The sequence below is a fragment of the Pseudochaenichthys georgianus genome, chromosome 6 (genome assembly GCF_902827115.2).
Source record: "Pseudochaenichthys georgianus chromosome 6, fPseGeo1.2, whole genome shotgun sequence".
Taxonomy (NCBI): Eukaryota; Metazoa; Chordata; class Actinopteri; order Perciformes; family Channichthyidae; genus Pseudochaenichthys; species Pseudochaenichthys georgianus.
Genome location: NC_047508.1, coordinates 40,685,281 through 40,749,510, shown reverse-complemented (window position 1 = coordinate 40,749,510; position 64,230 = coordinate 40,685,281). Strand labels below are relative to the sequence as shown.

The 64,230-nt window shown below is 41.4% G+C and overlaps 2 protein-coding genes across 2 annotated transcripts in view; one reads left to right on the top strand and one right to left on the bottom strand.

The window, feature by feature from the left end:
* Window positions 1-5,241: 5,241 nt before the first annotated feature.
* On the bottom strand, window positions 5,242-42,276 carry lrriq1 (leucine-rich repeats and IQ motif containing 1). The gene is made up of 23 exons (XM_071203336.1): window positions 41,939-42,276; window positions 40,616-40,712; window positions 39,662-39,744; window positions 39,455-39,569; window positions 37,986-38,137; window positions 37,480-37,554; window positions 34,676-36,361; window positions 33,533-33,685; window positions 33,066-33,216; window positions 31,793-31,986; window positions 30,635-30,762; window positions 28,566-28,639; window positions 27,481-27,574; window positions 23,364-23,543; window positions 18,260-18,520; window positions 17,421-17,601; window positions 15,173-15,298; window positions 14,454-14,543; window positions 13,469-13,587; window positions 12,834-12,905; window positions 12,646-12,734; window positions 9,219-9,320; window positions 5,242-5,413 (listed from the first exon to the last, which is right to left on the bottom strand). Exons 1-23 carry the CDS (start codon window positions 42,059-42,061, stop codon window positions 5,388-5,390), a joined length of 4,371 nt encoding a protein of 1,456 aa, XP_071059437.1. The 5' UTR covers window positions 42,062-42,276; the 3' UTR covers window positions 5,242-5,387.
* Window positions 42,277-63,340: 21,064 nt separating this feature from the next.
* Window positions 63,341-64,230, top strand: part of slc6a15 (solute carrier family 6 member 15) — a 35,181-nt gene continuing 34,291 nt past the window's right edge. Inside the window, exon 1 of the mRNA XM_034085446.2 lies at window positions 63,341-63,457. The gene's annotated coding sequence lies outside the window, so the exon portion shown is untranslated. The remainder of the gene's footprint in view (window positions 63,458-64,230) is intronic.

The following is a 64,230-nucleotide window of genomic DNA, read 5'->3' as shown; positions in this document are numbered from 1 at the left end:
AACATTCTCGACGAGAGTGCTGTGCCTGATCAGGGAAGGTTGTGGTGAAGGTGGCATGCTTCTCGGCGTAATCGATACTGCAAGGGAAGGGGTTGTTTTAACAGATTCTCACAGAACTACAAGCTTAACAAATAAACAGCTCCAAAGGGCCTGATCTGGAGCAACAGTTGACATGTTACACTGTAATTACAGCCGGCCAGTTCCCAGCACTGGGAGATCAGTGGTCAGAGCTCCAAGTGTTTACGTTTGGGCTTAAGGTGGTGTATTTGTTTGGAGGACTCGGGGGCATTGCCATTTAAAGTCGCTGATAGATGCAACAGGAGGGGATCTACTTTTCTAACAATTGTGGTTCTTTGTTAAATTGAATCTAAGCAGTGTTCGCTAAAGAGAGAAATGTGAAGGGCTGCCGATTTACGAGGTTAGGCTGAAATCCCATAATAAGGTCGTAATTCAAAGCAAACATTTACGTTGTGCTGACAGTAATGCCGCCGCAGATGGGTGTAAACTGATAATGGCTTTTGACAGCCTGATGCTGGAACTAATGATGCATTTATTTAAGCCATTAACTTGCTTTTGCTGAGCTGTACAAAACAGGGGGAGAATAGCTTTACACTTTTCATGGGTTAATTGAGGAGCCCCCACTAAAAATGTCAAGTGATGGATGATTCCCCCGGGGCCGCGACGGACAGGAAATGGCTACTCGCACTTCCCCAAAGCTGAACACACACAGAGAGACAAGGCAAGGCATTTGGAAAAAAGAAAGTGTGCTTAATGAAGCACTCCCAAAAAAAGGGGGATGTTTTCATAAATGATAGTTTTTCATTTGCACAACTGCTACTTGCACAATTGTAATGTGCACAGTATAATCAGTGCCAATATGTGTCTATTGTATATTTCTATATATTTCTGTAGCTTAGTGAGATTGTATATTGTTCAATATTTTCTTTATATTGGGTATTACTTAGATACTTTAGTGATATATGTCCTTTCTATTGTGACTTTGAATGTACTTGTCGCTGATGTTCATTTTTATTTTTATTATATTGGTATCCTATTGTATCTATTCAATATTTTTAACTTGTGTAATGCTTCACAACACAGTTGCCGTGACGAAATAATTTCCCATTTTGGGATAAATAAAGTATATACCTACCTACCTACCTACCTACCTACCTACCTACCTACCCACCCATCTATCTACCTACCTATCTACCTACCTACCTACCTACCTACCCACCCAACTACCTACCCATCCATCTACCTACCTACCTACCTACCTACCTACCTACCTACCTACCTACCCTCCATCCATCTACCTACCTACCTACCTACCTACCTACCTACCTACCTACCTACCTACCTACCTACCTACCTACCTACCCATCTACCTACCTATTCATCTACCTACCTACCTACCTACCTACCTACCCATCCATCTATCCCTACCTACCTACCCATCTACCTATCCATCCATCCATCTACCTATCCATCCATCCATCCATCTACCTATCCATCATTCCATCCATCTACCTACCTCCTACCTACCTACCTACCTACCTACCTACCTACCCACCCATCCATCCATCTACCTATCCTCTACCTACCTATATATCTACCTACCTATCCATCCATCTACCTATCTATCTATCCATCTACCTATCTATCTATCTATCCATCTACCTCTATCTATCTATCCATCTACCTCCATCTATCTCTCCATCTACCTACCTACCTATATCTCTACCACTAATCATAGGATCCTGTATTGATAAGTAAATAATAATGAAAGGCAAAATGGCTTTGAATTTGAAATCCCTAGATGTGAATTCATGAATGGTGGAATGTTAAAATCACAAGTTGATGAGCACCATGAAAAGAGTTTACTTCAGTAGCATAGAGCGTCTCTCCTCTCCCTCTCCCCCCTGAAGCCCCCTGCTGACCCCTCTCCCCCTCCAGTTCTCCTCCAGGACATCAGGAAGGGGCCTGTAGGAGTCATGCCTGTTAAGAGGGGCTCTTAAGCACATTAAGAGATCTCGTCTCTTCTGAGGGGGAAGAGCTCTGACTTAATATCAGGGGTTTGGGAGGAGGGGGGGGGGGGGGGGGGAGGAGGGGGGGGAGGAGGCTTTGGCCGGGAGAAAACCCCAGCTGAAGGAGAGACCTCCTCCTCCCTCCTCCTCCTCCTCCTCCTCCTCCTCCCTCCCCCCCCCCCCCCCCCCACTGCAGAAACAAACAGCCCAGGGTCAGGCGGTGCATCAGGACCACAGCAGAGCCCAATAACAAGTGAGTGAGTTGTGAGTGAGGATCGGGGGCAGTGTCTGGAAAGTGAGCGGAGATGTGGGAATCAAACTATACAATAAACAGAAGTGTAGCTGTCAACAGTGAGGTTGTAAATTTATTCAAACCACTGTAGTCGTACATGAAACAAAAATGAAAACACCTGTAATGTTGGTCATACTTCTGCTTTGCACAGTAGACGCTGTGAGTATGCACAACTACAACAAGTACGGTAGATCGGCAAGGAAGTTGAACCATAAAGACAGATCTTTGTAAAGTGTTAAGGTATTTAAGGTGCTTCTCAAACTTGTTTCAGTAAGGTACCCCCTTTGAAACATGTTCTCAGCCGAGTACCCCCTGACCGACCCCGAACATTTTTTGATAGAAAAAGCCTAAATACATAATTACAATATAGTGACGTTCCATAAGTGTGTGATTTCTGCATGAATTACAACAAACTACGGATTTTTTCATCTTAAAAAAAGAACATATATGACAGTTCCAAGGAGTTTTTTCAATTGAAGTAATATGTATGTTTAACAAGCCAATGAACAAAAATGATATATTATGAAAAACTATAAAATACAATACACACATTTGACATGTTTACATGAGGACCCCCTTAGTGGTTCTAGAAATATTTTATATACAATTGTGTTTTCTATTTCACTTATTGTACGAAGATTCATTTTGTAATCATGCATGGTATTTTATTGACCTTTTTTATCTCACGTACCCCCTGCAGTACCCCAACGTACCCTAGGGGTCCGCGTACCCCCATTTAAGAATCATTTGAGAAAACCGGCTCGAGATACACTTTTTGTTATATTCCATGGAATGCTCTTAACATCCCGATAGTAATGAATATCTGAAGTGCTTTGACAAAAAATCCATAAAGAAACATCATCTGTCGAAGCCGTGGCGCTGTAAAAAGCACGACCAATCATCTGAGCCGGCCCGGCTAAAGTAACTGGATGGCCTACCTGCCTGTCAGCCTTCCATCTGGGCACTAACTGATCTCGTGCCCTCATTGGTCATGTGCGCGTTCGTGTGTGTTGGAGGAGGGGCTCTGTGAGGAAGTGGCAGATAGCGCACTCCAGCTGGTTCCTCAAATTACCTACCCCACCTTTAAGGTAATAAAACAAAGTTTTGTAGCGTGTCCTCCACGTCTGAAGGCAAACAGGATGCCAATGTGGAAGGTGAGGCGGAAAGCCTGCCATCTTAAGATCTTAAGTCAGTTGTTAGTTGGTTGTCCGTCTTACTGAGTGACTTTGCCCAAATATACATTAGCTCTGCTGGTTTCTTCCTTAAGTGTGCCAGAGCATCTCAAACATACTCCATGAGGAGAGCGCTCCACTGCCTGAGATAAATGGGAGATAATGGGGGTGAAATTGAATGCATATGAATGGTGGTAAATAGTCTGACATGAAGTTATTTTGGAGGATGGATGATAAACAAGACGATTGTGTTTCAGCTGGACTTTGTAGAGGACTTGCAGTGTGAAATCGAGTTAAGTGCTCAGGAGGTAGGGGTTCCAGTCTGAAATAAAAATATATACCCATGTGTCCCTCTGACATGAGGACGGATGTTTGGTGGACTGGAAGAAGGAGGCTGGAAGGGGGTGTGTGCCTGGGGGGCTTGAGTGAAAGGAGTCGGTGAACAAGTAAGAGGAGAACCAAGGAGAAACGCTTTCACAACATCTGCTGCACACAGACACATGATGATACAAACCACACAAAAAGGGGAAGTGTGTTTCTACATGTTTTGCCTCTAAAGAGAAAATGTTTTGTGGCTCTGCTCCATTCTCTCCCTCTCTATCTCCCTCTCTGGGTATGTAAGCTGATACCCATTTCAAGTGGGTTACTCATGTCCAGCACATCCACACAAAGAGCCCGGATAAAATAAACACGCCGCGTCGGATATCTTGGAAAGAATCTGTCATGGGTTTGGGGCTAATCACCTCCAGAAGGGGCTTGACTCAAAGCCTGAAACGTTAGCCCCTGTCGGGGAGCGAGGCTGGGCCGGGCCGGGCTGAGAGTCCCCGGGCGCTGGGGACGGATCCGGAGGAGGGGGTGCTCCCACAGGTCAGGACCAGGGGGGCAGGAGGGGAGGAAGGCCCGTTTACAGACCTGAGCACCAGCTACAGCGCCACCGGTGCTGCTACCTCACAATCACCTTGGGAAAAGGCAGCTGAATAGAATGTGATCCTTTATTGTCATCGTACGGGTACAATGAGATGAGTAGAGCCACTCCTTTTCTCAGGTGCCATCAGAAATACAAAGAGACGTACAACATTCAGGAGGAGACGACATGCAAACAACAAGCATTCATACTTCAATATGCAGATAAAGTGAAAGTGAGGGATATATGTCAAGTCCTTAACCCATCATACAGAATCTGTTGATTTAGAAAACCCCTAAAACCGAGCAGGTTCGAGTAACGGATCGTGTTGAGTCGACTCCTTAGCCCATTTTACAGATTCAAGATTCAAAGGTTTTATTGTCATATGCACAAAGCTACAGCGTAGAAATGCCAATGAAATTCTTCTGACCGGAGCTCCTCCAACAACGCAACGTAATAAAATACAAAAATCTGTTGAATTAAGAAAACCTCTAAACGGGGCTCGTTATGGCGCATTTCCACAGCAGGGCCTCGCGCGGCTTAGCACGGTATAGTTAGGCCTTGGTAGGCCAGGCTCACTTTATGTTGCGTTTCCATTACAGTTTAGTAGCTGGGGCAGTAACTATAGTAACGCAGTGTAGGCGGAGCCGTGATGTCATCTTCAATGCGAAACACAAAACCAACATCAGCACTCAAGCTCACAGCTCCATGGCGTATCCACCATTGAGGTCACTGAGGTCCGGACCTCGGTAATATTTTCCGAGCTGTGTCTATAACAAAACTTGTGAAATAATTGCACGAAACGGGGTTCTTTGTAGTACTTCATTTACTGACGATGGGGGAGCTGCATAACTACGTAGCCTCTGTTAAAGCAAACTGAAGAAGACGACATGTATCAACAAACCTCCGCAGCCCGGACTTGTATCGGAGCAGCGAAGGAGTGATGAGGTATCTAGAGATCTGAGGCCAGCGGCTGCTTGTGCTTCTGCTCATCAGGACATCATATGAGCAGCAGGTCCTGTGTGAACGCTCTACGTTAGTCAGTGGACGTCCGACAACATGCACACTAACTTATATTGCAGCTATAGGATAAACTTTGGTTTAAATTGCGTGAACAAACTAGCTGGAGAGCTAATTACATTCACCCAATGTCAGAAGGATTAACTTTTAACAAACGTTGTAAATGCTTTTCTTTCATTTCAATTTGAGTAAACATTGAAAGTAACATTAATTGTTTTCTTTTTACATGACACACTGACTCATATATAATGAAAAGACATACGTAGTCCGAATGCTCAGCTTTGGTAAGGAAGAGACTAGAGCGAGATGAGAGAGAGAGAGAGAGAGGAGAGAGAGAGAAGAGGAGAGAGAGAAAAGAGAGAGAGAGAAAAGAGGAGAGAGAGAGAGAGAAGAGAGAAGAGAGAGACAGAGAAAGAGAGAGAGAGGAGAGAGAGAGAGAAGAGAGAGAGAGAGAGAGAGAGATGGAAGTCAGGGAGGAACTGCAGGCACAGTCACACAAAATAATGTAGGCTTCATAACCCCATCTGTTTATCTATAACAATAGGCATGATTTTAAAACAACATACATCTATTGCAGTTATGAAGTCATAATAACATAATATAATAATATAAAACACTGTTTGCTTACATCTTTGTTCTCTTTTGAGAATCAAACCAAACAGATTTAAATAAATAACAATAAAGCAAACAAACAAGTGAAATGAACGAAATGGCTGAATTGCTTTTGATTCACTGGCAGGAGACAAGTGAGGAGGAGACAAGTGAGGAGGAGACAAGTGAGGGAGACAAGGAGGAGGAGACAAGTGAGAGACAACGTGAGGGAGAATGAGGAGGACGACAAGTGAACGAGGAGGAAAGAAGTAGAGGACAGAGAGAGTAATGAACAGGAAGGAGACGGAGACTAAAGAAGATGGAAGAGAGGCTGCAGGTTAAAGGAGAGAGACATGGAAAGTGAATGTTGACAATGTGTTGTGATCATGTTAGCCTCTTCTGCACGTCCAGATCGTAACAATCAACTGATTCTCATGTATTACACTTTCAAAAATAATTGATGCTGACATCGTCAGCCCACTGACATGGTTTGAAATCAATATATTATCCAATTTGTGACCCCCCCCCACAGGACTGAAAAAGCACCTAACTAGATCATGAAAATCCCAAAAATTGACATGTTTGGACCTCGTATTTAGGAAATCCTGGATACGGCCCTGCTCATATCTGTTCAGAAACTAGACACAAGTGAAACAAGTACAAACCACAGACGGCCTGTGTCATGGAGAATACAGTCGCTGCTTTATCATGTCTGTAGGCCGTTGTTGTGAGTGTGGACGGACGGAGCATATACAACGTTAGCTTAGCCGATCTCCATTCAGAAAACACGCATTTTAAAGGGTTTTTCGCCCGCCGTCTGTCTGCAGACTTGTCAAAGCATTACTTCATGGTTTTTACTAACCGCTATCAGTATGTTGTTACTTCGGCATCATTTTGAAACCTGTATTACAATTAAATCACGGTCAAATATGTTAATTTTGTTGTAGTTGCCAGCGATTCTCTCTCTAGTTTAGCATACTCAGCCCGGTTGTTGGCCCGGAAAGAACCTCGATTTTGGAGAGCCAGAAAACTGTGAAAAAGTACTCGCTAGCCGGAACTACGCCCAGTGGAAACGCAACCAAAAACGGCACGCTTAAAACCGCGCTGTAGTGGAAATGCGCCATTAGAGTAACAGATTTAGCAGGATTTGTTAAATTGGGAATGTGAGTGACGTTTTAACCAAAGACACTCTTCCTTTATCAGCTGATGGAGCTGCTTCTCAAAAACACCAGTCCTGTTTGATGAATGATCAAGACAAGGGCAGAGAGGAGCGATAAGGACATTGGAAAGAAACACAACTGGAAATATTGTTGTAAGGTAATATGTCATTTGGATGGAGCCGGTCCTCGACTGTCAGTTGGCTGAACGTCTATCCAAAGCACAAACACGTTGGTGTCAGTGGTCACGGTGACACACCACACCTGCATAAGTGTCTGATGAAAGTGCCTTGTAAAGTTGGCAAAAATAATTAAAGATTCTTACATTTTTTTGAGTAAGTTGTTGCTTGATCTTTTCCTGGACAACAATAAATCAGTTTTTGCAGAATGAGGCGACTCCTTCACAACTACTCTACAAATTACCAAAGCGACCCACCCAAAAAAGATGAAGCAAAACGAATAACATCCCAGTTTTAAAAAGGCACAATTCGCTCGTTTTCTTATAACTTTAACATGAAATGACAAGGAAACATATTCCTGCACGGCTTATTAAGGCTATTCCAGGCTAATGTGAGCATTGGACTTGGACCAGTCCCTTCACTGCCTGTTGGCAAACGCTCTGACTGCTGGATGACCGCAAGCTCTGTGGATGTGAGGCCTTGACCCTGGTGTGGGGGGGGTGCGGAGGAAAGATGGAGACAGGCATGATAAAAGCAAATCCCCCTCCCCCCCTCAAGCTCTTCCCTCCCTTTTAAGTCTGGCTGTGGATGTCACAAAGCCAAATCATGTCTGCACCTCAGGGCAGGGGGCGGGGAAGATGGAGGGAGATGTGTTCGTCTACTGGGACTATCAATCTACTTTACAGCTGTCAATCACTTAACTCTTTGACATTGTTTGTATTATCCATAGCAATCAGAATGACATTTTAAAGAAGAATGTCATCCTTGATACTGAAAGTTATGTGAAACCAGATACATGTTTTAATATCAAGCTTGTACTTACCAGTGAGTTAATTTGATGGAGAAATTCTGCTTTCATACAACCTGGGTCTTTTTTGTGTAAGTGCTGCTTTTGCAACCATTTCTAATAAAAAATGGTTGATGACTTATTCCTGATATATTCTGTTTAGAAACATGACAGACTTGTTTTTTTAAGAAATTCTTCAGATACAACTCGGTTTAAAAAACAAACCATTGCTTTATAAAATAAGGGAAAGCATCTGCAGAAAGTAGTTTGTGCTTTGCTGGAACATTCTGGTTTTAATAACCACAAAAACTGCTTATACAGTACAGGCATAATATTTCCAAAATTACTATGGTGATGTATTTTTCACCCGTACTTCAAACTTTATTTCAGTGATGTCACTATGTTGGCAGATCTCACCACATAAACCATTCCATGTTATTCTCACTGACAATGGCCAAGACTATGAAAATAATGAAGTTGTAAAAAATCTATATTTTCCTTAGTTAAGCAGCACGCACGCACATTTCGTAGTGGCCAAACGGTGGTACTACAACGTATGCGTCAGTCACGCGATGTCATTGGTTCAACACATATTTTTTCCCATTAAATTAAATTGGAACTTCAATTACATCTGTAAATCAGCAGATACTTTTTTGTATACATATATCAACTTACCAGGATGAACACGTAAATAGGCCCTTTTTTTTTTTAAATGATTGTCCTAGAATTGTTAAATACCCTAAGGGTCAAATCCATAGTTATTTTCCCTCGGAAATTAATTTGACTGAATCTAACCCGCAATGATGCTGCAGATTGGAGGCGGGGTTTAAGGAAAACACAGGTCGCATGCTCTATAGGCCCAGATTCCCGGATCGTCTGGGTATTTTTGTATTTGTGAGTCAGATCATTTTGGTTTCATGCCGCCTCCATGCCAAAGAAGAAACTTTGAAACCGTAGTCAACATGGGTGACGTCACACTCTCTTTCTATAAACAGTCAATGGTCTGAATGGAATGAACTGTCTCAAGTCTAAACATTAAACATTCAATCTATGTAAAGGTCTATTTAAACGAGTAGCGTGTTTCCCTACCTTTTATTTCATTCCTGTCGTGTTGTGTTGGCCTGTTTCGTGCCTCCACTGGTCCCAGCTGGTAACTGCACTGGTTGACCGAGGAATGGCGGTCAAAGGGATCTAGCAGAGACAAAAAGAGAGAAAGGGTCAAAGAAGGACACGGCAGGCTTCAAACAAGAAACAGAAAACCAAAATATGACATTCGGAACATTTGAGAACAGCGCTCTGGTTCCACTGAGGCAGATGCCATTAGCAGTTAGTTCAGACATAGACCTGTGTGCGGGTGGAGCAAGATGACAAGAGCCCTGCTATTGGAGTCATGCCGTTGTAATTCTGATCAAAGGGCAGCCTCCCTCTACATGACGTTGGCATGATAATCGTGGCAGGACTACTGTTCCTCGGTGCAGAGCGGAGGTGAGGTCACCTTCCACTGCTCAACCACCACAATGAGAGGGAATGAAAGTCATCACAGGAAGACTTGTCAAGAGCTTTCTTGGCAATCGTTATTTCCTTCGCAGGCTCTCAAATAAGGCTCAACAAGAGGCGACAGCTCCTGGCTTCTGCTGTCTGTTATGGCTCGTTAACATACGCGGGGTGGAAAGGTTGGCTGCTGAAGCGCGGCTGAAGGAACAAAGACGAGAATGAAAAGAGGCAATAATGGGTGTGGATTTGTTCCCGTTTTGGAAAATGGGTTTATGTCCAAAAGCAGCTCCTTCCATATTGTAAGGGATATCTGGAGTTAAAGATTAGGAACGAGGAGACAGGAAGACACATCGCCTCAGGTGAAGAAGGATTACTGATTAAAGAAAGCTTTGTATTTGAGCGATTTATTAGCTCAAAGAAAACACAAGAGCTTTCGGGATTTGCCGGCATTATCTTTATATTTGTTGTAATTTCATGTAACTTTATGCTAATTGGATAAGAAGCTAAAACATTCCATATACAAGAACACAAATGCAAACTTGTTACATGGAGGTGTTGATGTTATTAAGTCGACCCTCATAGATGTAGATAGGGTGGACAAAATAATAGAATCACTTGTCAGTATAACGCAATGCCACCTCTAAAGTTATTGTAGTTGTGTTTGAGATGTGAAGTTTAAAGGTTCAAATTCACTTCAGAAACACTTGTTGTTATATTCCATGGAATGCTCTTAACATCCCGATAGCAAAGAATACCGTAATTTTCGGACTATAAGCCGCGCCTTTTTCCCCATTTTTCGACCCTGCGGTTTATATAACGGTGCGGCTAATCTATGGATTGTTACAGCTAACGGCCACTAGGGGACCTCCTAAATCTATGGATTTTACAGGTTGCAGTCCACCACCTTTAACTCTATGGGCTCTATGGCGGTCCGCGCCCCCCACCTTTAAGCGGCGGGCTCCAGCAGGAAAAGCTGGAGGCCGGAAAAGAGTGAGACGGGTAGCGCGCAAAAGTAAAAGTGGAACCGAGAGACAGAACGAGAGCAAGACAGACAGACATTACGAGAGCGAGACAGTTTGTGCAAAGGACGTTTTCATGCACAAACCCTTCGTTCAGTGGGAGGCGTGGAGGACTAGCGGCGATAAATCATTCACCAAAACTGGTCGCATGCGAAAAGCAACTTTTGCTCAAGTTTGCGAGTGGATCCTGACGGCGTGGAGGAGTGTCAAAACATCCACGATCACCAACGGGTTCCGAAAGGCTGGACTGCTTACATACGGTGATTAAACATTAAAACACCTGCGGCTTATATATGTACACATCATTCAATTTAGCTCAGTGACCACCAACTGGCGGCCCGCGGGCCACATCCGGCCCACCAGACATTCTCATCCGGCCCGCACGACGGGGTGACTGTGGCGTTGGTGGAGTGGTTACTGCGTTCGCCCCCTGCCCATGTCTTTGTTTACAACGTCTCGTGAGTAAGGTGCAGTACCGGAGTCCAACAGAGAGGCAGCAGCTGCGGGACAGTAGACTGCGTACTGTGAAACCTTCCCTCCCCTGAAGAAGAAGTGATCCTTAGTTGTGAAGAGTCTGGTTAATGCGCTCCGCACCACAGCAGTAGCCCCGCTGCGACAGAGTCCAACAGAGAGGCTGGAGCTGCGGGACAGTAGCCAAGAAGCAGGGTTGGGTTGTAACGGAATACATAACGGCGTTACGTAATCAGAATACAAAAATCAAGTAGGCCAACTGTATTCAGCTCGCGTTACATTTGAAAAACGAGTAATCTGATTACAGTTACTTTCGTAAACCTGAAGTGAATACATTTTGGAATACTTATTGGAATTATTGGTGGAAAAGTTTCCTCACAAAATGTAATATTCATTACCGGCAGAACTGTGTGCACACTGCACAGCGCTGCAGCATGTCTGTGAGCGAGAGAGAGATGCAGCGTGTCTGTGAGGCCCCGCCCCCGCACGCAGATGAGAGAGAGAGATCTCTTTTAAAATATATTGAAAGTTAGAAACGGAGATGGTTGGATAAAATGTACAAGATAACGTTTATGTAGCATTTCTTTATTGTCGAAATGATGACATTTCATAACGGGATCAAATCAAAGTGAATGGCCTGCTGCTGCTGAAGGCATGGGGCAAGTGACTGGAAAAAGTTTTAAAAGTTATTACATAGTTTCAGAATAATAATAATTATAAATAATAATGATAATTAATTATATTTAGGGCGCCTTTCAAAGCACCCAAGGACGCCTTACAATGCATAACATATTCCAAGGAAAGGTTTTAAGACGGTACAAAGAATGCAGTCAGGGTGATGTTTTTGATGTGGGTGCAGATGAGAGAGCTGTCCAGAATGACACCAAGATGTTGTGTTTGAGTTCTTGATAAGCCATTAGAACAGTAAAATACGTGTCTCCTGTTCACCAAAACATACCCATCTGTTATGGAAAAAGAAAGTATTCCAAAAGTATTCCAAAAGTAATCTGAATACTATTTATAAAATTCTGGGCTATATAAAAATCGCTGGCCCGCGATAGTGTCTATTGGTTACATTTCGGCCCTTGGACAAATGTAGTTGGTGATCCCTGATTTAGCTGCTGCGGCTTATATTCAGGTGCGCCTTATAGTCCGAAAATTACGGTACATTAAATGCTTTGACAATAAATACATTTAAAAAATGTCATGCGTGGAAGCCGTGGCGCTGTGAAAAGCACGACCAATCATCTGAGCCGGCCCGGCTAAAGTAACTGGATGGCCTACCTGCCTGTCAGCCTTCCATCGGGGCACAAACTTATCCCGTGCCCTCGTTGGTCATGTGCGCGTGCGTGTGTGTTGGAGGAGGGGCTCTGTGAGGAAGTCTGGTTTTTTTCGGCTGCTTACTTTCAAATTCTAGCGCTCTCTAGCTGGTTTCTCCGTTCTTACCAACCCCACCTTTAAGCCGGGTGTACCTTCAGTAATTATCTGGAAACTGAGTGTGTATTTAAAACGGTATCCTTTTAGACACTCACCTCTACGTTTACTCTGCTGTTGTTTAGTTGACTTCATCTTCCGAGCTCTCTTGAGCATCTGGAGAGCTGTGTGGCTGTGAGTGAACCCCCTGAAAAACAAAAAGAAAGGTCAGACTATCACACACGTAATTACATTCAGTGAAATAACAAAACTCACATCAACAGAAGATATATAGACGATGATTTACCATTCTTCTATAATCTTTTCCGATCTTTCAGAGAGTCGGCTGAGCGCCGACGCTGAAGCAGGAGACTTGCTTCTGAAATCACACAGAGATTAAAGCGCTTAAAATAAGTTGTTAAATGTTTTTTTACCGCACTTTATTAAAGACTTTAAGGTAGGTGGCGCTTTAGTTCTGGAGCAAATCCTATATCATGACATGGACAATAAGCAATGTGAAATCTAATGTCATTCCTATCCATTGCCTTTGTTTTAAATATATGAATATTACAAAGTCTGTGTCGCATGAATCTCAGTTTATTGGTACATCCTCCTTAAAGGTCAGCTGTCATGCTATTTTTAGGCAATAGCATAGGTCTCACATATATAACAATATGTGTTTTGCTCAAAATACCAAACAGATCACCCGTTCTAGCCATGCCTCATATCCCTCTGTTTCACTTCCTGTTTCTAAAGTGCTGATTTGGGGATAAAGCTTTAAAAAATAAAAGGAATTGATTAAATGAAAGAGGAGGGGTCTGAGCTCATGCGGGACCCGGCAGCTACTGTCTAAATTAAATGCTGCCGTGATGAAACGCCATATCATTTGTAAGATGTTTGGAACCAAATGGCAGGCAGTAAGAAGGCTGTGGGTGAGTGTACCTCTCAGGGGAACCTCTCTGTTCAGCAGCCTGTTCTGGAGGCACCCAGGCCTGCTTCGGCCTCCACACAGGCGGGGGTGAGAGCATATACTCAGAGGGTGCAGGAAAGTGAACAGGAGGCTGAAACAGATACATAGAACAGTGTCAGCAATAATCCAAAGTTCTTAACACTTTTACAGTTAGAGCGATTTTAAATAACTTGTTTATTGGGTCCTAAATTGGCTTCAAAGAGTTGTTCATTTACTGAAGTGGTTCTTTACATATGGGCGACTGTCGCTCTATCTGGAGAGACGTGACTTGGGCCATTCTGGGAGGACTGATGACTTGAGAGGTGCCCGTTTTGCCTCCTGGGCACTGCCGAGGTGCACTTGAGCACCAGATCGCTGATCTCTGGTCGATGTGAAATAGCTACCCAAGCATGGGTATAAAGCCAAGACTAACTTTCGTTGTGTATGCGGTACTACAGTGTGTATACTGTACGTACATGTGTGGGACGATTAAGGAGGATTTCATTCAAACCTTCCATTTCCACTTTACATTTGAAAATTGAATTAGAAAATTAAAAAACATGTGTGTTTTTAGAAGTTTGTGAGGCTTGAACTCTAAATGTAAAAATATGTGCCTCTCTAGACGATATAGTCCTGAGTATGTGTAAAATGAAATATGATGTGTACAAGAATGTCCACTAACATTTAAATCAAGTGCATGTTTTCTTTGCAGGTATTTGTCAGAGCATTTTCGGGGACGGGGGGACGATACACCGGTGTGAAAAATGACATCTGCTGGTCTGATCCGAGCAACCGTCAGCCCTCCAGGAAATAACCTTGTTTTTCAGGAGAGTAAATTGAAAGAGGAGAGCGAGGGGAATCCTGAAAGGGGCGATGGTCGAGACGAGAAAGAAACGAGCTCTTCCATTGGCATCACACAGGGTGGGCTGGTGGACCACTTTCACTAAGGCACCAGGCTTTCAGAGTCTAACATGTCACCTTCAGAGACCGTGGCTGGTCTGACACAAGGTGACGTCTGGGAGGGGAGTCCTCAGGAAGGGACAATGTCCACTGTTTCTCCAGCGCTGCCTACGAAAGAAAACACGTGTATTTACCGGTAATTGCATATTTCTGGAAAGGACAAGAGCAGAACAACAAAGAGGGTTGTGTAGAGTGTTATATAGGCTTTAGTGCATGTAAAGGGTCTGCAAAGGCTGAAATCCCTGAGTTCCTACAGAGGGAGTTTCTGTCCCACACACTCTCTAAATAGTCATGTTTCTGGACCTGTATTTGTTGGTGTCTTTGGATTGGATTGGATTGGATATACTTTATTAATCCTCGTGGGGAAATTGTTTCTCTGCATTTGACCCATCCGAGTGTTAGGAGCAGTGTGCTGCCATTTTGAACGGCGCCCGGGGAGCAGTGTAGGGAACGGTGCCTTGCTCAGGGACACCTCGGTAGCACTTGGTCTTGCCGGGACTTGAACTGGTGACCTTCCAGTTGCCAAGCCAAGACCCTATCGACTTCGCCACCACCGCCCCTTTTCCCACAGGTGTTCCTGCATGCGTGTGCATATGTCTGTGTTTATGCATGTTTTTATTTATGCGGGAACTGTATGGATACAATGTTGGATAGTTATTAAACATCCAGGTCTGTGCAAGTGTGTGTGTCGGAGAGGTCGTGGGGGAAGCAACAACTGAACCGTGAGGAGCACATACCTCATCGAAGTCAAATTCTTCCACGTCCACCTCGTCAAAGGTGTCGTCCTCTGCCGCGTCGGGGCGCCTGACAGCAGCCAGAGCAGAGGCGAGCCTCCTCCTCAGAGAGAAGCCCCTCCAAAGCGCCTGAAGAAAAAATAAAGAAAAAAACTCCATGAATCACGAGGTAAATATGAGAGAGATAAAGCATGTTCACCGCTCTCTTAATTGCGCAGTGTTCTGCTGTCTGAACTCTGCGTGACTCCGGACGGAGACAAATGGAGCTCCAGTGAGCCTCTAAATCCTCCAATTCCCAGAGGGCCGCGGGGGCACACTTCACTTCAAGTAGAGCCGAGCAGGAATCCTAGAAGTCTTACTACCGCACTTCTTTGGAATCTGATTAATCACCCAGAATCCCCCATCCCGCCACAACACACTTTTCTACAGTTCCTCCACTCCCACCTCCTCCCTCCGAGAGCCCTTGAGGACCCATCAAACACTTTGGGTGATGCGGAGGGATTTGGGAGAAGTGTTGAGTAGCATGTTTTTTAGAACAGCAGCATGTGCCTCTGCACAGAGGATTAGCAGAATAAGCCTCCGTAACACGTGTGAGGAATGAAGATAAATGTTGAAGGGTGACAATGAAAATATTCACTGGAACATTCTAGTTGTAGCAGGAAGGCGCTTAATCACACATTGACAGGTTAACGAGCTGAATGAAATAGTGAAGTTTGTTTTTTCTTTACAATAATTACAATTGCTCACTCAAGCTTACTGGACGCTCGTGTTCCTGCTCGTGGGTGGACCAAACAACCAATCAGAAGACTGCACATTATGGGAAATTGGGATTGGTCCTTTTTCCTATTTTCAGACATTTCATAAACGCAACGATAAACCAACAAACCAAAAATTGAATTGACCAATTGCCTCAAATTGACCAGATGTTTTTGATCATTTCGGTTCTCTGACATTTGAGTTGTTCTCATGCAGTCTTCTTTAGTTTCCAATGCATCTGTGGACACAGTGCTCTAATGGATGGGTCGACTGAAGTGGACTTAGACATGATGATTAGAAAAGATCTAAGAGGTGGAGTCAATTAAGGAGATAGATGGATGGATGGATGGATGGATGGATAGATGGATGGATGGATGGATGGATAGATGGATAGATGGATAGATAGGTGGATGGATAGATGGATAGATGGATAGATAGATAGATAGATAGATAGATAGATAGATAGATAGATAGATAGATAGATAGATAGATAGATAGATAGATAGATGGATATTTGTACTTTATGAGCTCAGAAAAAATAGTCTGTCAGAAGGTGGTGCAACTGCAGTGTTGGTGGAGAAAAAAAATTCTACACTTTGGCCCAATCCCAAACCACACCCTACGCACTACCCCTACGCACTACCCCTCCGTTCGCGCGGAGGGTCCCCCACATTAAGTGCTGTTCCAAACCAACAAGTGTGGAGGGGGAGTGGGCTATCCTGACCGGAGTCACGCTGTGTGTGTCCGTCAGGAAACACGCTGTTAAGTAGTTCCAGCAAACATCCTCTGATACACTGCGATGTTAACGACCTCATGATGACCTCATGTTTTTAACTTAGGATCAAATTGTGTTTAGTCTAGAAAAAGGTAAATGTGTGCATTTTGTTATAAAGTTGTGTATATTTACAGACTGTTGCAAAAACTAAGAAGCTTATAAACATCAGGTTTAAAACTAAGAGCTTTGAAACACAATGAAAGATGTTTGGAGTTTTATTTGAGTTATTCATTTGAATTTTTTGTCCAAGAGATGCTGATTTGAAACCGTTGTTACAGTTAGGGCATTTCCTGTTGGTGCCGGAGAGGGGAGGCCGTCCCAAAGCCTGCCGCTGTGTTTACTCCCTCCATCTGACAGGAGGAGCCTCGTTGAGCGGCGAGTGTCACTCCACGGAGTTCACTCCCTCACGGAGGGGGAGGGTGTAGGGCGTGGATTGGGATTGGGCCTAAACCTCAGACATTAATCTGGGTATTTTGCCTCTTGTTGCATTGGTGACACAAGTTACATACTCCGGCTGGATCGTTCTACGTGAACGGAACATTTGTGTATTTCCAGTTCTTGTTTCCGTGTCCTTCCAAAATAAGATCAGAGGGAAAAGGTTTTGGAGAATGTTGGAAAAATAGGCAAATGACAACAAATATGTAAAATGTAACTGATTATGGAAGCTGTTGCCCTGTAATTATCGCATGACTCCACTTGTTGGACTTAAACTCGTCTTACCTGGATGACACTTGCTGCATAATGCTGAGCGACAACGCTCCCATTTAAAAAGGCAGGTCCTGACGCTGGCTCTCCTCCTCGTCCTCCTCTTCCTCCCCCCTCCTCTGCTGTGGAGGGGCGGCTGACGTTCCCACGTCTCTGTCTGTAAGCACACGGCTGCTGGATCCCGACTGCTGCTGTGCTACTTAAGAAAGAACACACACACACACACACACACACACACACAGAATGAGCGAGGTGTCACAGCACCTTCGTTTGAGTTGATTTCCGAGCGGACATCTGGAGAGCAGGACTCTGGAGGGTGCCGGCCTGTCCACTGTCGGCCTGTCCACGGCCACCCTTCCCATCAGAGATCTATCGCCCTCCCGGAGATGTTAACGATGAAGCTGCGTGTTCAAAATATGTTCGACATCTCCTGCGGTAAATCACAGAGAGGAGGCTCCGGCGGTGGAGCATGCTCTGAAGGAGACACTAATCAAATGCTCTCCTGCTATATGAAGGATTACATAAAAAATAGTGTTTGCTTTCAGTTAGCAAAGTACACTTGTGTGGCTTTTGGTTTGGAAAGCTGATTTCACCGGTCAATAGTAAGTAAGTAAGTGAAATGTATTTATAAAGCGCTTTTCCCAGACATAGTCACAAAGTGCTTGACAACGCATTCAAACACCATTGAATCGTAATAGATGAAATAGTAATAACAATAGCATGTGGTAAATGACCTTTGGAGGTTCAGATCCTCATGGTTGGAGGAAGTTGTCGAGGGGTGAACACGTGTCGGCCCGGTGTGTGGACGTGTTGCAACAGTGTTAAATGTGTGATGTTGGATTTCTGCGGCGTACTTATCCTCAGAAGTCCAGTTGCTGCATCTGGTATCGTCTCGGTTTGGAAGACCTGGAGAGACGCGTCCCGTGGATTCCATTTCTCTGTGGTCTTCAGTATAGCTACTGTCCATGTCGAGTGTTTCCTCAGGTGTTGTTGCGCCTGCAGTCACAGTGGTGTCTCCGTACTCATGGGCGTACCTCTGGTCCTCAGCCAGCTGCAGAGCCTCAGCGAAGTGTCGGCAGGAGGACTTCACGGCATCCAGGGAAGACGAGGCTTTACTGTGGACAAACACACACACACACAACACTGCTTTAGGTGTGGTTTCGTAAAGCCGGTTGTATTGGGGAACATGAAAGTTAATTAATTAATCTCAAAAAAGAGAAAAAGCTTTATCCCAGATGTATCTTCTGGCTGATTTCCATGTGTAGTTTCTCTATTTCTAGAATGTCTTTCAAATGGGATGACTGATTACATGTTAATGTACTAAACTTAAGTAATTTGCCAATGCTAGTGTAGATATACTACACATCATGCTGTCTTCCAGTTTGAATGTTTTTTTCAATGTAAACATGTTAGCTTTCATTTAGTTATGACTTGTTGTTGTACTGCGATTAGTTGGACACTGGAAATATTATTAGTAGATCATATCGGAGCTGTGGATCAGTAGAACTGGAAAACAGTCAAAAAAGTGCAAATTGGGGATTCTTTAAAGTTCTTTTTTTTATTTAATCAACCTACCAAATACAAATGTTGTGTTTCTGACACAACAAACATGTATATAATCATATTAAACCCTACCAGCAGTATCTTTGCTTAATAACTGCTCGATGGCATTGTGTATTTTAATGACTCAAACAACCACATGACATTCAGAGGAACTGGAGCACCGTCTAAAACTGAAACAGTATTAGAGAATCTTAATGAAGGGAATATCAGACATTAAGTGTTTTATTCTCGCCCGGTTCGTCTGAGGTGAATGAAGTGAGTGTGAGTGAGCTGCCTGACTGCTCTGTGTATTCCATATAATGTCTCTTTCATTGAGGGATAAACGGACGACAAAGCCACCTCAATAGGAACTTAATTATTCTATTAGCAATGCTTTGCCCCAGTGTTCATCCCTGGGGGGGCAGAGACGCTTCAGAGCCCAGCAGTCTGAGGGCCAGTAGCCTCAGGTAGTGCAGCCTCTGCTCCACAAAGACCCGGCTCTTCGCTCTCAGTGGGACCAGAGAGGGGGGGCAGTCGCGGGGTCCAGAAGGATTGTGACCCCACTGACCCCCTCCCCCCCCCTGCCCCCCATTACCTGCTGGTTCACTGCAGGGTCACCATCAACATGTAAACCACTGTTATAAGAGAGTAGGAATGATCAATAAAACGCTTTTAACCTATATATTTTTTCAATAACTTTGGCTGTGTAAATCAAATCAAATAAAAAAAAACTAAATGTTTTATATTACAGCCCCAAATCACAAGAAATGCCTCAAAGGGCTGTACAAAGCAAACAAAATGCATATGTTATACATTTTCGTAAGGTTGTGAGTGATTTTTTTGTTTTGGGAATTTAACCACGGTCGACAAGTGTGCATTCAAAACGAAAAGTATGTTTAAGGAAAAAAATTCCCCGTGGAATAGCTACATTTAAAAAATTGCTTTTGGGGAAGAAAAAGTCATGGCTGCCATACCTGCTGCAAGAAAGTCAAGAGAAGCAGCGGTCAACACAAAACCTGTGCTAGATATAATGAAGTGGGTGTGTGGGTGATGTATTGCAGATTGATGTGCTTCTGCAGCAGTGGCTGTACAGATGCAGCTTATGATCAACCTTAGGAAAGACACCAGCTCGCCAAAATGACTAAAACGTGGTTGCGTGTGAAGCGATACTCTTTAGAGAGTACAAGAGAAAATATGCAAGACTGTAGCTTACTCACGTGTTCCGAGTCAGACTGCTGAAGCCCACATGTGAGTTTCAGTTCATCTTTACAGAGGACAGAAACTGGGAATGTGAATTTGATCCCCATCTCTGACATTGTAATCCTGGTAGTAATAGATCTTAAATTCCACCGATGACTCTTACATGTGCATATGGGCATTTGAGTATTGCTTTAAAGTGGACCTATCATGTTATTTTTAGGCAATAGAATAAGTCTCAGATATATAAAATGTATAAAAAATATGTCTATGAAGTGTTTTAGTCAAAATACCAAACAGATCACCCATTCTAGCCATGCCTCATATCCCTCTATTTCACTTCCTGTTTCAAAAGTGCTGATTTGGGGATAAAGCTTTAAAAAAAGAAAAATGTATTTAAAAAAAAAGGAGGGGCTGAGCTCATGCGGGACCCGGCAGCTACTGTCTAAACTAAATGCTGCGGTGATGAAACTCCATATCATGGATTATCAAGGATCTGAAACAGTCTGGAGCTCAAAGGCTTTCTCTCTTGCCGGTTATACCACAAGGTGAGTTCCTTTTTACTTCCTGCTTCTTCACACACATGCTCTCCAGTACAGGTTAGCTCTGAGTGTTAGCCATGCTAATGTAAACGCCGACCATATTACGTCCAAAACAGTCGGGCATTGTTTCTGATAGCAACGTTTCTGATTGGCCCGTGGGTCCACATTTCAGATATTACGTCATATCGGGCGCAAATCTGGATCAGCTCCGTTGTTCCCCGTTTTTAGAGATTTGGGTACGGAGGAAACGAGAGAGGGTTTTATTTGCTGACGCTGCGTGAGTTCCCCGACGCACCGGGGACACATATTTATGTATAAAAGACATCAAAAAGTGCATTTTGCACGATAGGTCCCCTTTAAAGTAGACTTCAAAAAATGTTCCTATCCTCAAAGCAGACCAGTATACCAATACAAAACCAATGTGAATGTCTTTTTTGGGGATACTGGGATTGTGTTGGAGGCGGGCCCCCATTCCTTCTATAAAATATGTTCAGAAGCTCATGAAGCTAAAGAAAGTATGACTTCCTGGTATAAAAGTACCTGGATCTGTCTTACTTTAGGTCCATAGAATATATGCACTAACATTTCATATAACCCCACCTCCCAGCCACTGATGTACAGACGTCTTTTCCTAATGTAAATGTAAGGGGGAAAGGTATTTTGGGCACAACCGCATCAGGTGACGGAGCCTGAAGTTAAGATTATATAATTTAGCCTCTATGGTAAAAACGTCTTCAAAGCTCCCCGCTGTTTTTCTGTATCCACTTCTCTTTGTACATCACAGGTTACGGTGGGTGTATGTGACGCAACGGACATTCGTGCCAGAGATAAATTAGATCCAGGTAAAGTATGTTGTTAAATAACTGCAGTGTTGTGTCTCCTAACCGGGGCCATATGCCATTTCTATGTTGAAGAGAAAAGTGAAAGATTCATTATATTCTGCTGCACTAATCCGTGTCTCTCCGAGGGTCTTTCACACGGTTTGTTGGTGAAGACAGAACATAGCAAGTGGAAAAAAGCAGACACTAAAATAATTTATATAACTTAACTTTCGATAGTTTGTTTATGGATTCCCCATCATACATCTCGAGAACACAGAACTAACGTGTGCTTCTTGAACTTTGTATTAATAGAAAGAGATTTTTGGTGTAAAATGTAGGCTTTTTGTGAGGAACAAAGGATTCAGCCTGCACTCTGCACCCTGCAGAGAGAAGTTGTGAAACCGGACCCCTGATAAACCCCATGGCGCCCCACCTTACAGTCACAGCGCGGCGGCGTGTGGCACTCTGCTCACCTCCTCTGAACCTCAGTCAGACACAAGGTCAGGCCGGGGGTTAAATGGCCGTGTTGGTCCTTGCAAAGTCCGCAGAAAGGATCATTGTCCAGAGGCCAGGGGGGTAGAGGGCAAACAGTGAGGGGTGAGGCAGAGGGACCCCCCGAGCCATAGGAGTCCTCGCTGTGACCCGGGCTGGTAGCCGCCGCCACCTTTCATCTTTTGCGCCGAGTAATTTGGAGGGGTCACGAAGATAAGCAGAGAGCTGACCACCGTTTTAAGTGTTGGTGGTCCGTCTCGCAGAGCAGCGTCAACGTGTGCAGAGGCCAGCGACATACAAGGACTTGTGAAAATAGATGGACGTTGTCTTAAGCCCCACTACGCCCTGCGTATCAGACATAACAAGAGGATAGCTGACATTCCTGACGGCTGCGTGTCTGTCTGTCCCGCGGGCCGATCGGCACAACGTGAAACGCGTAATGTGAAACCTTGTCAATAGATTCGTAGTTATTTCAATTCGCTTATCCTGTTCAGTTTAGTCCGGTTTGCAAAGTGATCTGTTTTTGAGGGTTATCATAAGGGTTGTCATTTTTTGAAAAAATAACAAATTGCAATTATTTTGACTGAGGGAATTATCTTTTATTTTATTATAAGTCTTGTTGTAGGCCGGGACATCTCAACAACTCCACAACAGTTCATTCAGATTTTTTTAAATATTTTTCAACAGATATTGCGCTGACTGCGATTTTGATAATAGTCCATAATGCAATTTGGATAACATTTTGAATAACTGTGCAGCCCTTGTTGTAATCCATGTAGGGCTTTTCCTCGTGCCTTGCATGTTTCTTCAGGGTCTTTTTCTTCAAAAGTCCTATTGATCAAACAAACAGTGCTGATTGAATCAAGAGGAAAAAACCTTTAGAGAATTGGTATTTTCTTGCTAATGGTGTGGAATTGTGTATCACTTCACACATAGTAGTTAAATTATAAGTAAAAAGAATAGAGAATTGTCTCTGTAATATTAGGAGATGTAGCATTCATAAATCTTTTTTTAAGCCATATTTGAATGAACAAACCTGAGCTTTTCCCTCATTCTGTCCCATTATCTGCTTCAGAAATCATTCCTTTTGACATGTTAGTTTCGCCAAGACAGATGATGCGTGTTATCCAATGAAGCGGAAAATCACTGATGTCAGCATTCGAGAGAAATATCATGATGAAAATGATGTGACTTATCCGAGTTAACTATAGTTATCACAGTTGGTTTTTCCCCCTCATTGTTCCGTGACAGCTCTAGGGAGAATTGACAGTGGATTTCAGAATAAGACACGTATCTGACCACTGGTAGGACCTGCACTCATTCACTCTGCACACCCAGCCCCCAGTCAGTCACCAGCCTCCTACCTGAGCTCCCTGCTGAGCTGCTGCTGTGAATACCGAGTCTGCTGAAGCTGAGCCTGGCAGAACACCAGGAAGCTGCCTGAGGCCGAGCCGAGCTGAGGAACAGCAGGGGGCGCTAAAGAGGAGTCTGTCTGCTGGCCATCGATGGACCTCAGGCCCGGCAACGCTTTCTGCACAGCGGATCTGAAGAGGGGCGAAAACAGGATTACATTCAGAGGTCTTTAGAGCCATAAGAAGTAGCGAGAACATTTGTTTTGTGTATTTCTATTTCTGTACTTAGTCAAGAAACAAAACCAATAGAGGTCATATCACCAATATCTTAATCTATTATATTATTTACATCAAAAATAAAACATTGATATGAGCTTTCAAATTGGCGTCACAAAAAGATACCACTGCATTTTGTCATTAGGACAAAAAGGATAGCAATGGCTACATATGATATATATCCAACGCTATCCTTTACTAAGACACTTTCAGCTTTTTTTCTTTTAAATAAATAACTGTACTATTGTTGCTTTTGTTCTAAATAATAGTCCAGCCATTTCTAATGTACTCTTTGCCACTGCAATAAACACAAACCGCTTGGTGAGTCCTTCAGTTAAACAACTAAATATTCACAGGCTCTTGATTGCGAGGGAAGGGGTTAAAGGTTTCTCTACCACTGAAGGGTTGGAGGAGTCATTCTGACAGACTGGTTGCTGGTCCCTCTGAGGCCACTGCTCGTACATGTTTTCCTGACTGCACCGTACATTTTGTCCTCTTAAGCAATCCATACACTTAATACACGTTTAGACAGACATCTTATATTGTTTTTCTATCCACTTTGGATAAGAGCTGTACCCATGGCATATTTGAGGTGCCGGCTGAGTGTGGGGGAGAGGTAACGCTGCTGCCTGGGGCTAGAGATGTTCGAGCAGAGGAATCCCAGCTATCTGCCAGAGAAACCCACTCGGAGCATCCACTGCTGGAGCCAAATGTGGCCTGCGTTCAGTGGGAAAATGTGGAGCTGGAAACTCTACAGGACACTGGGGAACAGCAACCCATAAAAACAAAAGCCTTCAGGCTACAACGTCGATTTTTAAAACATTTTGGACAACTTGGTTTTTACTAAATTCATTCCCAGAGCACCATATGCTCTTTATACGCGTCTACTATGTCGCCACAGGGGGATAACACATGTCACCAGCTCATAATGTATGGCTTTATTATATTTGGAGATTCCTTATTGCAGTCTGAATCTGAAGTTGGATATCTCAATGTGTTTTATATTAATCCACGGCTGTTAGTGCTGCACAATTAATCTAAATGTTAGCAAAATCGCAGTATACACTAATGCGCCTTATTGCAATATTTGTTATATTGTGCTGCAATCCCTCCCGAAGAAAAAAATATATATTGTACAGATCACACCTTGAGAATTGTTATACATATTTGAGTTATAATGTAAATAATGTTAAAATAATTATAACTCTGGTTCAAATTGCATATAATTATGCAACTGCGATATCAGTCCAAACAATTGCAATTAGTCATGTTTTCCTCATCAGGCTGCCTTAAGGCCAGGATAGATTTAGAAGTGTTGATCCTGATTATTTAAATCACTGGAATAATAGTTTCCTGCAGTCGATGTATCATAACTACCAACTGAATAAAAAGAAGGTATAAAATAAGTGAAATAAATGGAATTGTTTGAGTAATCTCGAAGCCTCAGGTGGTTTATTCTTATTCAAAATGTAACCTCCACTGACAAGAATTGTTTGTGTGCCTTCATCCAAAACAGCTAATTCCTTGCATGCGGTTACCTAAAGATTCTGATTCTCAAAAATGGAACAATGTATTTTCTTAGGACTTTTGCACTTTCTTCCTTTAGAGTTTTCCCATCCCCACTGCCACCCTTGGACAAAGACATGAGCGCAGAATCAGGGGCTGAATGTCAGGGGGATACGGTTTTGATGGGCCCACTTGGTCTCCCCGACACAGATCGGGATTAGATTCCAAGCCTTCGGGCATGTTCTCTGGGAAACCCAAATAGGAGCTTTTGATGGCTACATGAGCTCATTGAGGTGTGGAAAGTAATTCAATTGGGGAATGGACGCCACTTAGACACACTTTGGGAGAATGTGGAAATAATTGGATGCCATCAATTGTTGATGTTTACAATAGGTGATTCCTATTAAATGATTTGGGATACTTTTACTGGTTTCAGTTGAAAAACTCTGCAGTTCTTTGACATGTTTTAAGGTCAAAGTATTTTTCTGTATATTTGTAAGGACATTAAACCAAATAAAGGAGATTTCCTACTTTAACCCTTAGATGCCCGAGTGACTGGACCCTACACTCTAGGACCCGTATTAGAATAATGTTTTTATGCCATTTTTCTCATTTTGGTTAAGAAAAATCACTTGCATAATATTTAGTATTATATTTTGGTTCACACTAGAAATATTTTATATTTCATTTTTCACTATTTATAATTTTAGAAAAAAAGAATTTGAAAAAAAAAAAAAATGCAAGCGGGTCATTTTTGACCCACTTATGGAAGGTAGTAATACAAAAACTACAATTTCTTAAAATGTAAATTTAAATGTGAATGGCACGATATCCAAAACATGTTTTTTGAGGAATAGCTGGAATATGAATTGATAAAAAAATGTATTTACAAAGATACATCAAGAAAACCACCTCACCGGGTCAACAAATACCCATGTATGCATCTAAGGGTTAAGAATGTTGCTAAGAATCCATTTCTCTCCTAACATCCACAGTATATCTTCATTAATTATACTTGGACTTCATCCTGAATCTATCATAAATTGATATATAGTTCATCCTCCTTTCTGAGGGAAACACTGTTCTTGGCTCACATTCCTTCGTCCCCCTTCTCCATCCCGTATGAGCACACGTCCCGTATTTCATTTAGTGAAGACTTCCTCTGAACCACATGCTCTTAGAGCGGCCATGATTAATCAAGCCAGAGTGTTTTCTTCTTCCACGTCTCCCGGATCGGGGGCTGCCTACAGGGACTTTAATTCCTAGCGCTTGCCTTTAGGTGCATTCGTTTAACCGGTGTTATCACAGGCTCGGGATGAAAGGGCCAGGGCATGAGAGTGGAAATACAGAAGGTTAATTCCTCTGTTGGCATTGGAGGTTAAGTAAAGTTCAATGAAATATTAATGTGATGTCTAAGTCAAGGGGTTAAGCGGGAAAAAGTCCACAGAAGTTTTTTTTTGGACAGAGAATGACCCAGGAATCAAGATATTATAATGAAAAGGAAACAAAAAAGAAATGTTATGTCAGTAGTAAGAAAGGCAGGAATGTTTTACGTTCGCATTGACATTCAATTCTTCTCGGTTATGATGTTTTAAAAATGTCTACATTTCACGGGGCTGAGTTGGAGGGGCATGCAAAGTCTAATTTTTCATATTTTGGTGTAACTAAATGTGTGTGAGTATCTCTGAGGAGCCAAAGAACTGTGCGAACATGTAACATGGGACATCGTTGCTCATGACAGGCCAATAGAAGCATGAATAATATAAGAGTCATTGCATATTTTTCAAATCAACTCACTGCAACTCGGGTGAAATATTTAGGCACGATAAGTGAATGAGCAAATTGACACTGAAGAGATAATGGATTTTTCTGTTGTATCAATATTTGGGGAATTACGAGCACTTAGAGCGGCGTACGTAAGCGCAGATGTCGGTGGCACGTCGCAGTAATCTAATAGCGGACGCGGATCACAGTGCTAATCCCGGGAAGTGGACAGGAAGGCCTGTGTTCTGCAGGAATGTTTAGACTACCTGAGCCAGGAGACTGCCTTTTTGATGGAGAAATGCTAGCTTTCTACTTTGAACATCCATCACGGCTTTTCAGAGCAAAGGGAAGCAGAAATTGCAACTTTTGTACGGAGATGTTTCTGGTTCAAAACAGTATCTTGATGTGAAGCTGTTTGACAGGTACTACAGAGAAGGCGGTGCTGAAGTTAGAGAACAGAGAATGAAGGGTAAAGGGCAAATCAGCTTGGATGTGTCTTACTAGCAGATTCCTCCATTCATAAAAAATACATGTATATCATAGAAAACGGTAGCACATATATTTTTTCTACCGCTTATCTTACCTCCAGCCTCTCTCCTGCTGAAGAGGATTCCCTGTGAGCTGCACCTCTCGCAGGAAGTGACATCCCTCCAGACTCTCACACACGTTCTGGGGCTCTGATAGAGAAAAGGAAAAAACATTTTTGCTTTGTCCATTTTTTGGTCTAATCTTCCCTTAAAGGAATTTTCAATTTTCAGGTTCATATATAAGTATTTTTGTTCCAATGTGTTTATGTTGAAAAAGGCATTTAGCAAATCGTTTCAGCTTCTGACTGAAATAAATCTCGTACAATGTCACAATCAGAATCACAAACAGCTGTGTTGCCAGGTAGGTTCACACATACGAGGAATTTGACTTGATGTCATGCTGCAGACATAACATAAAAAACAAGAAATCTTTAAGGACACCGTTATAAAATATAGTTAAATAGCAATCAGTAATTTACATGGAAATAGAATGCTATGGATGAATTATAGGATATGAAATATGAAACAAGAAACATGTGCAGTAAGCAGTATGAACATTGTGTGCGTTAATGTAATGCATATACGAGACTACGTTGTGGCTGAGGTAAGTGTCAGTGTTGGAGCGATAGCCAATAGAAGTGCGAGTGTTACATAGTGAGGTCACTTTGTCCAGGAAATAAGCAAATGGAGGCGTTTCAGGCAAGGGGGGGGGGGGGCATTTACAAACACACATATAACACACTACAGGAAAGTGAAACCCCCAAAAGCATAATAGGGCCCCGTTATCCAGTGTCTCATCTTGTTATGTATCTGAATAAATAGATGATGCCTCTTGTTTCCATTAAGTCATACACTCTACTCTGACAGCCAGCAATAAGACACTATGGATGTAGCAGTGTCAAATAGATCGAATCATAAGTGTTTGAGCTTAAAGGCTTGGTGCATGTACATTTATAGCAATCGTCTTTTATAAGTAAGATCAATCTGAGTCTGAGTGGGAGAAACGGATTTGAAAGTGGATGTAAAGAAGCTGAAGCAACAGCTTGTGAATCTCCCCACTTGACACGCACAGTAGAGGAAGGAATGCCTATCTATTATGGAAAGATATTATATAATCTGTTTCATTAAAATAATCTGTTACCTGACAGGCAGTTGAATCGAAGATCCAGATTTGCAAGGGACACGCAACCAGACATGGAGGGCAGCTGGGTAACTCTAGGACACACAGAGACAACATATAACAACTTTTGAAAGATATAAAACAGTATTAAGCTAATATTGTACCACTGTTAGACATTATGCCGTTACGTTATTTTTAAATTGCATGAGTCATCTTCAAAATAAAGGCGTTCACTTTTTGATATCAAATAATAAGAAATAAATGCAAAGATATGTAATACTGAACGCTCATAATGAATTTTTGCACATCAATTAAGACATGTAAAGGACAATGATGTGTGTATGTGTGCCTAATGTTGACTATAATGTAAGCAATGTGCCTGTGTATTTGTGTTTGTTTTTGAGAGTTAGATATGTGCATTAATTTAGAAATGTTTTCCCCACAGCTCTTATTTAGATGTTTAGATTAGATCTGTTTAGATAGTATAATACTATGTAACAATGGTTATTTGATTTAATATAATAATATAAGTTATCTTTGTATACATCTTTATTTTCAGTATTATCATTTAAAGGGGACCTATTATGCTATATCGGGAAAATATATTGTAGGGCCATACCATAGGGCCATACCTACACAAAACATGTCTGTGAAGTGTTTTGCTTAAAATACATCCATTGTAGCCATGCCTCATACTGCTCATACCCCTCTATTGCAGCCCTGTTTGAGAAACGCGGATTTTGGGTCCTAAAAAAGGGGGGGAGGGGGAGCTAATGCCTGATCAGAATTCTACCGGAGATAAAGTTCAATTCTGCTGTGATAAAACGCCATCCTGTTCTAAACCACATCAAGGATTATTTCTGAAGCAGTATGGAGCTCAAATGCTTTTTCTCTAGCGGGTTTACCACAAGGTGAGTTCCTTTTTTTATTTCCTGCTATTTAAACACATGCTCTCCAGTACAGGTTAGCTCTGAGTGTTAGCGAGGCTTGCTAATGTAAACAAAGACGAGATTACATCCAAAACACGTCGGGCATTGTTTCTGATAGCAACTTTCTGTGGGTCCGCCGACGATATTACGTCATATCGGCAGCAAATCTGTATCCGCTCGTTGTTCCCCCGTTTTTAAAAGATTTGGGTACGGAGGAAATGAGAGAGGGTTTTATTTTCTGACGCTGCGTGAGTTCCCTGACACACCGGGGACACATCTTTATGTATAAAAGACATCAAAAAGTGCATTTTGCATGATAGGTCCCCTTTAAGTTTTAATGCAGACCGAGGGATTGTTGAAGGCGGATGTGATATTTTATAAGCGTGGTGGGGTATGAAGATGCAATTAAATTAAATTGACTAATAGGTAACAATTGTGGAAGAAATAGTTTTGATGGAAAAACTGACATATACATTGAGATTACAAGAAACACAACTCAACAGAAAGTGGGAAAAATGTACTATGAAAACCGGATAACTTCCGGTTTCCGGCAGTAAATATCATCACTTTCGGTTAGCATTAGCATGTGGCTAATATTACGTTTTTTAAGAAAAAGTGAATTTAAGGAGAAATGACACGTAGTGTTATACACTGTCTTTAACCCTCAGTTATTGACACTGCAATACTTTTATTAGGGAATGTTTAAATAACCACAGACATTAGAATATTGTAAATTGACAACAGGATTTGCATTGGACACGCCCCCGTTGACGCCGGCCAATGGGAGAAGACCACAGATGACATCAGCGAGCCAAGAATCGATCTCTCTTCCGCCCAGCACGTCCCCACGCGAATGGGTAGCAGCTGATCTGAGGGGGGGAGCCACGCCACTCGCATATTTTCATTTGTATATCATCGCATTATTTGTTTAATTAAATGCTGTTAACTTTTCTAAGCTTCCTTGGACACTTTTCAGCTAATCCTGCTCTCAGGTTTAAATCATCTATAAGACATATCCCTAGCCTTTTATTTGTATTACCTTGCTGGCCTTCTTTAACATGATTGTTATGTTGTTGTAACCAGTATGTTAATGCCATGTATAATGTGACAATAAAACAAAATAGCTGGAACAAAGAGACAGAATAAGTAGGGGGAGGGTACCTGTTCTGGGCCACAGAGAGCTGCTGCAGGAGGGGCATCCAGGCGGCGCTGAGGCTCTGCAGGGAGGAGATGCTGTTGTCCTGGAGGTGCAGCTCGCTCAGGAGGACCTGGTTGCTCAGGCTGGGGGGCTGATGGAGGAACAGGGTGGAGCTGTCAGTAACACGGGGGGTTAGACTAACTTTCTGCTGCCGCTGCTGGTCCAGTGACGGATAAACGACCCCGTCCATCAACGTCAGCTGTTTCAGTCCTGCTGTGTTTACAGTCATCAGTTAGCCCTGCTGCAATCATGGGGAGCCTTAGGATACACTTAAGTTATTATTATACTGATTACTTTTGTTTGAATGTTCCATTAATTTAATTTTCTTGACTTATTAAGCGATTACCAGTGAGTTACTCTCTTTGATGTTTCTGAGACTTTGAGGTTACACTGAGCAACATCACTTTCAGTTCTCCTATTTTAAGTTTGTTCCATCACCTTTTAGTTCAAGGCGGTCATTGTGTAGGACTGAATGAACATCAAACCCCCAATAATGTTCATGGTTGGATGGAACTGGTCAATTTGTGATATTTGACCGATTTTAAATGTCCCTTAGGATTTCCGATTTTGTTTTTGTTATTTTTTCCTACGGGGGTACACTTGAAAATGTTCCATATGGGGTCTTTTATTCGTGAGTCGTGGGGGAAACGTATGGCAATGAGTTTTGTCAAACAGAAGCCATGCACTCTTATGAATTCTATCGTTTCAAAATGATAATGTAAGCCCCCAAATTGGATTTCTATCACGAGTTGTTGATTTAAATAAATCTGCTCATCTGTTCAGTATTTGCAACATTAGGTTTTCACTCCGATTCCTTTAAAAAAAATCTAATCTTGGTTAAAGGTGAATCTAATGGTATATTTTAGTTTTTGCATCTTGATAAGATTATTACCTATCTATTTGTTTATATTTAGTTTTATGTATACAAGATGAAAACTATTTTTAAATATGCTTTTCTTGCTGATTTTCCATGAGAATATCATACATACAAAATACTTACATCCCTAAAAAATGAAACATGAATGCTGAGGGTTTCATTCAATGCTGAGTTACAAACGTCTCATCCACTTTAAACATCACGTTTCCACGGTGACATCAGAACTTTCCTTAATGTTTGTTACCTCAGTGAGGCTGTTGGCGCTCAGGTCCAGCGTGCAGAGCAGAGCGCTGTTCTCCAGACCCTCCACCGTCACCAGGTGGTTGTGAGAGCAGTTCAGGTGCAGCAGCGTGTAGACGTCCCTCAGTCCTCTGGTGCTGATCAGCTGGTTGTGATCCAATGATAACCGCTGCAGTCTCTTCATCGACTCCAGACCAGCTGGGGAAGACATTTATCGGCTTCAGATTGAGAAACAGCTATGGTCACCAATCATGCTATTTTTAGGCAATAGCATAGGTCTCGGATATATATTAAAAATATATAAAAAACATGTCTATGAAGTGTTTTGCTCAAAACAGATCACCCATTCTAGCCATGCCTCATATCCCTCTATTTCACTTCCTGTTTCTAAAGTGCTGATTTGGGTATAAAGCTTTTTTTTTTTTAATTGATTAAAAAAGAAAGGAGGGGTCTGAGCTCATGCGGGACCCGGCAGCTACCGTCTAAACTAAATGCTGCCGTGATGAAACTCCATATCATGGATCATCAAGGATCTGAAACAGTCTGGAGCTCAAAGGCTTTCTCTCTTGCCGGTTATACCACAAGGTCAGTTCCTTTCTACTTCCTGCTTCTTCACACACATGCTCTCCAGTACAGGTTAGCTCTGAGTGTTAGCGATGCTAATGTAAACACCGACCATATTACGTCCAAAACAGTCGGGCATTGTTTCTGATAGCAACGTTTCTGATTGGACCGTGGGTCCACATTTCAGATGTTACGTCATATCGGACGCAAATCTGGATCAGCTCCGTTGTTCCCCGTTTTTAGAGATTTGGGTACGGAGGAAAAGAGAGAGGGTTTTATTTTCTGACACTGCGTGAGTTCCCCGACACACCGGGGACACATATTTATGTATAAAAGACATCAAAAAGTGCATTTTGCATGATAGGTCCCCTTTAAAAATGCCTTCAAAGACCCTCCTATAGGATTCGGTTTTAACAATAGCCCTCTGTTACAGTAGCTGAATATACAATGTAATGTGTTTAACCTCTTGTCTGGGCAATATATATGTATGGATTAAGCCCCAGGGCTCAAGTTGACTTCAGTAAATAAATCATTTTCAATGCACATTGCAGAAGAGTTCATGAGTCCAGGCTTAAAGGAGAAGAGAGGTGCTGCCCTCTGGTGGAGTATTGCGGGCTTGAATTAGACCTCAGATGTGACACAATTTATATTATTTGATATACAACTTCATGTCAAAGTAAATGATCGATTGGGGATAAAACAACAGTTCTCACCAATGCGGGTGATGGAGTTGTTCGAGAGGTCGAGGACGTCCACATTCTCCGCCCCGGTCAAACCATGGATGGACGTCAGCTTGTTGTGGCCGAGTCGAAGAACTCGTAAACTCGTCATATTTTCACAGTCGACAAATGAGATGTCATTTCCCTGTGAAATGTTATGACGCAACAAAACGTGGATTTATTGCTTTTTATTTTCAGAAAGATAATTATATTTAAATCAAGATCTGCACATAAGAGTGAACATAATGTCATATATGGAGGAGTGATATATATATATATATATTTGTATACACATTCAAACATATTTCTTTGACTTAAACCGATATATCCCTGCACTTTAACTCTATCTGCATATTGAAGTATGAATGCTTGGTGTTTGTATGTTGTCTCCTCCTGAATGTTGTACTGTACGTCTCATTGTACCTGTATAATGACAATAAAGGATTCTATTCTATATCCACCTGCACATCGATGTAGCAGAGCTGTGTGAGCTGGTTGAGGCCCTCCAGAGATTTGAGGCCGCAGCGTCTGAGGGTGAGGGACTGGAGTCGAGTGCACTGACTGAGAGAGGACACGCTGCAGCCGGGTAAATCCTCCAGAGTCACTGTGGTCACCTGAAGAGAGGAGGGGGTGCTTCAGGGCTCAGAGGTTCACTGTTGGATACTATTTGGATCATTCCTTAGAGTTATTTTCAAGTCCAAATGGCAGAAATAGCTTTTTTCAGCCTCTCACAGACTGTATGGTGATTTTCTGCAAGTATCTTTGGGTTTATGAATATTCAAAACAGGACATTTAAAGATATACACTTCAATTTATAAATGATGAACAATTATTTTATATGTTATAGAATAAAAGATTGAACAATTAAGGGGGGGGGAAGTAGGAGATTATTTGATGACTCAAAGTCTAAACCTACCATTTGTAAACTATAATATAGCTTTGGTACATGATCTTATCTAGTTCAATAACCTAAAATGATGAGTTGTGTCAAGTATTATTTGTTTTATGAGAATACAGTTCTGAGAAAGACATTATTTTGTTTTTTTAAATCAACATGAGAGTATTGGCACTGCAGGTTAATTAGGGTTAGAGATATTGAAGGTGGGGTAGGTAGTTTTGGAGAAACCGGCTCGAGTGCGCTAGAATTTGAAAATACACAACCGGAAGAAATCTGCCACTTCCTCACAGAGCCCCGCCTCCAACACACACGAACGCGCACATGACCAATGAGGGCACGAGATAAGTGTGTGCCCCGATGGAAGGCTGACAGGCAGGTAGGCCATCCAGTTACTTTAGCCGGGCCGGCTCAGATGATTGGTCGAGCTTTTTACAGCGCCACGGCTTCCAAGGATGACTTTTTTTTTTTATGGATTTTTTGTCAAAGCACTTCAGATATTCATTGCTATCAGGATGTTAAGAGCATTCCATGGAATATAACAAAAAGTGTATCTCGAGCCGGTTTCTCAAACTTACCTACCCCACCTTTAAGGTTAGGGTTAGAGATGTTAGGGTAGATAGGGTTTAGATATTAGCTCTCAAACGACTCCATCCTTCATCATGTCGTGACATAAACATGCTGGAAGCGTCTGTACTGCAGATCCTACCTCCAGCAGGGACTTCCAGCCTGTGGCCCTCAGCAGCGAGTCGGGGCAGATTGGAGGCAGACTGCTGACCCCCCTCGGCCCTCTTCCTCTGCGCACAGACCCTCTCTGCTTCCTCCGGTTCTGCAGGGAGAGTTTGGACCAGGGGATGCAGTCCTTCATCCAGTCCAGCCTCCTCCCCTCTGTGAGCTCTGGGAGGCGCTCAGAGGGAAACACAGACGCAGTGGAAGGCCTGGCTTTACCCATGGAGGTCTGATCGATGCTCCCTTCTTCATGTCGCTGTGGTACGGCGTCAGCACTGATGGGAGACTCGCTGCGTAAAGGACCAGAGGAGGTCCAGGAAGTGGATGTTTCCCTTTCTTCCATATTCTTTTTCTCACGTTGACTCATGTTGCTTTTGGCGTGCAGCTCATTTGCGTTCACCACTTGCTCCTCCTTTCTCCCATGGTGCACCACTCTCTGTTCACTCTGCTGCTTGTCTTTGAGTCTTATTTCCTGGTTAGCCGTTATCTGGTTTTCTCCCACCGCTTCCTCCTTTAGCTCCTTCTCTGCTTCTACACTTTTTCTCTCATCTCCTTTTCTCTCCATCTTTCCTTTGTCCACATCATACCCTTTACGGCCCACTTCATCTTCCTCCTGTCTCCTCTCTTCTTCCTGTCTCCTCTCTTCCTCCTGTCTCCTCTCTTCCTCCTGTCTCCTCTCTTCTTCCTGTCTCCTCTCTTCCTCCTGTCTCCTCTCCTCCTGTCTCCTCTCTTCCTCCTGTCTCCTCTCTTCTTCCTGTCTCCTCTCTTCTTCCTGTCTCCTCTCTTCCTCCTGTCTCCTCTCTTCCTCCTGCCTCCTCTCTTCCTCCTGTCTCCTCTCTTCCTGTCTCCTCTCTTCCTGTCTCCTCTCCTCCTCCTGTCTCCTCTCTTCCTCCTGTCTCCTCTCTTCTTCCTGTCTCCTCTCTTCCTCCTGTCTCCTCTCTTCTTCCTGTCTCCTCTCTTCCTCCTGTCTCCTCTCTTCCTGTCTCCTCTCTTCCTGTCTCCTCTCTTCCTCCTGTCTCCTCTCTTCCTCCTGTCTCCTCTCTTCCTGTCTCCTCTCTTCCTCCTGTCTCCTCTCTTCCTCCTGTCTCCTCTCTTCCTGTCTCCTCTCTTCCTCCTGTCTCCTCTCTTCCTCCTGTCTCCTCTCTTCCTCCTGTCTCCTCTCTTCCTCCTGTCTCCTCTCTTCCTGTCTCCTCTCTTCCTCCTGTCTCCTCTCCCTTTGCCGTCCTTCCTCTTTCCTCATCTCATCCTCTTCAAATGTTATTATGTCTCCCTTCATATTTATTTCCCCCCCTCCCTTTATGCTTACAACTTCCTTCAACGTCCCCTTCTTCCTTGCCTCCTCATCCCTAGCCTTTTCTTCCTTGTTCTTCCTTTCCTCAGGTTTTATTTCTTCACCTTCAAGTTCTATGTTATCCCTCTTCTTCTTCATCAGAACATCCTCTACTTTTCTTTTTGTAATCCTTTCCTCCTCTGTGGTAACCCTCACCTCTTCCTCTCTTCTCATACGTTCCTGTTCCCTCTCTTCTCGCCACTCTTCATCTTTCTTCCTTCTAATCTCATCCTCCTTTCTTGTCCTCTTGTCTTCCTCGTCCTTTATCCTCTTCTGCCCCTCTTCCCTCATCCTCCTCTCGTCCTCCACTCGTCTCTGTAAGTTTCGGATCGCTTCCTAAAGAGAGTCAACAGAGTTACAACAAAGCCAGTTGACCCATTTCAAATGAAACATTGAGTTGCACTTGCATTCAATGAATAAATACATACATTTCATAAAACACCACATAGTCCGCATGTTGTAGTGATGGCAAATGAAGCTTTGAATGAAGCGTCGAACCACTTGGACAATTGTTTCGAAAATAGGTTCATTTCTCGAAGCTTAAGTTACAGCGACCTCTCCTGGCGAAGTGCTAGGCTGCCATGGGTTTAACGTGTCTTTGCCTTGAAAGATATTCGACACACACACACACACACACACACACACACAGACTGAATATCATGTTCTATTTGCAATTAAAGATTGATAATTGTGTGTATTGGGTTATTGAGTTCTGGAAAATGTGGCATTGGTTGGGTGTGCTTGTGTAATCATGGCAGGGGGTGATTATGTGGGATGGGGAACACTCAAAGTTCTTGAGGTAGCCTACGTTATTCTTTTGATTTTGTATTTTTCTAAAGGCATTTGTTCTGGCCGGAGAGGGCCTTTTATCAGTTATAGTATTAAAGTTGAAAAGCGGGCAATGTTTAAAAGTGCATCCATTCCAGGATTTGAACCAGTTGCTCGGAGGACGTCGCCGCACGCGGGCCACCGGCTCTATCCGCTGAGCCATCTATTCTTTAAACTGTTGACATCTTTTTTTTAATACTCATAATTGTCTTTTCGTCCACAACTTCTCCACATTTCGAAGTATCTCCCGACCTATCTTTCTTCCTGCTTGCTCTATAATGATCCAATACAAATGCAATACCAACAACAACTCAACAGCAACTACGCAAACTACGACAACAACCCACACATTGCGCATTGTTTAGAGCGGTCATAAAGTGTTGAAGCGCTCAAATTCAAAACTGTTTCAACCTGTCACCTGTCAGAATCGAGACGCGTGATTGGACCGTGAACCAGTGAGTTGATTCATTCAGGAAGTGAAGCAGTTGCTGCTTCGGACGTCACATGTCACGTGATTTGAAGCAAGCTTCGAAGCACTGCTTCTATAGAATAGGAAGTCCAGGGTTTGAAGCACGTATCGAAGCTTCAGTGTCAAACTGCCATCACTAGCATATTGACCGACTTACCCGCTGAAGCATCCTCTCCTGGTGCAGTTTTTCCTGAGCTCTCTTCTCCATCAACTCAAGTTCCTTCTGCTGGAGCTGGATACACAGAGTAATAATCAGGAAATAAAGATGATGAAATAAATAACGACAATTTAGATTAGAATATCATTGATATTGTTCTTTCCACAGCAAGATTCATCTTTCTTTAAATATATCTTCTTGTCTTTGCTTATTATTATTCATTCCTCTCCCACCATAGCAGAATACTTGAATGTAAAGGCAGCGAGGCCGTTTCTGTCTCAGCAGCCGTTTCCTTACATTGTCTGATTCCCTAATTAATACATTTACTATTAGATATATCTAAAGAACTTGGTTTATTGTATTATTTGTATTAATAATATATATATATAGGAGACAAATCACTACACAGTGGGGGATTACACATTTGCTAACCTGAAACCAAACCTACATCTGTTGTAAAAAGAATTACAATAAAAGTTGAGTATAGTAAGTCCACGGTGACGAACCTTCTCTGCCTCCATTATCTTCTTCAGCTCCATCTGGAAGTCTCTTTCTATTCGTCTCTTCTGCTCCTCCTTCTTCCTCTCCTCACAGCGTTCTATCTCTCGCTCTGCCTCGTATTCCAATGCCAAACGATTCTCCTTCTCTGTGTAATCTCCTGTGACAAGTCAACACAATAAAATGCTTTATTAACCCTTACGTTGTGTTCGGGTCTCCCGTGACCCGTTTAAATTAAAGTTATATCATAACTACGCTCTATTTTCTTTTAACGGAACGAGGCTTCATGATATCCTCCACAGCAGCTATATCAACACTACAAACTGATTTTTAGAATTTTAGCCAAGTCTGAAGGTCTCTAAAAAAAAAAGTGTATAATTTGGTGTGGGGGTCTGGGGAGACCCAGCAGAATTGTTGTGAGTGACTCGGAGTCAAATTTGGCCCAATCAAGATTCATCTATGACTCCAGACACCCCTCCCCCGCCCCCTTCATCCACTGGAACAATAAGTGATCGCAACATGCACCTGGTCTCCCCTCCCTCTGCCCCTCCCCCCACGGGAACTCCACCTTTCTCAAAGAATATGTACACCAACACTTGAACCTGAACACACACATGCACGATATGTGGGGTAATGTGTTTTGGGGCCATAACATTAAATTACAACAGGATTGTACGGTTATGAATGCATTATAAGTTAGTTATGATGTAGTTATTGGATGATAGTCATTTATTTTTTGTGTTTTGGACTGAGATAAATCATGGGTCAAAATGTACCCGCGAACACCATGAAGGGTAACAGCTTTCGAACACAACAAGGATTAATAGTTCCACTCGCAAGGAGGAAAGCAGGGCAGCGAAAAGAAAGAAATATGTATGCAGGAATATTCTGTCCGAATGTTGTAATAACGAGACCAACGTTGTTAACACTATACCACTTTGTCTGAAAAACGTCATTGTCACTAACTCCCTACAGACATTAATGAGAGCAAAAATATGACAACAGCGACCTCTTGTGACAAACTGTTGTATTGCCACAGACGTTTTAATACAACATTAACCCTTCAGCAAGACCTCCACATTGCATAAAGAGGGGACATGGATGTTATCTAGCATTCATCTCTTTTACATCTTTAATTAAATACAACATTTAACATAACACAAGGTGTCTTTACTTTGAATGTATCTGCTGTCACTCAGATATCATGCATAATTAATTGAGTGCTTAAATGTTATACTTTATGCATCACACTTTTTATTCACAATTAAGTTCACAAGTGTTATTCAAAAGTCTTGCCAATATCTGTATGCCTTTGCTTGTAATAATACGTACAGGAAAACAAAAGATGACTCTGATCACCCCCCACTTTGGATTTGTTAAGTTTGCAAAAGAATACCTTTGAATGTGAGACTTGTGACACCCTGTAGCGTTCATTCTGCACTGTGTTATTACATTTTCACTTTCGCATGTACCGCACCTTCATTGTCGGGACACACAGACACCTCGTATGGGAAAAGAGCTTCTGTCTCTGCAGGAAGGAGGCGGGTGTCAGTGGAAGAGTCGTTCTGCTGGTTGTCTGAGTCACAAATGACCTGTATCAAATACGTTAGAACTTGAGAGGGGCTTGCCACAACTTGTGCACTTTGGATGTGTCATGATGAAAGATTTGAAGAGAGACAGCTACCTGCTCCTTTAGTCTCATTGTATCCTGTTGGCCTGGAATAGGAGAGTGCATCATGTGCTCAGTGTGATGTGATGCAGTCATGTCTGTGATGCAATAAGAAAACACAGATTGTCCATTATCGTCAGAAGAAATCTCATCCATGGTATTATTTTGGAGGCGTTGTTATTGTACATATTAAGAAAACCACAACCGTTAACTGAGTCATGAAAGTGAGCATGTTAGGCAAGTTATTTAGCAGCTATGCCTGTAGAAGCATAACACTGACTGATATGCATACTAATTCAGTGTTGGGGGAAGAATTCAGATCCTTTGCAGAATTAAAAGTAATAAAATCACACTGTAAACATTTTTTTGTAAAAGCCCTGAATTGAAAAAAGTACATAAAGCAAAAGTAAGTATAATCAGAAAAATATTCTTAAAGTATTAAATAAATTTTAAAAAAACACTCCAAATTAATATTATTGAAGATACATTTAATCATCTCAATGATATATCTCAATTGGCAAATGTAATGATCTTCTCGTCATTCAGCTGTTACTATATAAACTATAACTGCTTATTTATTAGAAATAATCTTGTGTATCTTGTTTTTTTAAATGGTTAAAATCTTCCCTAATAAGTAAAGTCACTAAAGCTGTATGTGTACATGTGGCATGGAAGTGACATGAAAAGAAAAATATTTAAGTAAAGTACCTTAAATTAGAACTTTAGTAAAATACTAGAGTAGATGTACTTGGTTACTTCCCACCACTGCTATCATTACATTACATTACATGTTACTTGTTAGACGCTTTTATCCAAAGCGACTTACATACTCAATACTGAGGGCAATCCCCACAGAAGCAATTTGGGGTGAAGTGTCTCAGGGACACAACGACATGCTGACGGCAGTGGGACTCAAACTCGAAGTCCAGCACACTATCCAATGAGCCACAACCACCCTATCAAACATACCTTCAAGTTCCTGAAGGATGAGCTTCTCACAAACTGCTGCTCTGCTTTTGGAGGTTTCGAAGTAGCTGAGCAGACATTGGGGGAAGTCATCCGAGTCCTGTTGTCATAAAGTTAAGGAATGTTAGTTTGGTGTTATCATAAAAGGTAACTTGTTAAAGTAAGGTTAACCGGTTTGCTATCCTGGCTCCAACATGGTGGAATGAGCTCCCATTGACATCAGGACAGCAGAAAGCTTACACACCTTCCAGCGCAGACTGAAAACTCATCTCTTTCGACTCCACTTCGAGCGATACAATTATTAACAAAGCACTTATATACTAATAAAGGACTGGCTTATCTAAAGCCAGTTGAGTAGCACTTGAAATGCTTGGCTCTATGAAACCTGATGTACTTATATGATTCTGTTTTCTTCAAGTTTGTATCTTCTTGGTCGAATGTACTTATTGTAAGTCGCTTTGGATAAAAGTGTCAGCTAAATGTAACGTAATGTAACTGGTTGTTTAGCACAGGTGGGAGAAGTACTCAGATCTTGTACTTGAGTAAAAGTAGAAGTACCAGAGTGTAGAAAATACTCTGGTACAAGTAAAAGTCCTGCATTCTAAATGATTCTCAAGTAAAAGTAGAAAAGTATCAGCATCAAAATATAGTTCAAGTACCTAAAGTAAAAGTAGTCATTGTGCAGATTGGGAATTTACTCCAGGTGTAACTAAAGTCTGATTTAAGAGTTGATTAGTAAAAGTACACAATTTACCTCTGAATTGAAGTGGGGTAGAAAGTATGAAGAAGCCAAATCAAGAAAAGTACCTTACGTACCTTAAGCTTTAACTAGGCCTTTAACTATTGTATTACACTACATTATAACTCATTGAATAAAGACTATTAAATAAAGACAAATGTTATCTGTCAAAACCAAGTAAATAGACATTAAGTCACTCCATTGAGATCTTTTTTACAGGCATAAGGACTTTAAACAACTGGATACAAAGTATGAACCTCTGAATTGTAGTAGAGTAGAAGTACAAAGTATAGCAAATGTTTAAAATACTCAAGTAAAGAATTAGTATCTCAAAATTGTACTTAATTATTTGAGTAAATCTACTTACTTTACATCCCTGATATTTAGTATTGTATCTACCTAAACATCGAAACGTAGGTCATAATACAAATATGTAAACCCACCATTCAACTTAAAAACGTTGACACAGTACTAATAAGCTAGTTAGCTGCTACTAGCAATTAGCTACATTTAGCCTAATTAGCCATTTCACCTGTCTAATTAAAAGGTTTTAGGCTGAATGAATCATCAGGACAAAGCAGACTTACCGTGTCTACTTGAGATGAAACCCCCTCCTGTTCCTCTTTAGTTTCATCAGTATTATTGATAACATTACGTTGTATCGTTAGCTCAAACATTACTGTGTGTGACACAATAATGCTCATTAGCATCCATTTAAAATGTCGATGCGATTCTTGGGATTCAACTCTTACATTTGTTTACCAACATTAGACGTCAGAAAGTTACCTCTCGGTTCTATTTTAATCGATAATGAATACAACTGCTCTTAATTTAAAGAACATGTAGATTAGTTTAACATGTCCTAGCAGGCAAAACATGTCGAAATATCCATTCGCGTCCAGAGGTTGACTTTAGTCTCCATGGAAACCACACTGTTGACAACATGTAAGGAGACTCGCTAAGGACATACCATACCAAACGCGAAAGATAAGTGTAAGATTTTTCACAATAAATGGCCTTGCAATTTCCGTTTATAATTTCTTCCAATTACAACTTTACATATGTCATTCTTTATTATTCTTTTTAGTCATGATTTGTTCTGGCATTTGTATATATTTTAATCATAATTAAAAGGGACTTCTTCTTGTTATTTTCACTTGAACTTTTATTTTACTTTTGAAAGCCATACTTTTGAGAGCAAAAATAAAGTAAAAATAAATACATAAAAGATTAAAACATGAATTATTCCGTTATTTGAATTATTGTATTTGTGGTCCAGGTGGTAGTGGTCCAGTTCAAGAAGCATGGATGTTTATGTTGTTTTTGAGTTTCCCTAATGGTTATGCGGAAGGTATTTTACAAACAATGACCTTACACAGTTGTTGTTCCTTATTATAAACTTCAGAAGCATTACATGCAGCTCCCACCATGGATATCGTCTCATGAGACTTTTGCAATTTTGATATGTAACATTTACATTATATTCTACATTCAGTATTGTTGCATTGTTGTAGGGTTGTTTGAAGGCAAATGTAAACATGTAAGCACTGACGATATTAGGTCAACATCCTTTATTGATCTATGTACAGGGGGGTCAAACTCAAATACACAGTGGGCCAAAATAAAAAAATCGGTGCTAGTCGAGGGTTCAACTGGTTCAATGTTTATTGCAAAACGTATTGAAATGAACTTATTGCACATATTAAACCTGGAACTAACAAAGCTTAAAGTATTGCTTTAAGAAGATATTCTGAACAATCTGTGCTGTTGTATTTGCTGTAAAGTGTCTCTACTGTAGGCTGTTTTTATTATATGTACAGCACTTTGGCTCCACCAAAAATCGTTTATAAATGTGCTATATAAATAAAACCTGATTTGATTTGATTTGATTGCCTATAAAAACAACATTAAACATTAAATAATCAGTTGCATTCATTTCTTATGGATCTATCTGCAGCTTTTCCAGAGTCATTCCTTATGATCTGCTCTTGGATAAACTTCACGGCATTGGCCTTTCTAATAATACAGTGTTATGGTTTAACTCGTACCTTCACAGTAGAAAGCAATGTGTGGTTGTTAATGGAAAACAGTCTGACCTGTTGATCCAACAAAAGGGTGTACCCCAAGGATCAACTCTGGGCCCACTTCTGTTCTCTATTTACATAAATGATTTATCTTCTTGTCTCATTAATTGTTGTACTCACCTTTATGCTGATGACACTGTCATATACAGTATACATCCAAATCAGATTTTTCACAAATTCAGATCTCTCTCCAATCGGAATTTAATATCTTACAGGACTGGCTATCACACAATAAACTACTGCTTAACAAAACAAAATCTTATACCATGGTCTTTGGTACCAGGCAGAAGCTCAAATCCAAACCTAATGTAGTAATAACATGTAAGGATGGCACTTCTCTGCATAAAGTTGATAGCTTTAAATATCTTGGTGTATGGCTAGACTCTGAACTTTCATTTAAACTACATATAAAGCATGTAATACAAAAACTCAATTACGGAATCAGTGTTTTACACCGCTCTCGCAATTGTTTTACGCTCAGTGTCCGAAAGAGAATTGCTTCTCAACTTATTCTTCCTATTATGGACTATTGTGATGTTGTCTACCAAAATGCACATAAATCAGATCTTGCTCCACTCAACATAGCCTACAACAGACTATGCAGATTTTTTCTTGGTTGTCCTTTTCGTACACATCACTGCACAATGTATAACCAACTTAAATGGCCTTCTTTAAATGTAAGAAGACACACGCATTGGCTTCAGCTGATATTTAAATGCATTTATCTTAACTATCCCCCTTATTTAAAGCAGTATTTTGTACCCTACTCAACAATTCATCAAGTTAGACATTCTATTCAGATTTATTTCTCTGTCCCCTCTGCAAAAAAATTGATTGGCAGAAGAGCGTTCATGTTCAAAGCCCCAACTGACTGGAACACTTTACCTGCTGCTATCAGATCTCTTGCATCATTGGGTTTATTTAAACATGCATTGTTATCTCACTTTCAACTGGTCTGCACTTGTTATAACTGATATTGATGAAACTGATTTGCTCGACTGTCTCAAATTGTAATGATTGTGTGCATTGCTTGAATTTCACTGAACAGACTGTATGTGGTTTGTCTTGTGTGTCATGTTTTGCATTTTGTCTTTTTGTTTATGTGTGTCTGGAAGTTGTTGCTATTGTCGGGACTCCCTTGAAAACGAGATGGTGCATCTCAAGGGGTTTATCCCAATGAATAAAATGTCTATATATATTATATTTGTGGTCCAGATGGTAGTGGTCCAGTTCAAGAAGCATGGATGTTTGAGTTTGCCTTATGGTTATGCGGAAGGTATTTTACAAACAATAACCTTACACAGTTGTTGTTCCTTATTATAAACTTCAGAAGGATTACATGCAGCTCCCACCATGGATATCGTCTCATGAGACCTTTGCTATTTTGATATGTAACATTTACATTATATTCTACATTCAGTATTGTTGCATTGTTGTAGGGTTGTTTGAAGGCAAATGTAAACATGTAAGCACTGACGATATTAGGTCAACATCCTTTATTGATCTATGTACAGGGGGGTCAAACTCAAATACACAGTGGGCCAAAATTAAAAAATCGGTGCTCGTCGAGGGTTCAACTGGTTCAATGTTTATTGCAAAACGTATTGAAATGAACTTATTGCACATATTAAACCTGGAACTAACAAAGCTTAAAGTATTGCTTTAAGAAGATATTCTGAACAATCTGTGCTGTTGTATTTGCTGTAAAGTGTCTCTACTGTAGGCTGTTTTTATTATATGTACAGCACTTTGGCTATATAAATAAAATAAAACTTGATTTGATTTGATTTGATTGCCTATAAAAACAACATTAAACATTAAATAATCAGTTGCATTCATTTCTTATGGCTCTATCTGCAGCTTCTCCGGAGTTATTTCTTATGATTACATTTTCCCACAGGCCAACAACGGCTTCAACAAAACTATTTCCCTCAAAGAACAAACCAAACATGCCCTGTTGTCGAGAGAGAGAAAGTGCAGAAGGAAGCATCCATTGAACTCAGGTTGCTGCTCTGTGATGCTAGTTCAGATACTTGGCATCTCATCTCGGGTGCAAGGTCATCAATGTTTGGGCTCAGGCTCTGAGCTGAGGAGACCCTCAGGATGGAGTGAAGGTGTGCGTGCAATATACCGGCGGGCCAGATCTAATAGTAATTAGAAATGATCCTGCGGGCCGAAATTAAATCCACAAAGGGCCTGATTTGGCCCCCGGGCCTTGAGTTTGACACATGTGCTGTACAGTATCAAACTCAGGAAGAATCAGATCTTTACAAACGAAAAGATTGAGATTCATTACGTTTTTAAACTTTCCACTTTTGCTGATGTTACACTTTGCGACAACAAGCAATCTGAGAACAACAGAGTGTAAATGAAATATAGTGTCATGGACTTGTGTAGGCATTGCAGGCAGCCAGCGACAAGGGGTCAGTGATCCTGAGACCTTGTAGGTGAATCACAGGACCAGAAGAACAAAAAACGAACAATGCACACTTTTTCTGTGGCCTTTCTAATCACAAAGACCGGTTCCTCTCTCCCGTGGTGAGGGCAGCACTCGTGCTGTACTCCTTCTCTTTGAGGAGATTCCAGTGGCCCACACAGGTTTTCCCATACACATTCCCCAAGGGCTTTCTAAAAGGAACCCAGTCTCCTTCCTCAACGTTTCAAAGAAGAACAGCATGTCCTCCATCCCAAACAGTTTGCTCCAGAGACACACTAAGGCCTGTTTCGCCTTTCTCGCAATGTTCCAGGAGGAAAACAAAACAACAGAATGGCGCCACATCAGACTCATTTTCTCCTTCAAAGGCCAACACTGAATTCCACCATGACATGAAAGACATCAACATCTACAATTATTTAGCCAACAGGGTCAACATCATCAGAACCTTCTCAGGTCCGGCACATCAGAATCAGAATCAGGTTTATCACCAGGTAGGTTGGCACGTACGAGGAAATCCTCCATAGAAGAAACTCAACACCACCGTGCACGAGGACTACCATTAGACCCTCCAAAGGGAAATATGTGAACCATGATTATAGAGCAACATGTGAACTGCAATGTGTGTGATTTCTTTAGTTATTATTAGTTTAAATCTTGAACATATTCAAAGCACAACACATTTGTTTTAGGTTGTGATACTACAACAGTCTCTTAAAGACACATTCCTCCTTCAACTAAATCATTTTAATAGCACATTATACGACTAAAGGTGCATTGCTTTGCTGTGTTGTTGTGTCGTGGTGCTTACATAAAAGTAAAACAAAAATAAAAAAACACAGATCGAGAACTATTTTAAGAACAATATAATAACATTACAAAAACATAAGAACAAATATAATCAAATAGAAAATAAAATAAAACAGTCATTTAATTTACATGCGTGCATTCGTAAAAGTAATTATGGTTTAGTTCTGAGGCTGATGGACAGAAACAGGACACTTTGTGCTGGCCCCGGTGTTGGACTGCCTGTCCCTTATGTTTCATTAGGTCCCCGAAGATTCATTGACCGAGTTCAATTGCTCAAAAAGGCTCCATCAGCAGGCCATGTCCACTCCGATTAGGGCCAGGCCTTTTGTCAGTGGGCAAGGTGTCCGACGCTTTTGTCCAAGTGCACAGAACCCAGACAGCAGCCAGACAGAGCCAAGCTGCAGATTTATTCAGCAGATTATGCCGGTCAATGGCGGCTCCGGCCCAAACGCAGCAGTGGTTTGGATAGCAGCCGTGTGTTTACACTGACAAGGGTTTTCTGTTACTGGTCTGTAGCCATTATCTTGGCAGCCATTCGGGTTATCAAGCCTATCATTTCCAACTGGGGGCTTTGATGAAGGGATTGGAAGGAAAAATCATCACTGACCCAATTTCTTTTTTACTTTTGCCTACTTTTCAATTTGAAATTAACGAGTTGCAAGTTACAGATCAACAATACTGATATGAATGGTGTTGAGTCAAACCATTTCAATCATCTCACCATATTTCCCAAAGATATTGAAGTCACTGTTATTTTGTATATTGATTGTTGTGGACATGTATAAAAGTGTCTGTTGATTGTGTATATATACTATAGGATATACATATTTTATACATATTTGTATTTTTAAATTCGGGAATGTGGGAAACGGTATTTCGATCTCTCTGTCTGTACACACAAACTGCAAGATTGACAATAAAGTTGACGTTGACTTTGATACAGGGGCGGACTGGGACTAAAAATCAGCCCGGGACTCTCGACCGGCCCAGTCCGCGACTGCTTTGATATTTAGTCATCATGGTATGAATAAATTACAGGAACCTGAAGATGGTGTCACATACAGAAGTAAAATATTTTCCCTGCTTGACCTTAAAGTGACATTTCTAGCCTCCAGTGCTGGAATATGGATGATTCTTCTCAATGCACTGGGCCAGATCATAGGCCTCTTAGAGTGAGGCGACTTGTATGTAGAGCTGATGGTTGTTAAAACATGTTAGGGGAAAGTGAGGGCGGGGAATATATTAAGCAAGCTAATCCTGCACGAATGCCATTGTAAGCCTAATCGCTCATACGCTGCATTCTTGAAATTGTACAACCAATATCTGACGTAAGTTCTATGCTCCTTTCCCAAGCTATAACTGCACAACATTGTTTTAGATTGGAAAAGTTCAAACAAGTTCATCCTCAGCAATGAGATTCTCTCTCCCTCAGTGCAACCACAACAGCAGTGAATCAATTAATTGGACACAGATTTGCATTTCAGAGTTATCATTACGCTGCCATCGTGACCTACGTTCATCTCTGCTTCAAATGACCGTGGGATAACTGCTACCCCAATTCTCTCTTACACGCTTGGGGAAGTAGTCCTCTTCAGGTTCAATGACTTACAGTAACAGGGCGAGTAGATTTCATTAATCAGTTAGACACTTTTTCCCAGTTATTTTTTTTCTAAACTGTGTGGCATTCCAATGTTTCCAGAATCTGTTTAAGTAGGTTAACACGTACGAGGAATTTGCTTTGGTATAAGTGGTGCATACAGAGACACAGAAAGAAGAATATGTAAGCGAAACTAACGTTAAAAAATAGTATAATATAAGGTCTTATCCCCACATTTGCAACCGTCTTCTTTGCCAATATCTAACAGTCATATGCTGTGAAAAGCATTTCCCTGCAGGGCTGTCAATGGTAACATTAACAACCAGGGGCGAAATGAAGTCTGAGCTCTTTTGTTTACTTCTCTAAAGGACAGAAGACAGTATATGTTTGTGGAATATATATGAAGCTAAGCTCAGTATTTTGTGCAAGGCCAACATTTTTTGTAAATACATCCACTGTGTAGAGGCAGAATGGCTCTCTGTCACCAGAGTCACACTGTGGAGGACAGTCACTGATCGCTTTCTTAAAATATTTAATGCAACTATGATAAAACATATAGAACAGAGAGAAATTACATTAAATTACTCCTTTCTTTCTTTTTCCCCCTTAAGATGAAGCTCTGATCACTATTTGGTATTTTGTATATTCATTTTTGTAAAGGCAGAACAACTATTGACTCTCGAACAGTGCAGCCATTCATAAGAGTTCAGAGTGTGTACTTAGTATTTTCACGTCGTAGACAAAGACGTCATGAATAAATACGCCAGTCCTAAGAGTGAGAGTCTGGCTTTTGCACTGATTCAATTCAACTCAAATGACATCAGCAATGCTAGGTGTTTGTTGACAGTTTCTTCAGAACTAACTGCCTTGTTTGAAGCTTAATGTGGAGTTGAGTTGCCTGCTCGAGGCTCAAAGGATATGAGAGGGGCCCTTTCTGCACATGTTTGCTTTAATGTTCAGAAAGTGCTTTATTTTTCTCTGAAACCAGAGCCCAGTCTGCTCTGATTGGTTAGCTGGCCGGCTCTGTTTTGATTGGTCCTCCGCTTAGAGATGTCCCGCCCCTTAGCCAATCACGTACAATGTGTTGGAGCGCTAGCCAATAGAAACGCGAGTGTAACGGCCCGTGCACACGGCGGCGTGCGTTGAAGCTTCAACGCTTCTGCCCATTGACGTCACGCTTTGCCGAGCTGCATTGTGGTCGCGTTGCTCGCTTCAAAAGTAGAGCAATGTTCTACTTTTTAAGCTTCGATGGAAGCGTCAGCCAATCAAATCATATGCCAGTACAAGCTCTAGCCAATCAAACCGCGTGCTTGTGTGTCCGGGGCGGGAGATTCATGTGATTGGTTGTTGGTCGAGTTTCAGACACACCCACCGGCGAGCTTCAACGCACGCCGCCGTGTGGACGCTGCGTAACACGTGTGTGTGGGAGGGAAACTCCCTCTGGATGGAACAGAGAGATTTTAGCCTTTGCAGACCATTTACATGCACTAAAAATAGATCTATAGAACACACTGCAGGAAAGGGAAAACCCCCAAAAGCATAAAAGGGCCCCTTTAAAGGACAATTCCCACCCCGACACAGCATGTTTACCTTGCTGATGTCTGGCAAGAGATCTATACGTTTTTTCTGATGTTCAACCAGACTATCCAGTAGCTACTTTCCTCGCTTGTGTGAAAATTGTCTTCCAAACTCTCAAAAAACAAAACTTTCTTCATTTTCGTAGCAAAATGGCACCTTCGTGGTCCAATGAAATCCTTGAACCTTGAACCGAGCTTCAAGTTCTCTTATACAGTGTTTTTGAAAATGAATTAAAGAACGGCTAAAGCATTAATTGGAGTGATGTATTGCACCTTTCCAAGTACTTAATGGATGTGATTCTCAATATTATAAACCAATACGTCATTGTGATTTTCTGAGTACAGCTTTGAACGGAAACACCCACCCACATGGTCCCGGGATAAAATGTGACATAAAGAGATCACTTGGGCATGCTGTTAGTGCCTCCCGGTCCCATGACTTGCTCTTGGCCTTGTGTCACAGGACAGCCCCTAGTAAGAGAGGAGGCTTTACTGCAGTTAATCCTCTCTTTGAAAAGCATCTCCACCTCCAGCCAGCGAGGGCCAGAGGTGAGCCGGAGCCATTATGTTGTTGAAAGTGAGGGGGGGAATGTCCTGGAGGACTTGGAGACCCTACCGCTCACAATGTGTGCCAGTGGTCGATGGCAGGGCAACAATTACATATTAAAGTGTGTGTATTTTGTGTATTCATGATGGCCCAAATGTAGTATTGAGATATTGTGGCTCACCATTGTTATATCCAAATGAATAGGTTTGATTTGATCTCATTTTAAAATGGAGTAACTGTCATCAAACACGATGGGTGTTTCTCAATGTCGAGTAAAGCTGCTCCAGAGCCACTATTTCAAGCATACTGCGTCATCGAGTGCCGCCGAAGGACTGTTCCAGTGTCCAGCATACTTGAAATTCTACCGAGCCTGGCGTACTTCATAGCGAGAAATTTCGAGGCTGCACATGTGTAGACTCCTCGGTCTTAAAATCCCCACAATGCTTTGCGCACGGACCAATTCCCCAAATCTGTGGCGGAAAATGTAAGGCGGGGCCTCTCATATGACGCGCACCTGCACACTTGCTCGCCTGTTCCACTCTTCGTTTTCCGAATGCCAGGAAGTATTCTTGCCTCGCTTCTGAAGCAAGTGACTCGGAAGACATGTGCTACCAAGCAAGCGTCCTCGACATTGAGAAACAACCAATGTCCCCCGGTATAAATAAAGTTTACGGATTCTAATTATTGATTATGACCAAATGACATTACCCACATCTGCATGAGATCAGACATTTCCTGGAAAAAATACAATTTATCATTCGATGTTCCTTAAATCTGTATAGTTATAAATAATGATGTGAAATACCTTGAGATCAATATTGTCCGTACCACCCACCTCTAGGTACTTGAGTGTGTAGATCAGTGCTTCTCAAAGTGTGGTCCACTGGTGGTCCGTGAGTATATTGGTAACATTTCACATTTGAAATAAATAAATACATTTCAGTTTTCCGCACTCTCGCGGGAATATCTCCGCAATGGAGCGAGGTTAAGTTTCACTTTCGATTGCATGATATAGCCCAGCACAACACCTTCGTCACACATGTTGCCACTTGTTTGTAGCATTTTCAGGCGATTTGTAATATGTTCTAGAAAAACGATGTGTTTTTTGGTATTTGCGGAGTTAGGTGGTCCGCGAGTGTTTTTTTATTGGTTAAGTGGTCCGGTATGAAAAAGTTTGAGAAACACTGGTGTAGAGGTATGTTCGCAATAATGGAAGTGACTAAACTAAACTCCCATACAATTGTACTTCCTGATCTACCAACAGAGTTATCATTTGGGTCATTACATACTAGATTCAGTATTATGATGGCATTACCAATTTAAGGAACTCATTAGGATTCTTTCCCTGATATTTCTACAGTAATTATCGTGAAAACCTTTCCCTATGTTTTCCTTTGTTGTGGTGAAGCATTAAGGAGAAACTGGCTCTGTACCATTCACACATAAACAATAATCCTACTGAAAAATGAAATGTATATCTACCACCACTTTGACACAGCTTCCTCCCCCCCCCCCCCCCAGTCCATCGGTTTCCTGCTGAGAACCATAGCCCCCCCCCCCAGCTACCAGAAAACAGGATCTGGATGAGGCCTTGGTCAACCTGATTGTGAAGGATACACAGCCATTCAGTGTTGTGGAGGATGTGGGATTTAGGGCATGTGTGGCCTTATTGGATCCAAACTATGTCATCCCCACACGGCAGGTGTGTAAGACTTCATGTATAGAGCACATTTTTTATTTTTTCATGACATTTTACAATTAACCAGTGATTTCCCCTCTTTTAGGCTGTTAATAACGGTGTATGTTTCCTGGTCTGGGAACGGGACTTTTTTTAGCTAGGCTATATTCAAGACCCAGCACAATTGGTTTATAAAATATTGTGGTTCAACCAATCAAATCTACTTTTGCTTTTGCTAACACGGTTGAGGTTAACCCTTTGTTGTTTTGGTTTAAATAAAAGAACAGCAGAAAACACAAAGGATAATTAGATAAATAAAAAAGCAACATGCAGAAACGTTACTGACAAAAACTCTATCACTTTGCTCGCCTCAGTGCTCAAATGACGGGCAGTTTCGATATCGTTGGTCCTGGGACTTGTGATAATATGATAATGATAGCTCAGTGGTTCTCAAACTTTTTCTGTCATTCCCCGCTTTGAACAGGTGGGCCTTTTCAAGCCCCACCTGTTCCTCATCGCTCCAATAAAATGGTAGGCCAAGCTTAAAATTGTCAAATGTATCGTTCTATAACAGGGGTCTCCAACTTTTTTAGGATGAGGGTTACTTTCAAAAAATAAAACAAGTCGTGAGCTACTTTTACTCCTCTTTTTTGTTTTTTTGCAGTGTATATATTTAGCACATTTTAACATTATTATATGCTACCTTTAACCTTTGAGTGCTGTTTGGGTCTGTGGGACCCGTTTTCAGTGTTTACTAAAATAAAATGTATGCAATTTAATTATTTAAACCTGCTTTATTTGGTGGTGGACATCACAACCTCGAGGGTCCGGGGGCATGCACCCCCAGGAAGATTTTTTTTAAATGTTGAAGTTAAATGCATCAATCTGGTGCACTTTGAGCTAGGGCTGCTCAATTAAATCGTATTTTAATCGCAATTACGATTTTGGCTTGCAACGATTATGAGAAAAACAATCGAAATAAAACGATTTTATTTATTTTTTAAATAGGTTTTTCAGTTGAATTATACTTAAAGTTCAGGGTAATCAACTGTTAAAAACATACTTTTCAAATTATTTTCTTCAATAAATTGATGTTTTTCAAAGTAAATGGTTAATCGTTTTTAATAATCGTGATATCAATTATTGACCCAAATAATCGAGATTATGATTTTTGCCATAATCGAGCAGCCCTACTTTGAGCCCAACATGAATTTATGGATACAGCTCTCAACACTCAGATGAAAGGGAGCTGTATACTTTTCAATAATCCAAACATCTTTAGAATATGATCACAACAAATCATTTAAACTTGTTTATTCTTATCTTATGTTACCTAGTTAGCATTCTTTCTTTTTATTTATGCATATTTGACTAATCACTCCCCTTTTAAACTTTTTAATGTCCTATAGTACACATTGGAATGATTTCTTACTTTATTTTGTACAACTTTATTAAATAGATAAAGGTGTGCTCTCTCTCTTGCTCTCTCGCTCTCTCGCTCCACATTGCTTTTCTTCCCGTCTGCAACGCTGTTGTGTGTGTCTGTGAGAGCCTTTCACATGTGTGTATGAGAGATTTTTACCAGTGGCGAGCCTGTCTCTGAGGGCCTAAGATATTCTACAAAATAATATTTAAAAACATTAAAACAAATTATATTTTTCTTTATATATTTTTTTTAAATATGTTTTTAGTAATATTTGTCAATAGTTTTACCAAAAATAACTTGATTAAATTGTATTTAAAATAACATTTCCAAAGAAATAAATCCTTTGAATCTGCCTATTCAGTTTCTGTTTGAATGTGAAGGGTTAAATGAAAGAAGCTCCTCTCTGCGAGTCTGTGAAGACAGGAGCTGTTGGACGTCCAGTTATGAATTCACAGAGGGCCAGCTATAGTAACTGAACGAGAGTAATGTCAAATGACAGTACAATTGACCAATCATATCTTCCCTCTAAATGGGTGGGCTTTATTATCGCGGACTTTATGACAAGTTCCGCCCGCTGTGAAACGTTTCTTGTTTCCATAGCAACAACAACTGTCAACAGCGTAAACTTGCCTTCAAAATAAAAGCATGCCAAATTACACTTAAGACATACAACTGCAACAAAAGTAACAAACACAATGCAATATCCTTTTCAATTTCAAAGAACACAAATTGGGTTATCTACAGGTGTTGTTTTGTGTGGTAGAGGGTCGCTTTTCATTGATACGTTTTGCACCCCGGGCGGGCCGTTGTTTTGATATTCCACCAGTGTATAAATAATAAATAAATGTGAACGCGACCCACCTATCACATCTCTGCGCCCCACCAGTGGGGCGCGCCCCACACTTTGAGAAACGCTGTGATAGCTCAAGGAATAAAATAAAAGCAAAGGGACTCACTTAGGAGCAGAAGTGCTGTAACAAAAGATGAGAGCACCCGAACCCACGATGACCCGTACATGAGCTTCGTAATCAGTTGTTCAACAAAACAAAATCTTGGAAAGGCCACAAAACTCCCTAGGGTGTAAGAGAAATCATTGAGTAACCACACACAGTTAAAAACCAGATCGCTTTGACTCAGAAGAGACACAACATGGCGGGAGGAGATACCATTTATCACATCTACTGTTTCAATTTTTATTTCTCCAGCAATCAGCACTTCTCATGGCCTCGCGGCATCATTTTTGGCTCTCGCCTTCACAAGAAAAGAACACAAAACTGCATCAAGGCTGTCAGGGAGAGCTGTTGCCTGTTTTCTTTTGTTTTATCAGAGCAGGTTGTAGCTGCACATTGCCTATCATATCACACAGGCAAGTCTGTTTTTCAAAGCAGCTCCCAGACAGCACATGAAATACACATTGTTTCCCCCTGGGTGAACACGGAGCTTTTCAAGACAATAGCGTACCTTCAAGGTATGTAGGTTAAAGGGTTTATGATGTTATCAATAGTTAATCTAAACATACTTACATCATAGGATTGGATAACAGTTGCAGGATGTGAATTCTTGATGTGTCTGTAATGCAAAAACTCAAGAGGTTTTAGGGTTCGCCTGTCCTGGGAGTTCAACTTATAATGGCGTCAAATAGGATAAAATACCCCTCAATTGATTTTTTGTGGACAAAGCTGTATAGTTACCTTTGAGAAAAACCTCCAAAGTGACAAAAAAGTTCAATTATCACCTTATCAAACATATTTTACAAACACTTTCAAGCCTTTGTTATATTATAGGAGATAAAGATGCCAAATTATGCTCAAAAAGCACAAATATAAACTATGATGTTAAAGGAATCGTCTATGAAAATAAAAATAAAAGAAAGAAATTAGGCGCAGCAGTTGCATTCATTTAGAACAGACACACTGGTGTAATGAATTGAAAATGATTTGTATAAATGGATCCTGTTCTTGCCCCCAATTCAGAATTGTTCACACAATTGTTATCGACTTAAATCCAGATTATATTTAACACCAAGAACTTCCAACAATGTCTTGCATTTTTGTAACAGAACTGGACATACTGTATTACATTACATGTTCGACACTTTTATCCAAAGCAACTTACTCAATACTGTGGGCAATCCCCACCGGAGCAATTTGGGGTGAAGACACAATGACATGCTGACTGCAGTGGGGTTTGAACCTGTGATCCGAACACCTACGGACAACCCACTGCGCCACACGCCCCCCGTATTTACCTCATATACTAGCATCCTATTCACTTTCTCAATAACCATCTTAGTACGATAACCATTTCATCTGCAAGGACAACATTTGGTTGACAGATTTTTCCTCAGCATTTTTTGTCTGAAGAGGTTGACTTCTAAGAATCAAGTGCCGCTTCAAATAATGGATTTGTCCATTCATGGTAGCTCTGGGCGATTCACATCAAATCAAGTTTTATTTATCTAGTGAAGTGCCGAGAGATATGGAGTCAGAGGCGGTGCAAGGAAGGTGCAAGAATAGTAATGTATTCACAAGTTGCAAAGGACATGTTGTCGGGTCGCAGCCCGGGTCGACAAGAGAGAGAGCCAAGAGGGCACACGCTATTTATAGGTAACCCATAACATGTCCGTGTGGGAACAATAACCGCAACTGTAGTTCCAAGTTTGAATTATGTCCCAGTGGTTAAATAGGTGGTCACCACACAAGCACATTTATAAACGATTTTTGGTCGAGCCAAAGAACTGTACATATAATAAAAATAGCCTACAGTAGAAACACTTTACAGCAAATACAACAGCACACATTGTTCAGATTATCAGTATGAGAAAAACGACACCCTCTGTCCTTAGACCCTCTGTCCTTAGACCCTCACATCATACAAGGAAACACTTCCAGAGAAAACCCACAGTTTAAAGGAACATGGGAGAAACCTCAGGGAGAGCAGCAGAGGAGGGATCCCTCTCCCAGGACGGACAGACGTGCAATAGATGCCGTGTGCAAATCGAAGAGATAATACATTTTACAGCATAGAGACCGAATGTTAGGAAATGCATGTGTCTGTAATAAGAAGATGAATCCACGAGGATGTCAGCTACAGTCCTGTGGAAGCCATCAGGGAAGCAGCATGGCGAGACCCAAGGCAGGACCGCAGAGACGGGTTCAGCCACGACAATCTTCACAGTTTGTGTCTCTGTGACGCCGTGAAAACCAATACGCCTTAACTTTCCATCTGAGGTCTGGCGGTGGCACCTTGTGTTGGCTGAAAGGCTTCATGTTACCAAAGTCAGAGTCCGGTCATGAAGAATTCAACAGGTGAGCCGCCATCTGTGACCGGCTCTGTGTTTACAGTCCCAAATCAAAACAACAGCACAGAACGCAGACACCAGGTACCTAACAGTATGTGTAAATGAATCCATTGTTTGATTCTTGTTTTAAGAATTTATATATTAATAAGTGAATGAAACTTCAGCCAACCTTCGAAACAGCCATTGATCATTAATGACCAAAGTCGATCCATCCTTTAGTTTATGCCAGATTTGGTTGCAATGTAATTTTGTTATTTCATATAATCAGGGTTGGGTTGTAACGGAATACATGTAACGGCGTTACGTAATCAGAATACAAAAATCAAGTAACTGTATTCAGCTCGCGTTACATTTGAAAAACGAGTAATCTGATTACAGTTACTTTCGTAAACCTGAAGTGAATACATTTTGGATTACTTATTGGAATTATTGGTGGAAAGATTTCCTCACAACATTTAATATTCATTACTAAAGGTACAGCGGAATCATCACAGCGCACAAAACCTATTACCACCGCAGATGGGCCAAAAAAGCGTTTGAAAAAAAATCGCGGGTCCGCTCGCTCTGAAACAATAACAACGAAACATGGAGGAACAAAAGTCTGCGTTTAAATCGCGTGTGTGTATATAGAGGTGTGTGTGGTTAAAACACATCAGCCTGCGGTCGCTCTTTAGCCTTACTAATGATTATTTCTGAAGGTAAACACAGTGAAGGCGGTGCGTGAAAGGCGCTGCGAGCTCCTCTTCTCAGAGGCTGAGTTAACCCTCCCGCTGCCTCCTGGCGCTGCAGAGATGTCATGAAGTGAAGCAGGTTTTCCTTCTATAAAACAGCTGCGGGCAGCAGATACTGTGAGAGTCACAGGGGGGGGTGCTAGTGACTTACCGCAGAGGTAGACATTAAGGGTAAAATGCCACTGGCCCTCTGTTCTTATTTGGTTTATTAAAATAATGATATTGTGGTCATTGTTAAAAAATGTCTGTTATTTTTATGAGTATTATTATTTGTATAATGCGCTTTCTGCCTTCCTGTCATTAGGAGTTAGACATGTAATGGCTATGTAATTGATTTGATTAGAACCTTCATTATCCTAAACTGCTGGGACATTTCGCCAATACCTTTATATTGTCTACTCTTCACTTACTTGTCAGCATAGGTCGGCATTGATGTACAGAGCCGACAGAAGACCTTGTTTATATTGGCATCATATTGAGAGGTGACGCGTCCTAAAACCAGGAAGTAGCTGCTGGTTCCCTCCACAAAAAGCAATGGGATTTCTCCACAGGGTTTTGGAAAATAGCTGGAAATAAGGTCTGTGGAAAACAAACCTATTTTATAAATGCACGTTTTGTTCAGCCGGATAATCTCCACATGTCTACTCTACTTTTATAATTTCCGAATCATAAATCTAATCGATAGATTATAAAAGGGTTTTAGGACGCGTGACCGCACCACGAGAAGCCAACTCCATCGATCAAGCTGAAACTTTCTCTCCCTCTTCTTCTCATGCTCCCTGTCACTCTCCTTTAACTCCTCCGGTGACTTTCTTTTATTTGAAGATTGTTTTTTGCCCGGCGCTTGGCCGGTTACCGCTGGTATTAAAAACATTTTGGCGAATGGTTAGGTGGCGCGATAGTCTTTAGTGAAGGAGCACGCTCACAGGAGCCTGCTCGCGCTGCGCTCCGCAGCAAACAGCAGTTTGCTTTTCACCCAACAACGACAACCGACTCACGGAACGCTATGTTGTAGCGTTGATAAACGAAACAATTTAACTAAATTGCTAGTCAAAATACCAATACCACAGGACAATTTTTTTAAGGCAATATTTTTAGTGGCCCGAGCGCGGGCAAGTGGAAAGTACGTTATGCTGGCCTGGGGTGTCTTAATAGTGCTTCAGGGCCAGCGGGCCATTTAATGTCGAGCCCTGCCGGTTACCGCCCGGCCCACATCGTCCGACCGGCACACTTCAATACCGGCCCATCGGGATTCGTCCCGAACGTCCCGATGGCCAGTCCGCCCCTGTCTACACCCCTGGCCGAAATGTCCTTAAAATGAAGTCCGAGTTCGACATTTTAATTCATGTCCTGCCAACACTGGCAGGACAGAAGGCGACACGCCCTTTCTAAGCCGTGTCCCTGACTCACTCCTCACATCCCAAGCTGCATCCCCAACAAGTGTATTATGTTGTTAAATCGTTTCAGATGTGATGTTTCAGTTGTGCTCTTGATAAGCCATTAAAACAGTAAAAACACGTTCAGTTTCCTTTTGCTTTTTGTGTCTCCTGTTCACCAAAACATACCCATTTTAGATGGAAAAAGAAAGTAATCTAAAAGTAATCTGATTACGTTTAAAGACACGTAACTGTAACTGTATTCGGATTACTTTCAGAGCCATGTAATCAGTAATCAGTAACTGATTACATTTACAAAGTAACCCTCCCAACCCTGCATATAATATAATAACAGTGTTGTAAATCTGTCAATAAAGTAAATATTCAAGACTTGTTTTTGTATAATAAAGATTCATATTCATTTATATTCACTGCATTTCATGTTTAATCAGGAATATGCTTCATAGATGGATAGATGTTTACTCTCAGTTGGGTGGTTCACCGCTGCTACGTGAACATTGAGTCTGACCCCTTTTATCGAGTTCAGTTGACGCCAGATGACCTCAAGGGATGGGAGGTCTTTATCATCCTCCTGATAGTCCTTTGGGCAAAGCGACATTCAAAGTTCCCACACATGGCCGACACGCAGCCCACCACACGGTCTGTCTCGTGAGAAGTCATCTTTTCATCATACTCCATAAAGACAGTGACCTCATGGATTCCCTGAAAAACAAGCTGGTTCCTACTGTCATCTATATATACAAAGACACACACAGTATTCAAACACACGCCATCGTCACACTCAGTACCAGGACTATTCCTTAGGTAATGCATGATTGTCGATGTATGATAATGGATCTTATCAACTCTGTCCCTTTGAAAACTTAAAAAAGACACTATTTAGGTTACTGATTAAAAACTGTAGCCACAAAGACTGAAATTAGCCATATAGATGATAAAAGGATTTGTTTTTGGAGTTCTTTCTTATCCGAAGCCAAGGTTTAAAACCGACAGACATATGCGACAGTATATGTAGTAGAGATTGTAAAGGCCCCCTCAGGTACATTTGTGGCATCCGATATTGGGCTACATAAATAAAGGTGGCTTTCTCAAATTAGCTCAACAAGAAGTTTCCTCAAATGACCCCTACTTTGGAAGCTTTAAATAATTTCCTCCAGCTCTCAAAGTTTACTGCTTGCAGATTAGACTGAGAGAGTTTAGTTTCAGAAATGAATGATTGGATTAAGATCATCAAAACATTAAAGGTGTTATAGTCATCATCATTGGCGAATAATAAGAGTTACTGAATGACTGCAACCGAGGTACGGTTAAGATAGTTGTCATCTGGCTTTTGTTCCATAATTAAGATGTCTGTGTCTGACCCTGAAGCCACTCTCCTGTAGAGATATTCCTAATGTTTTAATCACTTTGAGTAGCTACTATTTGTTTAGCCGAAGCCACATGCTCTTCTCAGCTGCTTCTTTATGACGTGACAAAATCGCTGACCAGAACAAACCGAATCATTAACAATCACCAGAATACATGATGCCATACAGTAAACCCACTGCTTCTAGTTTCTGTGTGACTTGTTGGACAGAGAAGGTGGGATGTTGGATGGTAAGCCAGCAGTACAGACACTTAGCCCCAAAACAACTTTCTCTTTCATTTCCCATTTCTCTGAAACTTGGTTGTTGCTTTCAATAAAATATGTATTTTTAAATGTTCTCATAGACTTCTATACACTCATTACATTACATTACATTGCATTTAGCTGACGCTTTTATCCAAAGCGACTTACAATAAGTACATTCGACCAGGAAGACACAACCTTGAAGAAAACAGAATCATATAAGAACATCAGGTTTCAAAGAGCCAATCGTTTCAAGTGCTACTCAACTGGCTTTAGATAAGCCAGTCCTTTATTAGTATATAAGTGCTCTGTTAGCAGTTCTTTGTTAGTCATTCTATCTCATTGAAGCGGCCCCCTGCGAATGCTCAAAAATACACTTTGAACGAGGCCAAAGAGAAAAAAGAAGAACAATATTTAACATGTTCTAGTGATCAACAATAATCTCACTAAGAACAGATGGTGATTCTTCGATAATAAAAAACCTCTCTTGGTTTTTTAATGGGTGGTGACATTAATAATTTGTAAGTAAACTACAGTGTCAACAGCCAAACAAGATGTGCACCGCTCTCATGGTTTCTGTGCTGCTAATGAGATGGAGGCTATTAGCATCAATCAATATGCCCGTTACTTAGGCTGAGCTCCTGCAGAGAGGGAAAAGTGCAGCAAGGCACATTTGGTACACAAAGAAAGGACGACGTTCCTGACAGGAGAGCGGAGAGATATTCGACACAATGCCTGAAATACTCTTCTTCCTTCAGGGGGGTTGTGATAAAGGCTCTGAACTGGAAGTAAGAGGATTCGTGTGAGCATCAGATACACACTCCCACACACACATTTTGGCCTGCCAACGAGCGCCTGACAACTCCTGAGAGGTTTCTGTGATGATTTCCTCAGTGCACCTGCACACTGTGGGGGGATCTCACACCAGACTATGGGGCAACTCAGGACAAAGGGGGGGTTCAGTTTGTTCGTTACACTTTCGAGAAATCCATCTCTTCATTTTGTCAAAATAAGGCAAGGCAAGGCAAGTTTATTTATATAGCACTTTTCAACACAAGGCAATTCAAAATGCTTTACAAAAAACGAAAGACATTAAGAAAATGGCATTTAAAATCAGTCATTAAAAAGAAAAGCTATTAAAATAAACATTAAAAGAAAAAATACATGGATAAAAGTTAAAGTGCAGTCTAAGATGTGAATAGTTCAATTAAAAGCAGCGACAAAAAGAAAAGTCTTCTTGCTGGATTTAAAAGTAGTCAGAGTTGCAGCGGACCTGCAGGTTTCTGGGAGTTTGTTCCAGATGTTTGGAGCATAATAACTGAACGCTGCTTCTCCATGTTTAGTTCTGACTCTGGGGACAGAAAGCTGACCAGTCCCTGAAGACCTGAGAGATCTGGGTGGTTCATAATTTAGCAGGAGGTCAGAAATGTATTTTGGGCCTAAACCATTAAAGCTTTATAAACCAGCAGCAGTATTTTGAAATATATTCTTTGACACACAGGAAGCCAGTGTGAAGACTTCAGAGCAGGACTGATGTGATCCACTTTACCAAAATAACAGGTACGGTTTTCCAGAAATCACAAATAGGCAACTTCTTCCAGGTAATGCCGCCTTAAGTGTGATTCATCGAGTGCATTTTGTCAAGTAGGGACTTGTGTTGTGTAAATTTGGCACAAACATACTTTCGAAAATCCCCCCTGTGTCCCTTAAAATTGATGCATTTTTTGAAGTGGGGGAGATGGCTGACAGGTGCAAACACGCTGGAGCCATTAGGAGGAACACAATGCAGTTTCAAAAAGTGATGCAAAGAAAAACACATTGGCCATTCTTTTACTGTCTTTTTCATCTACTAATATATACAATTGGAAAGCTTAGTCTGTGACCAAACTTAATAAAATTACCCCTATTTTGGGGGCAAATACCTGCTAGGCTACTGTTTCCTTCTGTTGTTATTTGTTACATCTGTTCATAAATAAATATGAGGCCTATTCAACAATTTAGTTAAGTGGTGACAATTCTTCTTGTTGTATGTATGTTATTTAGTAGCACCATGTGTTATTATTATGTGTATGTTGTATTTCCCAGAGGACAACACGTTTAAACTGTATGGTCGTGGCATTTTATCGCACAATACGATTCTTGAAAAAATTATGATATTAGTATTAATTAAAATAAACTCACTAGTAAAGAAAAGTATCCCTACTGTATATATTAGAAATAAAGTCCTATGTGTAAACATAATTGTATTTCTCTGTTATAGAAAAAAAGACGTCTCTCTTGTCTGGGCTATATGGTGATTTAGCCTCACGGGGTGTGCGGGTGCATGTGCATGACGCGCACCACTTCGACCTTGACCAAATAAACCCTCTTGTTGTACGGGTTTAAATCCTAAATACATTACGTGAACCTTTACGAAAATTCCATACACAAATAAATTAGTATTGTGTCCAAGTGTATACATATCCATCGAGGGAAATCAGCGTTTATAAACAGTGGCACATTGCATTCATCCATGAGCCAGCCCCTTTCCGAGTAGTAGTGGACCGTACCAAGTGAACAACAGGGGTGTGCGAGAAAAGAAAAACCCTAATTCTACGTTAAATCTTAGATATTCTATAAAGAATAATACACAACAACATAAACACAGATTACAAAGCATATACGTTGAGATTTTTGTGTATGAAGATTGGGAAATCATTTTTTAATAGATGTTTTAAATTAGGACACCCCTCCATGCAGATGCCATGCGTCTGTCTGAAAGCTACAGAAGCGTCTGCTCGGGAGACAGAGGCAGCACATCGGCCTGACTGGTTTACATAGAAGTAAGTGATAATGCCTCCTCCGTGCATGTGCTCTCACAATTTCATTCCTTGAGACTCGTCAATTCAGAAAAGGACGACTGATATTCTACACTGGTGAGTAAAAAACAACAGCATCCTTAATTGGGCTTGATTATGATAAAGGCATTGCATGATGTTTGTGTCTGTGTGCGGTCTGTGTGCGGTGTGTGCGAGCGTGCGCGTGTGCGTGTGTGTGGGAGGCTGGCCAAGGTGCCAGTGCGCAGGATGTGGCGCTACTGAATGATGAAACACTTCATAAGGGTGTCATGAGGACTGGGCGGGTTGGAGGAAATTAATGTATTCAAAACACCCTTAATGGACAAATTGTGCCAGGGTATAACAACGAACGCATGGCACCAGTGTGACTTGTCGGGTGTTTTTCTATTATTATGATTCACTACTTCCTTTCTCCATCCGCATTTTTCTCATTGTGTGCATCCCTTACTGTAGGCCCGTTTATTGACAAATCATCCTGAGTCATGTGCACACAGGGCGGAAAAAAAGAAGCATGTTAATGAATTAATAATCCTTAGATGAACCCAACCACATCCTTATGTTGACATATACAAATGTGCGTTGGTGTATTCTACCACATCCTCCTATAATAACGGTTACTCAGCATCTTTACGCTGCTTTACGCTGCTGTGTTGCGTTCACTGGCTTGTGAAATGGCCTTATAGCCTCATACAAACCAAGCTAATCTGGAAGCGTTAAAGGAAATCTATTAATCACTTAATCCTATGCCTGTTGAAAGAATGTGGGGGGTTTGCATGTTGTATCGATGCAAGATGGTTTGCAATAATTCTGGGATATTTCGCCTCGGTGATGAATTTGTACGCAAAAATAAA

Excerpts from the sequence above, each read along its gene's own strand:
- lrriq1 (XM_071203336.1), bottom strand. The coding sequence starts at position 42,061 with ATGCTAATGAGCATTATTGTGTCACACACAGTAATGTTTGAGCTAACG. Across the intron at positions 28,640-30,634 it reads CTCTCTGTGGCCCAGAACAG|AGTTACCCAGCTGCCCTCCA; the intron begins GTACCCTCCCCC and ends TGTGTGTCCTAG. Across the intron at positions 12,906-13,468 it reads CAGAGAGGTTCCCCTGAGAG|AAGCAAGTCTCCTGCTTCAG; the intron begins GTACACTCACCC and ends GTGTGATTTCAG.